This window comes from Acomys russatus, chromosome 29 (assembly GCF_903995435.1).
Source record: "Acomys russatus chromosome 29, mAcoRus1.1, whole genome shotgun sequence".
Classification (NCBI taxonomy): domain Eukaryota; kingdom Metazoa; phylum Chordata; class Mammalia; order Rodentia; family Muridae; genus Acomys; species Acomys russatus.
The window spans coordinates 16,384,846-16,445,793 of record NC_067165.1 but is presented as its reverse complement, the minus strand read 5'-3'; the positions used below and the strand labels follow the sequence as shown (position 1 = coordinate 16,445,793).

The following is a 60,948-nucleotide window of genomic DNA, read 5'->3' as shown; positions in this document are numbered from 1 at the left end:
AGAGTTGGAGTCGGAAAGAGCCGCCCCAGTCGCCGGGGAAGCGGGCGGTCAGTACGGGCTCCCGCGGCCCCAAGGCTCCGAACGACCGCCCCCGGACCCCGCACGGCCCCGGCCTGACCCCTAGCCCCCGCCGCCTGCGTGCGCGCCCAGGGTCGCCTTGCCGGCCCGGGGTTCGAGCCATGCGCCTCTGAGCGGCCCGAGCGCGCCCCCGCCCCGCACTGCCCCGGCCCCCCGCCCGGCGCCGCCCATGGCCGAGGCCCCCCCGCGCCGCCTCGGCCTGGGCCCCCCGCCCGGGGACGCCCCCCGCGCCGAGCTAGTGGCGCTCACGGCCGTGCAGAGCGAACAGGGTGAGGCGGGCGGGGGCGGCTCTCCGCGTCGTCTCGGCCTTCTGGGCAGCCCCCTGCCGCCGGGCGCGCCCCTCCCTGGGCCGGGCTCCGGCTCGGGCTCCGCCTGCGGCCAGCGCTCCTCCGCCGCGCACAAGCGCTACCGCCGCCTGCAGAACTGGGTCTACAACGTGCTGGAGCGGCCCCGCGGGTGGGCCTTCGTCTACCACGTCTTCATGTGAGTTGGGGACCCCGCACCCCTTCGCATGCCCCGGCGCTGACCCCGCGTGAGCCAGGCTTTGGGGGACAGCCACCCCGCGCTGGCTCCACCTCCTGCCCCTCCTGCCGCGCGGCAGACCCTCAGCTCTCCCTCTCCGACCTGAGGCCACTTTTCTGCTTCCCAGCCTGACCTAACCCCTGATCTCCCAGACTTGACCCCTGTTGCCCTCCTATCTGACCTCTTCTGCTGCTCTCCTTACTTTGAACCTGACCACAGAACCCTGCCGCTCTGTCCCAACATCCAGCCTCCTGCACTCCTCTGTTCTACCAAGTCCCGAGCCACCAAAGGGGGCTCTCTTTTCTTTTGTTCATCTCTCCCTGTCTTGTCCCAGGCACAGATGACCCTGGCCCCCACGTTTGTTTGTTTGTTTTTCCCTTCTCTCAGGCTCTGTAGCTATGCTGTGCTCCCACCTGGTCCCCTTGGTGATTTCTCTCTTCAGAAACAGGCTGTCTCCAGCTCAGGGCTAACCTCTGATTGTCTAGGTGTCTAGGGTCCCCACGGCCCTGACAGGCCTGCATGCTGTTTCCAACTTTATCCCTGTCTTTATTAGCCTTGCCCTACACCCTCAGCTTCGAAGCAGGGGAGGCAGCAGGCTGCCCTGCCTGCCCTGCCTGCCCTGCCCTGTCTTGTCCTGCCTTGCCCTGCAGGCTGGGCCCAGCTCTCCTGCCTTGCTGGCCAGCTGTACGAGGCCTGGCTCTAGGCATGGGGAAAAAGAAAGAAGAGAGGGTATGTTTGGAAACAATGCCGCTGTGGGGCCCCTCCTCCCTTCAGCGGGCTCCTACAACTTTCAAAACACTGACCCCCTCTTGGATGTAGAGAGTGAATTTTGGCAGCTCAGAAGGCAGTCTTGGGGGAAGGCCTGGCCCAGCCAGGAACATGAGAGGCCCAGGCCATATCGGTTAATGAGCTGGGCCTGGTTCTGAGAGGCTAGATGTATCCAGGAGAGACGGGGCATGCTGCTCTTGTGCCCTCTTAACTGCTGCCAGTCTTGGCAATCTGTTTGTCCGTCTGTCTGCTAGACTTGAGTTTCTCCTTGTGAGCTAACTTGTCTGGTCATCTCTCTACTTGACTGCCCCACAGCCTTTCTGTTGGTCAGTTTCCATGCTTTGTAGGCCTATCCAGGTATTTACTTGGGTGCCTGTGTGTCCATCTGCCTATCTACTGGCCACCTGCCTGGCCTGGCCACCCTTCTATCTGGTTTTTCTCACCTTTGTTCTAGCCAGTCTCTCTGCTTGTCCCATGTGCGTATGTATGCTTGCCTGCCTCTGCCCTGTGGAAATGGGGGGCCACAGAATCTCAGGGGGAGGGGAAACAGAGGAAGAGAACTCTCTCTTGGCTATTAAGTATCTAGAGGTGGCAGCTGTGCTTTTGTGCAGAGCCCCCTCAGGTTATGGCTCTGCAGGACATGAGGTCAGGCTTTGGGTCTAGGTGAATGACAAGGAGCAGCCCGCATCTCAGTGCACCCCAAAAGACCTGGATGACCGTCTGTCAGATATAGCTGTACAGTTCAGTGCTGGTGGGCTTGGGGTTCTGATGTGTATACACACACACACACACACACACACACACACACACACACACACACACACACGAGTTGCATGGCAGGCCTGTCATGTGCCCAGCAAGGCTATGACACAGGGCACAGCTGTGCTTTCCACAGGCTCCTCCCTGCAGGTGACTCTCCCAAGGCATAGCTGGGCCTGGAGAAGTCAGCTGGCACCAAGCTGGGCTCCTCAGCCAGCAGGAGCTGGCCTCTTGGCCCCTAGGACAGTCACTGGAGATGAAAGCAGCCTAACTGTAGCTCCTTTGGCAGGGCCTCTCCTTCCTCCCAGGAGCTAAATCGGACAACACCTTTGCCCCACATCTGGCCCTTTCCGGATACTGGGAATGCCCTGGCTAGGGTCACCCATGTCCTGAACACTTGTCTCCAGGAGCTCAGGGTGGTGGCGTCTCTTGGAGCTTTAGGGGAAGAAACAGTGTGACATGTCTGGATGTTTAGAGATGGTGGGGAACTGGTCATGGATCTTGGAGGTCAAGGAGACTGAGAGTCCGGGAGTCCCTTCCTATTGAGTGCTGTGTGACATTGTGTTAGCTGCCAAGTCTCTCTGAACTTTAGATCTGTAGGTCATCAGAGTGGGCAGAAATCCCACATTTTGGGCCATTTTCATGGCTGGCCAAGGACTGAATGAGAGGGGAAAAACGGGGAATGGGCGTTGGTTAGCATTGGGTGTAGGGAGGGAACCTACATAGAAGTGCCTCCTGTTCCCTCTGAGTTCCAGATGTGGGGTTTCCCAGCCTCTCACAGGAGGGTCCTACACGCTCTTGCCAAGAAGTGCTTGTAGCCTAACCCCTCACTCTTCAAGCCTGGGGGGAGCAGGGGGTGTGTGGCAGGCAGGGTTTAGGGTGGGGGAGGGGCGGGCACGCTATCCTCAATTAGGACCTGTTTTAAGAGACCCAGGCCAGCATGGGTGGGGTCCCCACAGAAAAGCCTAGGAGAGAGGACTTGGGAAGGAGAGGGCTGAGACACCTTCCTCACACCAGCTAACTGGACCCAGGGCCTGGACTTTCCCTGACACCTGGGGGTGGAGAAGTGAGCGAGCCTCTCTTGCTGTTCTCACCTGGGCTTCTCGGAAATGAGTGCTGCCTGTCCTGTCTTCTCCTTGTAAAGACCAGAGTGGAGGGTCCCTGGACCCTTCTGTCTCTAGGCCCTTAGTCACTTTGCCCCTTACACCCCAGTGCCCTGGCCACCGGTATGTGTCTCCCACCCTCCCCAGGACCCCGTTCTCAGCACTTTAGGAAGCAACAGAGCCTGCTGCCTCCCCTATGCCTACTATCCTGGCCACTCTTAGGAACTCACCACTCAATCCTTGCTCCCAGCCCCCTAGCAAAAACCTCTCTAAGTGAAGGTTTAAGGCTCTGTAAACATCCTCCCTCAGCCTTGTCCCTGGGGTCAGAAACTGTGGGAATGCGGAGAGGAGGAGGTGGCCATAGCTCCCAGGGCCTGTATGCTCCTAACCTTGGAGTTTCCCCCGACACCCCTCACCCCTGACCTCCTACCCCAAGCTTGTGAGACAGATCATAACCTGGGCTGGAAGTAATCCCAGCGCAGGACACCCAGACCAGGTCAGTTCTCACATTCTGACTGCCCCACTCCGCCTCTGAGAAAACTAAGGCTCTCGAGAGCAAAATCATGTGACAAATTGGTAGCGGATGCAGAGGGCCAGACTTTGAGCCCAGACTCCCTGTCCAGGACCATTCCCTCTGCTCTCTGCAGCCACCTGGTGTGGCCCTTGGAGTCCAAACTGAGATTTCTGACTTTGGGCAGGCACACCCCCTTCCCAGCCTGGTGAGGCTGGCTGGGTTATTTCTCCACCCCACCCCACCCCCACACACCCTCCCCAATTGACAGACGAGGAAAGTGAAACCCAGGAAAGGCCTTGCAGTTCACGAGGAAGAGACTCAACCCAGCGCTGTCATCTGCTGACCTGGGTCATCCGCTGGGTCAGGCCCCATGCCCTCCGGAGCAGCGGGCAGCACGCTTGTTCCATCTGTGTCCCTAGAAGCCAGCACACCTGCAGCCAGGGGCCAGTGATAAGATTTTACAGAATTAAGTGGCAACTGCTCTGCTGCTTCTGGGCAACTTAATCTTTGGTTGTGGGTAACAGGCCTGCTGTGTGCTGTACTCACCTCAGCCCTGACACACAAGTCACACACATACACACACACAAACACACACACACACACACACACACACACACACACACACACACACACACACACACACACAGCACTATCCAGGACATCATAATCTGATGCCCCACCTTCTCGCTGGCCATGTCAGATCTGACATGGCGAAGGGACTCCTTTCATGCGGCCTTTGCCTTTCCTTTCCCAGGGCCCACTGAGCCCCTTTGCCCAGCCCTGCTGTGTGTAGCTGGGTTTATCCAGGCATAGAACAGGACACATTCCCCTCCAAGGTGACACTTAGCTTCCCAGACAGCAGTGCAGAAACCTGATGCTCTAACACCTTCACTACGTGACTGGGAAGGACTCGGAGTGTGTGACCCGTGTGGCACTTTTGTGCCTCTGGTGGCACTTTTGTGCCTCTGTTTTTCCTTTGTAAAGGAACGAGAGAGTGAAGGCCAGCTAGTCTTCACTGGCTTCTTCTACCTTTCGCTCCCCCCCTCCCCCGCCCCCCGCACTTGCTGCTGTTCCTTCAGGGATTCTCCCTCTGAGTCAGGTCTGTCTGTCCCACTCCAGCTTGTAGCAGCACATTTCTCTTTCCCATTGAGGAAGTTCTGCTTGATGTCTGACTGTGAGCCCTGCTGCTGAAGAAGCCCATAACCACACAGTGTTGGAGTCCGGCAGCTTTAAGGAGGCAATTAGTCTTAGACTGGTGGCAGCACTTTGAATGGGTGATTAATTTAAAATTCCCGGAGCCATCAGAGTCACTGAAGTGGCCCGAGAGCTGGGGGGAGGAGGCTCTGGGGCCTGCCCCAAAGGAACCCCGTGGGAAACTTTTGCCACTCCAGTTTTCCCCAGCACTAGAACCGGACAGCGCTGGTGCGGAGGTTGAGGGGTTCGAGGGAGATGGAGTGGCAGGGGGTGGGGGTGGGGGCTCATTCCATTTCCCCAGAGCTAGTTCCACAGGGACCTAAGAGTGTGGACTCAGGCTCACAGATGGGGTTTGTCTCTGCAGCCACCCTTAGCTTGGTTGCTTGGTGTCTCTGAGCTCCGGCTGTCTAGCCTGAACAGTGGGAATCACAGTGGCCTCCTGGGTGGTCAGGGCCGAGGAGGGAGAGCAGGCAGGGCTGCACCAGGCAGGAGCCACTCTCCTTATGCATATGATGTTCTTACTGTCATCATTCTGCACCTCTGGTGGGAGGTCTGACGGGGGTCCTGGGGTCAGCAGGGGAGTGTGTGTACTGAGCAGACGTAGGGGCAGTATTGCCTTTGTCGCTGGTGTGTCTGCCAGGCGCCGGAGACTGTCTTTGTGGGCTTCTGTAGGGCATCATCTCTTTTAAGATGAACTTTCCTATGTAGCCCAGGCTAGCCTCAAACTCCTAAGCTCATGTTCTCCTGCCTCAGGTGGAGTCAGTGCCTCCCTCCAAGCTTCTTCCCTGTGTCCTCTCAGTTAGGCCTCACAGCTACTGTGTCTCGGGGACAGTCATCTTCACACTGGGTGGGGAACGTCACACAGCTAGTGACAGGAGTCACTAACCTGAGTCTCTGGGCCGCTTATGGATTTGTTTCTTCCTTTGTGTCACAATGACATCAGCAACACAGTGCTTTGCCAGGCTTGGGGAACCAGAGCCTTGCCTGCAAGGAACAGATGCGGGGGGTTGGGGTCAGCTGTGGGGAGGCTGATACCTGACACCCTTGGGACTCTGGGCCTGTCTGTCTGTCTGTCTGTCTGCATCAGAGTGCCATTGTGGAGTTGAGGTTTGGCCTTCATAGTTCATCCCCCCACCCCACTGGCCCACCCCTTACCTCAGCTAACTGACACAGAGAGGTAACCCAGTACCAGTGGTCTCTGGAACAAAACCAGGGACCCATCATGGGAAAATGCCCATCCCCATCCCACCTTAGTCCTCAGCTTCGGTGCCCTCTTCTGCCAGATGGGCCCAGCAGGAAAGAAAATCCACCTACTGGCATTGCAAACACAGAGCTGTGTTTTATAGTGAGAGGTGCTGCAGACTCAAGAGTCCGGATAGGAGAGGGGGCGTCTTGTAGTGCCTTCAATGGGGCCCCTCAGAAGACAGGGGAACATTTACAGGAGTACCCAGGAGGCACCAGTTCCCAGGGAGGTTCCCCAGGGCAGGGGAGAAGGTATGATCTGCCCTTTGTGGCCCCCAGGATTCCAAGCAGACTGGGCAACTCTGTCCCGAAGGCAGGATCTGGGTGCCCTGGAGCTTGGTACTGGGGGTGAAGAGCGGGGAGGGGGGGCAGCCCCAGGCAGCAGACTAATTGGGCTAAGAATCCGTGGGCAGCGCCTGAGGGAGGCAGGCAAAGAGAGCAGAAAGCACCGTCATTCTTATCTCCTCCACAGAGAATTGGGATTGGTGGGTGGGGTGGGGGGGTCTCTCTGGGCTACGGGCTGAAGGGAAATCACCTGACTCCTTAAGACCCGTGGACCAGGCTGGTATGGGAGCAAGCTTGCTGGAGACGATAAAGCTTGGTTCTCACAGAAACCAAAGGGATGGAGGTCAGAGAGCAAGTGGGGCTGTCAAATAACCAAGAGGTGGGGAGGGGTTCTGTGGGGGGAACTTTCCAAAATGTGGGAACCCGTGTCTGGCAGAGCTGAATATGATTTACTCCAATCATACTCATCAGGCAAAGGATGCACCCCTCCACAGCGGGGGGGACAGAGGATAGACACCTACTTCCTGTGAACTTAACACTGGAAAGGAAATAAGACCAGGCCCTGCTAGCTCTGGAGTAAGGAAAGGGGTCTCTCCTGCATCTTCCTCCCCTTCCTTCCTTGCGGCCCCTCCCTGGAGTGTCCATGTCTCTGCCTTTGGGTTTATTTTTTGCTGGGGCTTGGCTGTCTCTAGGGGTTGGAGGGGGGGTGGTAGGGAGAGAAGGAGGGCAAGAAAGAGTGGCTTTGTCAGCACAATCCAGATGCTTCTTCTGCTCTGGCCCATCTGGGCCTGACTGCCACCCTCTGCGGGAGGGATAGCCCCCGCCCAGGTGCAGCCGGGATCTGGAACCCCAGGGAGAGTCCTCCTTCAGAGTGGGGTGGGGCATACCTGCAGAGCTTTTCTGTCTAGTCTATCCGTGCTGCAGAACACCAGAGTAGAGACCGCAGAGCTCCAGAGGACTCGAAGCTTGGACAGGCATATAGCTTTATTTCACAGATGAGGAAACTGAGTCAAAAGATAGGATCTGATGGCCCAGGACACAGCCCAACAGATAAGAGTTGTTGTGATGTGTGCTATATATCCCCAGGGAAGGGGGCAGCCCCTGAGCAGAGTCACTCATTTCTCCTGCTAGCCTCCGCTTGACGTATTGGGACAAGTGAGATGGGAAGAAAAAGGGATCCTTGGTCCAGCAGAAGTGGGTGGGAGAGCACACAACCTGGGAATGGAAGAAGGCTGAGTGAGAATGTCAGTAACTCCTTTAGGCTCTTTTTTATTTTGGGGGGGGGGGAGAGAGAGAGATGCATAAATGACAGGTGGGCAGCATCTTTGATCCCAGCACCCAGGATGCAAAAGCAGGCCAATCTTTTTGAGTTCAAGGCCAGCCTGGTCTACATAGTGAGTTCTAGGACAGCCAGAGCTACATAGTGAGGTCCTGTCTAAAAACAAATAAATAAACCCACAAACCCACAGAAAGAAATTAAGTGACTTGTTCAACACCAACATGGCTGACAAGTGGTAGAAGCAGCATTTGAACCCAGAACAAGAGTCTTGGAACCTCCGGGCGGTGGTGGCGCGCGCCTTTAATCCCAGCACTTGGGAGACAGAGGCAGGAGGATCGCTGTGAGTTCGAGGCCAGCCTGGTCTACAAAGTGAGGCCAGGACAGCCAAGGCTACACAGAGAAACCCAGTCTTGAAAAACAAGGCAAAAACAAACCAAAACAACAACAAAAGTCTTGGAACCACGTGTGTAGCGGTCTGCTGTTCTGCCTTAGCAAAGATCTGAGTTTAAAGACCCCCCCCCCTTATGTACTTCCTATCCCCCCAGGATGCAAGAGATTGAACTCAGGACCTTGTGCTGCTGTGTAAGCACTCTGCCACTAGCCTCCCTTCCCTGTGGAGGAGGGTGGCCCCTGCCTCCTGCCTTTTCTCTTCCTGTCTTCGAATTCTGGCCTTTGTCTTGGGTCCTTTCCTCACAGTTCAATGACGGGCTCACAGTCCTGTGACATCATGTTACCTTTTTGAGGATAGTTTCCCCTTCAAGGTTTTTCTCCCTGAAGTTCCAGATAGTATCCAGAGACTGAACACCCCAGCCTGTCCCCCCCAAACCAGTCTTCCATCCCGGGTCCAGCAGCTTCCGCACCTCCAAACCCCAAACGGGAACAGCTAGGGTAAAGGTTTTGAGGCACACTTTTAGGGTCCCTTTGCCACAGGCACTACAGGGTCCTTAGTCACTGAGCTATGCAAGGGGCCCCTATTCTTTGGCCCAGGGGAACTGTAGGCATAGCAGATGAGGAAAGGAACGCGCCATGCTTCCTGGGCGACTGCTCTGTAGACACAGGCTGCCCACATCTTCCAGTGGCCGGCACTGCTCTTGTTCCTTTTCTGCTGACAGGACATGGAGACACACCAAGTCTCGCAGCCTGTCTGTGGCAAGGGATTTGACTCATCTATATGAGACCCTTAAGCTCCAAGCAGTTCTCAGATGCATAAGCAGAGCCTGGGTGGTTTTCAGCGGCCAAGGGAAAATCTGAGGAAAATAAGGACATTGTGGTGGCTTTTTTCATTAGGCTAAATGCAGTCCGTTTCAACAACTGTCATAAAGTCTGAGATTATGCCTTCTTTTACAAAGCAATGAGGTGGGTTTTATTTTTAATTAATGCCCTTACTTGGCAAAATAAGAAGTTGATAACCTTATGTAGTCCCTAAAGTGTTTTTGGAGATTTGACTAAAACATGAAATCCCGAAGAGTTGAGGCCCTTTCTTGGCTTCTGAGCAACAGGGCCAGAGGAGTTAGAAGAAACCAGGCAGCTGGAAAGATTAGGGTCAGAGTAGCCACAGGTCCTGTCCCCCCATCTCTCAACCCCCCACCCCACACACACACCAGAGGGGTCAGGGGAACTGTTTCCCGAGACTGACCTGAGGGATTGGGCCAGCCCAAATCAGGAACACTGGACCAGGAATTTCCAGACTGGGATTAGCTCCCGTCTCTGCTTCTTGTGTAACACCAGGCAGGCCCAATGTCACCGAGGTACCGGTGTCTTTCCACCTCAGAACTACCATTTCATCCTGCCTACCTCTCCTGTTCTCTGCTGATTGACGTTTTGGTGAACTGTGAAGTGTTTTGAAGAACAGGGCAGTGTGCTAGTTTTCTTTCTTTCTTTCTTGGTTTTTCAAGATAGGATTTCTCTGTGTAACCTTGGCTGTCCTGGACTCACTTTGTAGACCAGGCTGGCCTCGAACTCACAGCGATCCACCTGCCTCTCTCTTTCCCCGAGTACTGGGATCACAGGCTTGCACCACTGCACATGTCTTGGTTTTCTCATTTTTATCTTCCCATCACAGGTTCCCGCTTCCCGGAGGTCTTGGCCCCCTCATCTCTCTCTCTCATGCTGACTCTAGTGCGAGCCCTGAGATACAGCCATGGAAGAGCAGATTGGCCCTGTAAGGACAGGTTAAGCCAGGGTAGCAATTCCTTTCTTGGGGAGCCCTGGACCACAGCTCAGAGGCACACCAGGCTGAGGTCTTGGGAACACTCAGAGCCCGTATTTAGTAACAAGATCTTCGCCTGATCTGTAACAGGAATTGTGCTAACTGGATTCCACATGAGTCCCTAGCGAGATCCTTCATGAGTCCCTAGCGAGATCCTTGTAAGGTAGATCTGTCAACATGCCCATTGTTTAGAAAGGGAAGCTGCAGCTTGCAGGTTAAACATGAGGCCCTGTCATTGACAAGAGGAAATGGCAGGAAGGGGTGAGTGTTGGGAGGATGAGGACTTTCTAGGTTCAGTAGAGACAGGGAGTGTCTAGAGAGTCCGAGTGTGCAGGGGCCCTGCGCTGTGTCTGGATATGAGCCTTGTGCATGGCTGCTGCAGGTCAGGCTTGCAGTGGGAAGGCGAGAGATGCATGCCTGCTGGGTGACACCCAGCCGCACCTCCCTTCCTGACGCTCCTCCCCCTATTCCAGCTCACAGTAACAGTAAAGATAATAATAGCGAGTGTTTATTGAGTGCTCACCAAAGGCCAGACAGACACTGCTCTGGAAACTTGCCTCTCTCCGGCTCTAGGAAGTGATTCCTGCTAGTGGGCCCATGTTTCCGATGAGGTTGAGGCCCAAAGACGTTAGTTAAGTCGCCTGCCTGGACGCTAGTAGCTGGGCCAGGACCCAAACCTGAAGTCCAGCTTTGGAAGCTGTGGCCTCATGGACCTTCCTCATCCTCACCCATTGCTCAGGGTGACCGTCCTAAATAGCACTTTAACCATCAAGTTCAAGACACTGGGACTCGACTCATTTCTTCCCCTTTGTTCATCTGCTTTCATTCAGGAAGTTTCACTGGCAGGTGCCCCCCTCCCCCGGCCTTGGGAAGGGGGATCCCAAAGCCAGAAGCTGAGGGCAGAACAGTGAATCAAGACCGCCACCCTGTCCCCTGGGGGACATGGATGGCTTTAACACTGGGTGATAAGTGCCACTATCCCTAGGTACTGCAGATCCTGTGGGATCCCAGTATAGCATGGTCAAGTGTAGTCCCAAGCCAAGCTAGCTGGGCAGCAGTGGCTTCCTGGAGAAGATGATGGAAGGGTCTGAATGTGACAGGCAGATTTCTGTTAGAAATGCCTTTGTGGGACTCACCAAGACCTTGGTGGAGGAACAACTCGGAAAGGGACCCCCCCAGATGCCATCCCAATGGGTCTGGTCTTCCTCTGTTCACCCCAAGACCCATATATCCCAGAGCACCTGTCCACAGTTGCCTACTAACTCTGCCCTGGGCCTGGCTGTCCCAACCTGGCCTGCAGCCCTGGGAACTTTGCCTGTAGGGAAAGCTCCAGGCATGTATGCAAACTCTGCCTTGGGAGAGGCAGCAAAGCTGGGGTGTGCTTGGAAGCAAGGAAAGTGAGAGCAGGTCCAAAGACACGGCTTGGAAAGGGCCAGTTGGTTTGGGACCGGGCTCTGTGGGTGTCCCCAGAGCAGCATTGTGAGAATGTGCATGCAAGGACAAGGATGACAGTCCAGAGAAAGAGCCAGGGCCTAGCTCCTCTTTTCCTTCCTGCCTTACACTTCAATGCGATGTAGAGATCACCAGTCTCCTAAGTCTGTACTGCACCACCCCCCCGTAATGCCCTTCCGTAATACCGCACCCTGCCCTTCTACTAATGAAGAAACCAAGGTTCTAAACTGTTCTGGCAGAGACTGAGCTTATATCAGCAGTAGAGCTCAGAGCAGACCTTGGCCTTAAGTAGCTGTCCCACGCTGCTCTGAGCCGTAGTGTTCAGCTAATCTCCCTGAGTCCTTACGACAGAAGTTTCTCATGGTAGTGCCTCCTGGAGGAAACGTTACTGCGCCAGCTCATACTGAGGCTGGGAGAAGGAGGATGGGGATGTAGCTCAGTGGTAGAACATTTGCCTAGCACAACAGATGACAGGGTCCTGTGCTTGATTCCCAGCACTGAAAAAAAAAATTGTGTGTGTGTGTGTGTGTGTGTGTGTGTGTGTGTGTGTGTGTTCTGTGTCTGTCTGTCTGCCTGCCTGCCTGCCTGCCTGTCTGTCTGTGGTACTGCCTAGTCAGTAAAGTGAGTAGCACCCAAGCATGAAGACTCAAGTTTGGTACCCAGCACATGTGTAAGAAGGCAGCATGTGTAAGAAGTACAGTTTCGTAGCCTCCGTGTTGGAGAGGCAGAACGCCGAGGCGGCCGAGGCTGGCCTGTAGCTTTGTCTAGTTAGCGGGCCCTAGATCCCAGTGAGAGAGACCTTATATAAAAAAATAAATAAATAAATAAGGGGGATGGCTCTGGAGGCTCCAGCTCCTCTAGACCTCCCCTCCCCTCCCCCCACATGCTGCTGAGTGCACCCCTACCCATCCCAAGTGCTCCAGCATTTCCCCACCTCCTTCAGTTCAAAGACTGGCAGGGTGGCAGGGAGGTCCCCCAGAGGAGAGCTCTGTGTGACTCCGAGGTTGACCTCCATATGTAAACGCATACATGTGCTGATGCATACATGTACACACAGACAGTAAGCATATCTGCTCACACAGGCACACATTTTTTTTTTTTTTTTGATAGAGTGACTTATACAAAGTGGCTCAGCTAAGACTTAGCCCCGGTGTCTAGCTGTGATGGACACACTGCGTCACTTTTGAGTCCAAATTAGCTGTTGTCTCAAGCAAGACTCATCAGATAGCTGAGCAGAGCTCTGTGTGTGTGTGAGTATGTATGTGTGTGTGTGTGTGTGTGTTTGAGTGTGTGTGTCTGCGCGTGTGTGTCGATGACTGTGTGTGTGTCTGTGTTTGAGTGTGTGTCGGTGTGTATCTGTGTTTGAGTGTGTGTGTGAGTGAGTGTATGTGTGTGTGAGTGTGTGTCTGTGTGTTTGAGTGTGCATGTGCATGTGTGTGTGTGCGTATGTATGTATGTTTGTGTTTGAGTGTGTGTGTCTGTGTCTGAGTGTGTATGTGTGTGTACCTGCATGTGTGTGAGTAAGTATGTGTGTGTGTGTGTGTGTGTGTGTGTGTGTGTGTGTGTTAAGCCAGCCTGACCTGCTGGCTGGAACTCGGCTCATCAACCCCATGCCCCGCCCAGGCCTGATGCAGCTGCTGCCCCATGGGGACAGGCCTTCCCACTTGCCCTCCCGCATTCGTGGTCTTTCCCTTGGTCCGTGTGGCTGCCAGTGCATGATCAAGAGGGCACCTGCCAGCCCTTCCCAAGATGGCTTTGGCCTTCTAATGCTCTCACATGACAGGCATGAGATGAACTGTGGGCTGGGGGGAAGGGATTTGCACTCTCCTAATCTGGGGGCTGCAACCTTGCCCCTGTCTTGGCCAGGGCCGTGGGAGAGGTTTGTCGCTGCCCTATGCCCAGTGGCCCTAGCTAGATGCTGGCACATACCCAGCTCTCTGCTCAAGGCCTTCCCTGCCCTTCTCATACTCCCCACCCTGCCAGTCTTTGAGCAGAAGTAGGTCTTGGGGGGTGGGGAATGCTGCAGCACTCAGGGCTAGAGGAGGCCAGCCATGGCAGAGAGGTTTATCACCTATGTCAAGCAGATGATCCGTTGGTTGGGGTGTAAAGTTGGAGTGTTTGGGCCAAATCCTGGGCCACCCCTTCCTGGAGAAATTTGGCTACAAGTCAGGGAGGCAAATGTGTGGGTTGCCCCCCCCTCCGGGCAATAAACACAGCCGTTGTTGCCTGGGAGATGGGCTCAAACATCCCGGCCCCCCACTGTTATTTATGCCAGGGCTCCCTTCCTTCTCAGAGCCTGGTCTGCCTCTTCAACCTATCCCTGAGCTTGAAGTCCTTGTCAAGGTCCCAGGTGCAAGCTCACTCTTGCCCCACAAGAGTGGTGGTTTCTTGTTTGGGCAGCCCTGGGTCTTATCAGTCAGGAAAGGGTGCCCAGGGCTAGCTGGGAGGCAGGAGCTCTGGGATGTGCCCTGGGTTTGTGTTAGCCTGCCCCAGTAGACCTGATTCTCTAATAGGACCCTGACTCAGAAGCACAATGCATGGATATATATCAGATCAAAGTTCTTCTTCCAGGTCATCCAGGGTGGGAGACCAAGGTCTGTTAATTTATAGCGAGCACAGGCAGAGCCTGGTGAGATATGCCCAGTGGGGGGAAGAGAACTCGACTACACCATGGGCTAAGGATCACAAGGTAACAGGTCTGGCTGTCCCACCCTGCCATATTCCAGCACAGGACTCAAAAGAGTCCCAGAATTAAAATGCAAACTTGGTCACCCAGATCATTATGAAGGCAAACGTTCTGGGAAGAGCAGAACGCACTTTATTCCACGGCTTGTCAACTTGAGTTAAGCTTTTAAGTGTTTAGACTTCCCGTGTGCGGGTCTCCGTTTGAACTCTTTCCACACCCTGCCAGTGTCGTCAGAGGTGTTCGGCCCTGGCCCTCCCTCTGCCCGTTTCTCTCCTGCAGCAACCCCAAGACAACTTTCCCCAGAATCCTCTGGCTTCATAAGGCTGGCAAGGCCCCAAGTCCACCAGGGATCAAGCCCTTGGCATCCACTTGGACCAGCCTTGTGGATGTGAGGACCGTGCTGCCTTCGAAAATGAATGTCGGTGGGGTGGGACAGCGGGAGGAACAGCTGGACGTGGCCGACACAGGACAGAGAAGACAGTGACAAGGGTGGGTTCCCAGGGGGACCAGCTGGGGCTTGAAGTCCTAAGGGGTTGGAGGAGTACTTCTTCCCAAAGCTGAGCAGGGATGCTTGGGGGTGGAGAGGGGTTCCTGGGATGGGAGAGGACGTAGAAGCCACCCAGGTGGAAATGTGGGGAGGCTGTGGGACTGTCGTAGGACAGGGCACTCAGGGTTAGGTTCCAAATAGACTGGGTGTGGGGCCGGGCCTGACTCCACAAAGAGGTTGTGAAGAACCAGCTAGAGAGACCAGGCTGAGTCCTAGGCTGGCCAGGAGTGGGTAGTGGGGGCCCAGGAGATAGACAGTCTTTTTTTTTTTTTTAATTTTTAAAATTTATTATTTATACAGTATTCTGCCTCCATGTGTGCCTGCATGCCAGTAGAAGGGACCAGATCTCATTATAGGTGGTTGTGAGCCACCAAGTGGTTGGTGGGAATTGAACTCAGGACCTTTGGAAGAACAGACAGAGTTCTTAAGCTCTGAGCCATCTCTACACACACACACACACACACACACACACACACACACACACACCAAGATAGACAGTCTTAAATATGCCTCCTAAAAATGCCATCTCACTTCTCTGTCTCCCCTCTCCTGTCTTGCGACTTGCCCTGGGTTTCTGGGTGGGAGGGAACTCATTCTAACTCCCTGCTCCCTTTACACAGGGGCCACAATTGTACAAGACGTGTTCCCAGGCTGACTGGCCTGCTCATTCATCCATTCACTCAATAATTATTCATTGGGAACATACATTGCACCAAGCTTGTTCTAGGTCTTCGAGACAGTGAAAAGGATGAAGTTTCCGTGTTCACAGAGTGTGCACTACACAGGCAGGAGGGCTAAAACCTGTCTCTGGTGTTCCTCCCCTGTGCCTAGGTGCCAGGGAACTGGGAGTCTATCTATCACCACTTATACACTGGGCAACAAGGAGAGGCCTAATATTCATGATGCTGCAGGCCCAGCACCACCCCTCTCTGTAGGAGAAGCCAGTCTTTGAGCAGGACCTTCCTGGCCTGGGGTCTCCAAGGAGTCCCTGGGTGGTCAGCACCTCTGGCTACGTGGGAGGAGCCAGAGGAGGGGGACATAGGACTCAGTACTACCACATCATTGTCAACACAGATAATAGCTGACGCGGGAAGGTTTCTGTGTGAGTCAGCCTCCTTTATCTGTTTCGAAGGTGCTTGTTTTCTCTCCATTTTCCAGATGAGGAAACCGAGTCTTGGTAAGGTGAAATGACTTGCTTGAGGTCACACGTGAAACTCTCTGACACTAGGAGCTTTTAAGGTGCTATGAGGTGCTGCCTGGCACCTGCTGCCCTGGCTGGGCACTCAGCCTGTGAGTGGAAACCTAGCCCTAGCGCTCTCCTCTTGCCCCGCTTCGTCCTCACAGGGGCTGGCATTGTCCCGAGCCTGAGCACTGTGTCCTGCGACCCTAGCCAGAGCAGCACCCGAGTAGGCTGCATCAGGCCAAGACTCCGAAGTCGCCGCCCCCCACCTCCTCAGCCTTCATGGGTGGGCGATCGGTGGGCTGGCGGGTCGGGGTGTCGAATGCTCTCTCTCCGCCCCCGGCCTCGGTGACGCGGCAGCACCTTCACACTTTCCGCTTGGCCCGCTGCTCGCCTTTCAGGCCGCCGCGTTTTCAATTGTTAATTTGGAAACGGAAAATAAGCCGGCCAGGGCGGAGAGGCTTGGGGAGGTAACCGGAGCCGCAGCGCGCTTGGAGCTTGCAGTGGCAAAGCCCCGCCCCTACACAGCCCCACCCACCCACAGCCCCACCTACCAAGGACCCCGCCCCTTCCACTGGGGTCTGGTGGCTCGAGCCCTAGAACGGGTGGAATTCCCTGTGGTAGAAAACCGCCCTGGGCCGAAGGCTGCACGGAGGAGGGGTCCAGAGGAGCTATCATCAAGGGCATCTTCCTCTTCTGAGGAGCCCTACCTGGTGTCAGCCTCGTGTGTCCCCTGGTGAACCAAGCCTTGCTCAGGCTAGACCCCTACCTCTAGGCGGAAGCATCTGGGATCATTGGTCCCGTTAGAAAGAGGGAGAAACTGAGTCCTAGAGAGGGACAGATCACATGCTTTAGGCCCACCAGTCAGTGCACAGCTGAATGCAAGCTTGTTCTGGCCAAGATAAAGCCGGGTCTCTCAGCAGAGGATAGGGCGTCAGAACCAGACATACACTTGTCCCCTTCTTCTCTGGTCAGCACAGCCCTGCGGCGAATGAAATTCGGGTCTGGTCTACCCAGTCTCCTCCTTGATGCCATTATTCAGCAATGGGAGAGTTCTAGAGGCCGAAGGCTCTGCAGGCAAATAAAATGTAAAAGATTTCTTCTGGGTGACCCAAGGGCACTCACTGGCTTCCTAGAGCATAAGGACTTAGCAGCTTCAGAAGCTAACCAGAGCCTGACTTCCTGTCCCGGAAGCCAAAGTAGCCAGCTGGACCGGCCAAAAATAAGGCTCTTGGTCCTTGCCTCTTGCAGAGGAGTACAGTGACACTGTGCCGGTTGGTTAGCCAAGTAGGGATAGTAGGGAACCTGCCCATCTCGGTTCTCAGCGCTATGGCCTCTGGTGCCACCAACCCTGACACTTCTCAGAGCCACCAATATGGATATTGCCTTTTAGAGGACTATAGTCTGCTAGAATTGTAGGCTGGGCAGCCCTCCCTCAACAAGAGGCTGAAGAAACTGAAAACTTCAGATGATATCCTCCTAGCTCCCACCTTAAGGCTCTCCCAACCCTCCTCCCACCTGAGCTATGCAACAGCCCCAGCTCCCAGCCCGAGCTCACCCTGCAAGTCTCGTCCAGCTTGCAGGGTTCATTAACTTCCGTCAGGCTGGTTCTGGGTTTGGGGTTCCTAGGGGGGGCACTCAGCTGCCCCAGGTGTGCCCCGTGAGTTTGCATGCTGCTTTGCTTACTCATACCCACAAACCTAGGCCTGGGTGGGGTCCTCAGTGGCTGAGTCTGCAGAACTCCCAGGCTGGGGATCAGTGTTGGCACCTGAGCTCCCCAGGGGGCCCTGCCCTCCCCCAAAGCTCCTGTTCCACCCTGTCAGCTCTTGCCAGCACGCTCTCAGCTCTGGGAGTGCTGAGAACCAAGTGGCTGGGACTAAGATTCCCCCCTCCCCCTGTCAGCACCAGCCTGCTGACTCAGAGAACAGAGGGCTCCTTAGAGGTGACCCTGACCCCTGTCAGGCTCAAGTGGCTGGAGAACTTGGAAATCCTCGAACACAGTGCTAACCTGGGTCACATGCAGGAAGGGCCAAGGCAGGCTCGCTCTTGGCCCCCTTGGCCTTTCGAAGGAGGAGGGGCAGGAGTCTAGTCTTAACCTCTGCAGGAAAACAAAGTCCGAGAAATCCAGGGCCAGGCCCAGTACTGTGTCTGATCTACTGTATGGGCACAGGTAGGCAGGCCTTCTTCTAGAACTCAGTTTTCCCATCTAGAAATGAGAGGATTGGTAGATTTTTTAAAGGGGATCTTTAGTACCCCAAATTAGCCCAGATCTAATCTCATCTCTCCATCTCTACTTCTTGAGCAAATCAACAGAGTCCTCTGCTGGGATTGTACCATTAGCCTCTCAGCTCAAAGTAGGGTTAGTGGTTCTTTTTGTTGTTGCTGTTGTTCCCAGTGTGTCCCCACTTCCCTGGTCCATGCTGCTCCTGTTTAAGTTCCTGTGTCTCTCCTGGGAGTGAAAGACCACATTCTCAGCAACCTAGAGAGCCCCTTCGCCCCTCCTTTGCTTATCCCACTCCTTCCCTGATGGCCTGGAACATGTCAGGCATCCTCTGGCTCAGGCCTTTTGCCTGAGGAGAGGCGTTCCCCTCTCCTCAGATATCTGCATGGTCTCTTCTTCCTCCAATGTACTCAAAGGACACCTTCCAAGGGTGCTTTCGCTGACCGCTGACCGCTCTCGGTACAGTAGCCTCCCCACTCCCGCACTGGGGCTCTATGTCCTGTTTGCCCCTTACTTTTTCTCCATCGTCATCTGATGACTTATTGTCTCCTTCCACAAAGAATGTAAGCTTGCTGAAGACAGGGCCTTGGGTGACTTAGTGCCTAGCTCATGAAGAGTCTTAATAGTAAATGGTTAATGGATGGATGGATGAGAGAGTGAGTGAGTAAGTACCTTGTGGCGCTGGGCTGAGTCATTTCCCCACAATCCCTCCTGCTTAGGAGAGTGTTGAGGGGCAGAGTCAGGAGGGACTAACATGCTGGGAATGAGGGGTACTCAGGAAACTTATCCAGTCTCTGTTTGAGGGGCTGTGGTGGCAGCTATTTCCATAGAACTTTTACTCCACCATGGAAGTTAGCAAAGAGATGGGGTGGAGGGTCAAGGGAGCAGGAGATGCCTCCCACCTAACGGGCCAGATTAGGGGTACACACACATCCAAAGATGAGAAGACAACAAAAACGGTGAGGAGGGCAAACCAAAGCCCTGTGCTGCTGTGGTGGTGGAACAGAGACCGCTAACAGCGCCTTCCTTGCCACCACACTTGAACCTGAGTCACAAGTCAGTGGATTTCGCATTGAAAACAAAAACAAAAACAAACCAAAACAAAAAGCTGTGTGGTAGCGGTGCATACCTTTAGTCCCAGCACCCCGGAGGCAGAGGCAGATGGACCTCTGTGAGTTCCAGGCCAGCCTGGGTCTACGGAGTGAGTTCAAGGACAGCCAGAGCTACACAAAGAAACCCTGTCTCAAGAGCCAAACGATAACAAAAGTGAAACAGTAGAGATCTTTGTGCAAGTAAAATCTTGTAAACTGAGCCACTAAATACACATGGAAGCATTTATTGGCGCCAAGAGAGAGTTTCTACTGGCCACCGCGCATGTTTCTCAAACTTGGGCGGCTTCTGTTTCAGCCCTTAGATCCCTTCACTTAAAAGGCCTTAGCAGCTAGCTATTCGAGAAGTCGGTGCTGCCTTGCCAGCCCCTCGGGTAGACCACCCCCGTTTCCTCCCTGTTCCATCATTGGCTTGTGTTGACATATTTTACCTGCTGCTGAAGGTAGTCTGGCTGATAGAAGCAGGGAGAACAAATGGAGGCTTGGGGGCTGGTCCAGCTGGGAAAAGATGGGGCCATTCACTTAATTTATTAGGCTGCTTTCTGTTACTATAGCAATGTACTCAAGGCTAGGTGCTTCATTTAAAAAAAAAAATAAATAAATAAAGAGCTGTATTTTGCTCCTAATTCTGGAAGTTCAAGGGAGTATCAACAGCATTGGTTCAAGTCTATTGAAGGCCTCATGGATGGTAATATCACAATCTTGGGAGTGAGTGTGAGATTGAGTGATCACGGGGTAGGATGGGAAGCCAAAGACTGGGGTTCAAGGAGAGCTGTGCTGGTGCCTCTGAGGTCCCATCTAACACCTCCCAACAGGCCACACTAGGGACCAACCTACAGACCATATTCAAACCACGGCACTCAAGTGCCTTGGCCAGGAGATGCCATTGCCTATGTGTGTGCCCCAAAGGGACTGGCTCAAGAAAGACAGGCATAGGAGATGGAGGACAGTAAGACGGGGGTGGGGGGGCGGTGGGAGGGTGTTACAGAGTCCTTAGAGCCAGAAGTACATCTGGGACTCATGGATTAGAGAAAGCGGGGTGAGCTTTAGGGTTGTCATCACTGCTCTCTGTACCTCTGTCTCTTGCCTCCACGGTCCATGGTTCCCTGCGGAGAGAAAAGAGGAGGCTGACGAGATGGCTCAGTGAATAGGTGGGCTTGCTGCACAAACCTGGGCTTAGATCTCCAGCACTCACGTAAAAAACTGCGCAAGGCCACATGCGCTTGTGACCCCAGCCCAGCCTCTGTTGTAAGTACATACACACATACACAGAGAGACACACAGACACACAGAGAGAGTTTGGTTTTGGAGACAAGAGTCTCATGTGTTTCAGATTAGCTTTGAACTGACACTAGCCTTGAGTTACAGATCCTCCTGCCTCACCCTCCTAAGTCCTGGCCTACACGCCCAGGTGGTGGACTCCAGTGGCTCAGGGGTGCGCCAGCTCACAGCAAGCAGTTCCAGTTTCTAATGGAGCCAGCTCAAAGGGTCAAGTTTTTGCAACTTGTCCAGCTAAAGGGAATGCATTTTCTAATTGGTCCTCCAACAGGAGGCTTTTTTTTTTTTTCATAGTTTGCACTATGTGCTGGCAGCTGCTGTCCCTCCAGGGACACCCTTGGAGAAAGTAAAACTGAGCTGAGGACTAAGTCTCTCCCTCCCACTGCCCTGATGGACAGTCGTAAAGCTACAGGAACTTAGCCATTATTGGATTGTCTCTCTCCTTCATGTTTCAGACAGGGAAACCAAGGCCCCTTTAAGACCTCATCCCATCCCTGAGCCCCATTATGGACCTCGGGCCCAGAGATGCAGCCTTGCCAACAGCAGCCTTGTGTGGGGCCCTGGGTCACGTGTTCTTACTCCCTCTGCCATATTTAGAATCGCTGGATCAGGGGAAACTCTCCTCCCAGCCCTGGAGGATTCTTGGAAAGAGCCTCGGTCTGAGCTGCTTAATCCTCCCCCCCCCCCATCAACACCCCAACTCACAAGAAAAAGTAAGTGTCCTCCTTCCTTAGAGGACTGTGGGACCCTCTAGGCTTTTCCACACCATCCCTGCTTGTCAGGATATGCCTGTTAAGTCTAATTGAAGTCTCTTGCTCAGCATCAGCTCCAGTTTGGGGCTCAAGGAATACCTTTCTGTGGGCAGGTGTGATGGGAGTCATGACCTCTGCCCTTCAGAATCTTGGCTGAGTCCCGACAGACTGGCACCATGGTCTCCCAGCTGAGGGAAACAGAGCAGTGCTGCTCCTGGGGGTCCTAGTCTGGAAGGCAAAGGAGGCATACTTCCCAAGTCAGAGGCAAATATCAGAGCCAGCTGGCTAGTAGGCAGGCCCTGGGCACTGACTGGCAAGGCTCAGGCTTGGGGCGGGACTTTGGAGGAAGGGAAGGATGGAAGGAGGTCCTGGAGGAAAGACGGCCAAGGGTCTGGGTCTGACTTGGTGAGGGGATCATCTCCTCATTTCACCCACATAGTCTGCTTCCTCACTGGATAGTCGAACCTGAGAAAACAGAAGAACCAAACTGCCTCTTCAGCTCTGACAAGATCCCACCTCCTCTCTGAGTTCCTGGGTGCCCGCTCTGTCTCTGCTCCTGACCCAGCCTAGTCTCCCACTAAACTGTCTCCTCCTGTTCCCTTTCTCCCTCATCCTGTCAGCCTGGGAATCCACCCCTTTGCTTACTGTCCCAGTCTTCAGCTGCCACTCCGTTGTCTTATCTGAGAGAGATTCCTGTGGCCACCTTTCTCCAACCCCCTTGGCCTTTGCAGTCCTGCCTCATTGAGTCCACCCCCACCCTACGTGCTCTCACTCCATCCGAGCCTGCTCAGGTCCTTCTCTGAGCCTTCTCAGACCAAGGGACCCAGTGATGAGCATGTCGTCAAAGCTGTCCCCTCCTTCCCTCTTGCTGTCATCCATACTTAACTTCTTTTGACTTCTGTGCGCCTCTTTTGGTTCCCTTCCCATCTCTCTGGATGAACTCTTTTGGTCTGGACAGAGGACTTCTTTCTTCCCCTCACACTGCTAGGGTGACACTGGGTGGTCCTCTAAGTTCGCTGCATGCCCACTGGATTGTCCCATGTCAACCCTAGTGTCTTCACATCTGTTCTTCTACCGGGTCTGTCCAGTTTCTTCCTACCCAACATGCATTGTCCCCAGTTACCTGCGCCTCCTCTGGGGTCTCCCGGTCCCCACGAGCCACTCAGTACTTTCACCGGCCCAGTGCCCTTGCCCCAAACAGAGGAGCCATTCTTCCTCATTGTCCCCGAGTGCCTCTTTCTACAGTGCCACCAGTCCGTCCACTTCTCTCTATTCTTTGTCACCACTCTCCTGCTGCTCCAGACAGGCCTCCATCGTTTCCCAGATGAATTAGTGTCTGGCCTGCATGGCAGCCCTACCCCATGTCTGTACTGGCCAGGTGGTGGTCCTGAAACACAAGTGGTATGTTGCTGTTTCCCCTTCTCCGAGCTCCCAGTGCACCCCCCAGCCCTCCACCCCTCATTGCCCTTCCGATCTGATCTCATGCGTCTGACCCTCTCTATGCTCCCCACTGGATTAGGACCTGCTTGCCTCCTGGCCTGGCTTCCACAGACACCCACATCTTAGCTGTTGGCATGCCCTGCTTCCTCTGCCTGGGTGACCCCTGTCCCTGCCTGGTTACTTCTCCATTTCGGCTGACGTTTTGGGGCAGCCTCAGCCTCCTTAGGACAGTCACCAGCTCTCCCAGTGTGTTCCCACTCACTTGCCAGTGTCTTGGGATCTGGATCATTTATTAAACCCAGCTCAGTGTAGATGAGATTGCTGTTTCTGAAGTGCCTGCGGCTCAGAGAAGTCAGGGGCAACCTCTTTCCTTCCTGCTGAGGGACCCTCTGCTACCCCTAGCTGCACCCACCGTTTGTCCCTCTGAACTCTGAACACAGGGAACCCAGAGCTGAGCTGCTCTTCTCCCTCCCCACCCCACGACTGAGGAGTCACCAGGCTGATGAGAACTTATTTGTCATTCAGTGTCCCCTGCAGGGAACTCAAAGCCAGAGAAACAGTTTGACCTTGTGGCCCAGGTGGTCTTGGGCTCAGGTCTTGCATTATGACTTTGGGGAAGTTAACATTCTCCCCTCCCCCTCCTTTTTTATTTTTTAATTTTTTTTACTTAAGAGCTTTGTTGAGAAGTAAGTCCGATTCCTGTTTAGCTCCCGTTAAAGTGTATACTTCAGGACTCTGTGTACACGCACAGACTGGCATAGCCATTACTGCATACCTTATAGCCGCTGTTACCGCACTCGTGTGCCTGGGGGATCATGGTAGGGATTGGGGGTGTGTTTTATGGATAATACGCGTTTGGGGGGTATCGGTATTGTGCTGGGTTGATGGGAAGCCCTGGAGGCTCCTGGGCCACCAGGAGCCGTTATGGTTGTAATTTGGGACTGTGCATCAAACCAGTGGTAAATCTCATGTTGGCCCAACACCTGCCTCCCAGACAGCCCCTAGTCCTAGCCATTTCTGGTAGTGATTTGAGGAGGTGTGGATGAGGAGACAGTAAGAATTATCTTTGTTTTAAAAGTGCTGATCCCAAGCCTTTAATCCCAGCACTTGGGAGGCAGATCAATGCGAGTTTGAGGTCAGTCTGGTTTATAAAGTGAGTCCAGGACAGCCAAGGCTACACAGAGAAACCCTGTCTTGAAAAACCAAAAAGAAGCCGGAGGAGGTGGTGGTGGTAGTGGCGGCGGTGGTGGTGCACACCTTTAATCCCAGCACTCAGGAGGCAGGGGCAGATGAATCCCTGTGAGTTCGAGGCCAGCCTGGTCTACAAAGCAAGTCCAGGACAGCCAAGGCTACACAGAGAAACCCTGTCTCGAAAAAACCAAAAGGAAAAAGAAAAAAATAAAAATAAAAATAAAGGTGCTGCTTTGATGTCAAATGTAGAAGCTCTTGCCTGTAATCCCAGCATTTAGGAGGCAGAGGGAGAAGGTTTGCCTGGATACACAGTGAGACCCTGTCAAAAGTAAAACAAACAAAACCCTGAGTTGCTTGGTAATTGAGCACCATTTTCACCTTGAACTTACTGATTCAGACGTTGTCAAGGAAGTACCCAGAAATCAGCATTTTTAAAAAAAGACAAGGCCTCCGTGTAATCAAGGATGACTTTGAGTGTCTGACCCTCTTGCTTTCACCGTGTGAGTGAGTGCTGGGGTTACAGGAATGTGCCACCGCTGACAAGCCTTCGGGGAGTTCCCTGTAGGCTGATAACCATGGAGCTAAGCAAATCTCTCCCTGTCCCTCCCTAATTGTCCTGAGTAGTTGCAGAATGGGGGTAGGTGGGTATGGGGGGACAGGAAGTCTGTAATAGACCTCCTGACAAGCCTACAGGCTACCCCCATCTGCCACACTCCTAACTCCTGGGTGTGTACATGGGTCCACTTGCCCAAGATGGGATGCAGAAAAAGGTAGGAGAAGGAGCCTCCAGTCTGGTACTCTGATAGGGAGATGGCAGAAGGCCCGGGCCAGCCAGGACCTTTGTACCACCTACACTCTTGTAGCTGGAGAAACTGAGGCCCCAGAGGGCCAGAGAGAATCCTCGAGCAATCCTATTTGTTGTATGACGAAGTCATGTACGGATGTATACCAGCGCAGCAGACATGCCCTGTCTCCCTCCATCTCCTGGGCTCCAGACATCTGGGCTTGTGATTTCCCGAGGGCATCTGGCATCTATGTGTGATGACCGAGGCCAAGGCAGCGTCGAGGCCACAGGCTGTAGCGGTTCCAGCTCCAGCTCTGCCACCGAGTCCCTGGGGGATCGTAAACGAATCTGCCAGTCCCCGGGTCTCGTGTCTTCATCTCGAAGACAGGAATAATTAAGGTGCCAGGAACAGGACGTTGTTGGTCACCAGATCTAGCACATCCTTTCAAATGAACTGGGGGCCTAGGGTAAGCAAAGTCCCTTCCCTGCCTGTGATTAAGTGAAGGGAAGGTGAAATTTAGGGGTTTGTTGTTGCTTTAGACAGAGCCTTGTGGTGTAGCCCAGGCTAGCATGGAACTTACTATGTAGATCAGGCTGGCCTCTAATTGTGGTGATCCTTCTCCCTTCAAGAGTGCTAGGACTATAAATGTACACTGCCACTCCTGGCCTGCTCAGGGGACTTGTAATCGGTCTTGACCCAGTGGTTAAGATTAGGGACAACTTGAGATGCTGGGGAGTCTGTTCACTCAGGGTGGATGGTCCGAGTCTTAGAAGATTCCTCCGTTGGTTCAAAATGAGCACTTGGGTTCAGTGACAGGGTGTTTTGATGTTGGCTCAGTGTCAATTCCTGCTGTTTGCTTTCTCGGAGCTATGAAATCAGTCATCCAGGGAAAGGGAAGAGGGATGGCCTCTGAGGTCTCTGTGTTAGAGAGGAGGCCTGGGGAGGCCTCATCAAGGAAGGAGACTGTGAGCAGGCACCTGGGTGAGTAAGGGAGCAACCCACAGAGCAAACCAGCAGAGCCTGGAGCACGAGCTACTGGCAGGCCCAGGGATGGTGGAAGTGCAGTGAGTGAGTGAGGGAACAGAGAAGGTTAGGTGAGGAGGTGGGTAGGCTAGGTCGGGGTGGCTGAGGCCTCCAAGGGCCTTGCTGGCAGAGCAGAGGAGTTTGACCTTCGCTCTCCAAGTGTGACCAGAGACTTCTCAGCCGTGATGGCTTCCAGCGTTGAATTGTGCCGTGAAGAGGTGGTTGACCTGTGAAGATGAGAGTGGAGGCTGGGAGCTCTGTGTGGGCTGGAGGGCAGTGGCTCGGTCAGGCTGAGGGAGCTGGTCTGATAAAAGCTGAAGGTGGAGCCAGGCAAACTTGCTACAGAGCAGGAAGTGGGAAGTGCAAAGCTCTGATAGTTGGCCTTAGTACCCAGGTACCATCCCTGAGTTACTAGGCTGGAGGAAAAGGAGACATTACGGCACGTTGAGATTCTAGTTTAGGGCATGTTTGGTTCCAGGAGCCACTGGATATCTAAGAAGAAACTTTGGATTGGTAGGTGGACATATGAGCTGGGCTCGCAGGAAAGCCTGCCACGGACTCACACCTGCTAGGTACAGAGGTGAATATAGTAAGGGCCGGGGGCAGGACTGAAAGGGATATATGTTTTTCTTGATTGTAGTTTTTTAAAAAAACGCATTTAGAAAGATGTTAGTGGTGCTGGGCGCAGTAGCTCACACCTGCTAGCCCAAAGTCAGAAGGCTCACAGGGTTGAGCCCAAGCAATGTAAGAAAACTCTGTTAAACAAACAAACAAACAAACAAGTACACAGATACATAAATAACTATGGATAACTGGTGACACTGGGAGCCCGTGGGATGGCTCTCTGGGTAAGGGTACTTGCTGCCAAGCCTGACAAACTGAGTTTGGCCCCCAGGACCCAAAGAGTGAAAGGAGTAGAAAAAACTCAAATTATCCTCTGACCAAATACCTGCTGTGGTACACACACACACACACACACACACACACACACACACACACACACACATACACACACACACATACACACACACACATACACAAAATAAACAAGCTGGGCACAGTGTTGCATGCCTGTAGTCCCATCCACTGGAGAGGTGAGATGGAAGGATCTCTTTAGCTTAGTAATTTGACACTTGGCCTGTTAACATAGTCAAGACCCACATCTCAAAAATGAGATGGGCGGGGAGGAGGGGCTGGAGAGACGGCTCAGTGGTGAAGAGCTCTGCTCTTTGAGAGGACCACATCCCATTCCAACATGACTAATGACTGCAACTTCAGCTCTGGAGGATCCAACATCCTCTTCCGTTCTTCTCGGCTACTGCATGCACATGGTGCACACACACACATGCAGGCAAGGCACTTATACACATGCTACTGTAGAAGAGAACCCAAATTCAACTTCCATCACCCACATCAGGCAACTCACAACTACCTATAAGTCATGCTTGAGGGACCTAGCACCCTCTTCTGGCTTCCTTGGGCATCTGCACTCATGTGCCCATATGCCCTCACCCTGCACACATATGATTACAAATAAAATAAATCTTTAAAGGTGTTAGAGACTTAAGCCGGGTGTGTGGCACACGCCTTTAATCCCAGCACTGGGGAGGCAGAGGCAGGAAGATTGCTGTGAGTTCGAGGCCAGCCTGATCTACAAAGCGAGTCTAGGACAGCCAAGGCTATACGGAGAAACCCTGTCTCAGGGGGAAATAGTTAGAGACTTGTTTTAGCCACTGTTCTACAGCTGTGAAGAGGCACCATGATCAAGGCAACTGTGATAAAAAGAAAGCGTGTAACTGGGGTCTTGCTTACGTTTCAAAGGTTAGTCCATTTTCATTGTGGAGAAGGGCATGGTGGCACATGGGCAGGTAGGCAGGCATGGTGCTGGAGAACTGACCGAGCACTAAACCCTGGTCCACAGGCAGTAGGCAGAGAAACAGACAGACAGACAGACACAGAGAGAGAATGAGAGAGAGAGAGAGAGAGAGAGAGAGAGAGAGAGAGAGAGAGAGAGAAGAGAAGAAGAAGAGAGAAGAAGAGAAGAGAAGAGAGAGAGAGAAGAAGAAGAAGAAGAAGAAGAAGAAGAAGAAGAAGAAGAAGAAGAAGAAGAAGAAGAAAGGAGAGGAGAGGAGAGAGAGACAGAGAGAAACCAAGAGAGGCTGAGAGACTGGGAGTGTCCTGGGCTTTTGGAAGTCAAAGGCAACCTCCTGAGACACGCTTTCTCCAGCAGGGTCACACTTCCTCATCCTTCCCAACAGTCCACCAACGGGGAAGCAAGCCTTCAAATATGTGGTGTTCTCATCAAACACCACAAGACATAGGGTCTGAGAATGGAGCTGAGTAACTGAGCCCTTGCCTAGAAAACCCTGAGTTTGATCTCCAGCACTAAAAAATGAACAAATGAAGGTACATTAGTTTGTTATTATCTAAGCAGTTCATTATAGTATATATGTGTATGAGTGTGTGTGTATATATGTATAAAAAAATCTTAAGCACAGATAATCAAAAAAAGCAAAGGCCAAATCACTTCATTTTTACCTGACTAGAGATAAGCCTGGCTGGCATGTGTAAAAAGCATCTCTTCTTAACCATCAGGATCACATGACCTCTTGGGTTTTTGTAAACAGCTTTTTTTTTCCCCACTTAACTCTATTGTGGATAGTTGATACCTGTGTGACTATTCAAGTGGCAAGAAAAAAAAAAAAAAAAAAAAAAATAGGGGAAAGAATTCTGAAAGTGCTCATCAGAGAGCTATGTCTACCCGCGGCTATGTGAGGAGGTCTTGGGCAGCTGAGAAAGGCCATGGAGGACTCAGGTAGAGCAAAGGCCAGTGATACTCCCACCGCAGCCCTGCCATACCAACCCTGTGTGGACTGCAGCTCCCACTCCCGGTAGCCTGGCTGCTGCTGGTCCTGGGGAGGACTGGGGGATATGATTCCCTCTCTGCCTGCCTTTTGTCTCTGCTGACTCAGCTCTGGCCTGGAACTGGCCGCAGAGGCCTCCACTTCACTCATTCATCTGAAGTCTTTTACAGACAGCTGTTTTTACCTCCTTGATCCAGAGGCATTTCCTGCCACGCAGCCTCAGAGCCTGACCTCCAAGGAGATGTAAATGGGCCAGGGCACAGCCAACCCCCACTCTCAGCTGTCCTTCAGCCCATATTTTGGAGAAGGAGGCTGGCTAGGAGAGGTCAGTGATTTTCCTAGGTGTACACACACACACACACACACACACACACACACACACACACACGCAGTGTGCATGCATGCTTGAACAGAAAGAAAGATTAAGTAGAAAGAGACTTGGGCTGGGCATGTGTTGCATACTTGTAATCCTAGAATTCAGGAGGCAGAGACCAGAGGGTAGAGTTCAAAGCCAGCCTGGGCTACATAGCAAGACCTTGCCTCAAAAAATAACAAAAGAAAGAGCAACCCCTGGGGCACATAGAGTAAAGGCAGCTTGAAGAGAGAGCCATGAGTAGGACTCAGAGGTTCCAGAGAACAGGTAGAGTCCACACATGACGGATAGGGCCTCAGATGCCACCGAGGCAGCAATAAGGAGCCCAAGAACACATGGGGGAGGCTGGCGGGTCAGTTCGCAGCGATAGATACACTTCCAGGGAAGAACCTCAGTCCTTCTGGCATTTTCTAGGGCAGGTTAACACACCTTGTTTCAAAAGAGCTCCACACTCCCCCTCGCTATACCTGCAGCCCTTCTATGTGTGTACACCACTCAGTGCATTTGTTTATGGCCTCTCCCCACCTCCCCTCTCCTAGGGATCTGGGACTCCTGGCTCCAATCTCAGGTTGGCCCTGGAAATACTCAGTAACCTTGGGGGGGGGGCCCCTTTCCTCCTGTGGGTCATTGCCGACCAGGGACGTGTTGGATAACTTAGGTTCTGGAGTTGATTTCTAAAAGGACTGCTTGGTAACTTCCCACTGCCCACAGGGTAGTCCCAGGCCTTAGCCTCCAGCTCTGCGCTGCCTGATTTCCCTTTTCTTCTCCCCACCCCACACTGCTGCTTCCCTATGTACCCTGCCCCTTTCCTTTTTCTTTATGGTGGTGGTGGTGGTGGTGGGGGTGTATGGTCGAAGGTGAGAGTACCTGTCCTCCTTGAGGCCAGAAAAGGGCAGTGTGTACTCTGTGACATTACTCTCTGTCTTACTGCCTTGAGATGGGGTCCTTTCATGATCCCGGAGCCCACTGCTACAACTCAACGGATTGACCCGCGAGTTTCTGCCCTCTGCCTGTGTCTGATCCCAACACTAGGGTTACAGACACATATGGCCGGTCCCAGGCTTTTTACATGGGTATTTGGGATTCAGACATGGGGCCTTAAGCTTGCACAGTATGCACTCTCATAGCCAAGCGTTCTCCCCGGCCCCTTTCTTCCATAGCTGACTCACTACGAACCCCATAAAAACACAGAGGCAGAGCAGCTGTCCCTGCTCTTCAGCTGAGGCCACGGCTTCTGAGCCCCACTGACCTCTGGAACCTTAAAAAATGGAGCCCTGGGCCAAGGCTAGTAGTGGGTGGCTGAGCCTGGGGGAACACTGAGGCGCTGTGTTCTCTTGCCAGCCCACACAAACTGGGAGGCCTCTTCCCTGAGCCTCAGCCACACCAAAGTCCTCTGGAGAGGGCTTCAGAGGGGTCAGCTTGGCAGCCCGCAGCTTGCCCATCCAGGACTCTAGGGAACGCTCTTTTGGTTTCTGTTTTCCAAAGACTCCTACCCAAGCAGCGTTGTCCGTCTCTCCTGAATCTGCAGCCCGTGCCAGGGGACCCTCAGCCATGCTGCTCCCCCAGCCGGCTAACCCTTCCCTGTCAATGCTCCAATTGCAGATTTTTGCTAGTCTTCAGCTGCCTGGTGCTGTCCGTGCTGTCCACTATCCAGGAGCACCAGGAACTTGCCAACGAGTGTCTCCTCATCTTGGTGAGTCTCCCCATGTCCCTTTAGATTGCCCTCCAAGGGAGAGCAGCACATGAGTAGGCTCCGGTCTGTGCTAAAACAGAAACAAACCTCACCCCGAGCCACTTGATGTCCCTCAACCAGGCCTAAGAGTGGCAGGAAGGCTGGGGGCAGGGAGAAGAAAAAACAAAACAACAGCAACAAAAAATCCAGGCATCTTATGGAGCTAGACACTCATGTTTGGGCGCAAACGTGGGCTTCTGTTCTCTCCGGAGGACGAAAAGAGGGTCACCTCCCTTCTGGGATCCTCTCAAATCTCAGGAATAAGAGGGACCTAACCAGGTACTAGTGTTCCTAACCCAGGCCTGGGCTCTGATTTGGGTCCTGGTCCCTCACAGGAATTCGTGATGATCGTGGTTTTTGGCTTAGAGTACATAATCCGCGTCTGGTCGGCGGGCTGCTGTTGCCGCTACAGAGGATGGCAGGGCCGCTTCCGCTTCGCCAGGAAACCCTTCTGTGTCATCGGTATAAGTTTTCCCTACTCTACCCGACCCCAAGCCTCATTTTAATCCCATTTGATCCCATCCTTGACTCCGACCCTGGCCTCTTATGAATTTAGTGGCCCCTCCAATATGTATCCTCCCTCCGGCCCCATTACGGTCCCAGGAGTCCCAGACCGCAGGTCTTGATATGGGGTGGGCTGGTGACTTCGACATCTCTGCCCTGCAGACTTCATCGTGTTTGTGGCCTCGGTGGCGGTGATCGCCGCGGGCACACAGGGCAACATCTTTGCTACGTCCGCGTTGCGCAGTATGCGCTTCCTGCAGATCCTGCGTATGGTGCGTATGGACCGCCGCGGCGGCACCTGGAAGCTGCTGGGCTCGGTGGTCTACGCACACAGTAAGGTGAGGCTGGAGAAAGGTGGACTCCAAGCTTCTAGAGACAACCCTAGGTGCTAGCAAGAGGCGGGGCTGGGGCGGGACCTACCCTGGGGAAAGTACAATTGGGACGTGGTAGGGGCGTGGCTTGTTTGAGGAACAGAGCTGGAGCCCAGCAAGGTGAGACCTAATAGCGAGGGACAGGAGGAGGGGCTTACGGCAGGGGTCGAAGTTGCTGGAGCCGGAAGGGGCAGGGCTCAGGCAGGACCTGAGAGGCGGGACTTAAAGGTCACATTGGAAACCCCTATAGGTTTGGCGAGGACAGCTCCCAAAAGTAGACAGGGCCTGCCTTTTTTTTTTTTTTTTAAGATCTATTTATTTATTATGTACACAGCGCTCTGCCTGCATGTACACATGCAGGCCAGAAGAGGGCATCAGATCACATCATAGATGGTTGTGAGCCACCATGTGGTTGCTGGGAGTTGAATTCAGGACCTCGGGAAAAGCAGACAGTGTTCTTAACCTCTAAGCCATCTCTCCAGCCCCAGGGGCTGCTTCTTTGAAGAAGGAGCCGACTGGAGGAGTGTCTGTAGCCTTAACCCTGACAGGTAGGCGGCCCCTCCTCCTTCCCTCAGGAGCTGATCACTGCCTGGTACATCGGGTTCCTCGTGCTCATCTTCGCCTCTTTCCTCGTCTACCTGGCTGAGAAGGATGCCAACTCCGACTTCTCCTCCTACGCCGACTCGCTCTGGTGGGGGACGGTGCGTGAGGGTCTGTGCAGGGCTGCCCTTTCCTTTGGGAGCCTCCCGGGTTCTGTCCCCTATGGCGCCCCACTCAGGGTTGGCTCATCTTGGTCTCTTCACACTAAGGTTGGGGCTCCTGTGAGCAGAACCCCTGCTAACCCCTACCTACTTGGTTGGACCTGCCTGTGCCCCCCATATCCAGCCCTTTGCTCAGCCCTTGTGACCTGTGCTGCTTGTCCTTGACTAGCATGAGAACAGGACCCATCTGCACCCCTCCACACTCTCTCTCTCTCTCTCTCTCTCTCTCTCTCTCTCTCTCTCTCTCTCTCTCTGAGAAGCCTTGGAAATCAATCCCTAAGGGCCGCTGTAGGAGTCTGTGGGGGAAAGCCTCCCATTTGCACTTGCTGCGCCTCCCGAGTCCTTGTGGCAGGCCCCTTAAGCCCAGTCCTATGGGGGAACCTGTTTGTATCTCCAGATTACACTGACGACCATTGGCTATGGTGACAAGACGCCACATACATGGCTGGGCAGGGTTCTGGCTGCCGGCTTCGCCTTACTGGGCATCTCCTTCTTTGCCCTGCCTGCTGTGAGTTCAATGCTGGTTGGTGAGGGAGGCTGGGGACCAAGACCTGACCAGCCTAGGCCTAAATTTACCTTGGGCAGCCTGGGATGCCCCAGATGGCAGGTTATGGGAACATCCTAGTTGCTTCCTCTTGTCCTCTGTCCCATACCACCGGCATCCCACACTGCCTGCATCCCCATAGGGCATTCTGGGCTCCGGCTTTGCCCTGAAGGTTCAGGAGCAGCACAGGCAGAAGCACTTTGAGAAGCGGAGGATGCCAGCAGCCAACCTCATCCAGGTACATGATGCTGGGGGGATGTGAAGGAATGGGGGTGGGGAGGGAGCGAGCGGCGGGGGTGGGTGGGGGGAGGCCCTGTGCTATGTCAGCCCTGTGTGCTGACCTATGTATGGGTCCCAACTTCAAAACTACAATTCTACTTCAAAGCCCAGAGATGGATGTGACTTTTTGGGGGGGGGCACATGCCACATTACAGACAGAGCTGGGATGTTGACTGCAATATCAGTAATACTCTCCCCCACTCCCACCCGCGGAAGCAGATACCTGGTTTCGAACTACCTAGAGCCACCCTGTTGCCAACTCTGGCTATACTGTGGGGTGGGGAGAGCCTGGAGAGGAGACCTCCATCTCCTGGTGGAGGCTTAACTCTGCCATCCAGAAACTGGGTAGCTGTCTGTCAGCTGCTCTACTCCCAGCACCTTGCGACATTCACTGTGTCCTCAGGAAGTCATACAAGAAGACGGTCCAGAGATGGACTTTTAGAATCGCCAGCATTTAACGGGGCAGGTGGTGAGAAGGAAGCCAACCAAGGAAATAGAGGGGGTGTGGCCAGAGATGGCAGCAGGTGTAGGAAGCCACATGATCTCAGTTTCGGCCACTGTGGTGGATGATCTAAGTGGGTTCTGATCTGCGAGCCTGTCACCATGGCCATTCAAGAGAACTCCCTGCAGGAAATAGTTGAGGAACCCTGACACAGCACACCTCTGACGGCTCCCCAGCACACCACTGTGTCTGACCCCCAAACCCAAGCCTGACTCAGCCCCTTCCTTATCTCTCCTTCCCAGGGAAGAATCCCTTCTCCTTCCCTGCTATCTCCAACCACCACTCCAGCCTTTTCTTCTTAGCATCCCTTGGGGTACAATGGCCACTGTCCTCTGGGAGCTGGCTTCCCAAGGGGTATTATAGGGGCAGGTAGCTGGCACTGTCCATGCAGAGAGACAGCTGGTATTGTGGTACCCGTAATTAATGAGAGCTCTGGCAGCTGCTCCCCAGCCCATGCCAGGGACCCAGGCAAGCAGGAAGTAAAAATATTTCTGTCTTAGGAAGGCGCCAGGCTGGTGAGGTCACTCATGGCAACCCCTTAAGGACAAGAGCCACTCAAAGGAGGGGGACATCCAAGGCTGGCCCAGTTCTGCTTTGTCCTAATGGTTCTCATATCTCCCGGCACCCCCCTCCACCCCCCCACCCCCGTTTATAAGTTACAGTCCTCAGACTCTTTACCTGGGGGGAGAGGGACAGTAGTTGCTTCTGCTGCAGCGCCCATGGCTGCCGAAGAGTTGGTGGCCAATAATCTTTCCCGCTTTCCCTCAGGCCCTACTTAGTCCCAGGGTAGCAGTAGGCAGCCGATGAAAATACAGCGGAGTTGCTGTTTGTAAAGCCATCTGCGCAGCCAGCATTCCCTCCCTGCACGCTTGCAGAACCAGCTGCATGTGCCAGATACTGTACTTGGCACCGAGGATGCAGTGGTGCCCAGGATGCAGCTTATGAGGACAGACACTAACCAGACACTGTGAATGTGTGCTAAGCTAAGGGAACTAGCAGGAGGACTTAAAGGAACCTGGCCCCTAAGTGTGCCAGGCACTGAGCTTGGCTTTGGACAGACATCTGTCCAATTCACCCTCGCAACAGTCTGTTAGACCAACAGCGTTAGAGCGGTCTGCTCTGCGTGGGGGGGTGGCGGGGTGGATCAGAAGCCCGTGCCTACCTGTCCACAGACACCAGCTCTTACCCAGAGCTCTACCCTGCCTCTGGTGCCGACTCACTGGGTCACCTTGAGGAAGTCATTTCTCTCTAGGTCTTGGTTTCTTGCCTGGCCCGGCTGCTGGCTGTGGAATTAGACTTGGCCTCTGGTCCTGGCATCACTCTCAGCTGGCCTGGGGATTGGGTTCCCTCAGGGGCAGAGGGCTGGTGGGTGGCTGAGGACTTCCATGACACCCCATTCTCCCCGTGCCTCCAGGCTGCATGGCGCCTGTACTCGACTGACACAAGCCGGGCCTACTTGACAGCCACTTGGTACTACTATGACAGTGTTCTCCCATCTTTCAGGTAGGCGCTGCTGGGGTGGGAGTGGGGCTGGCACTAATGACCCTGGAGAAAGATGCCTTTGGCTTGAGGGAAGAGATAGCTCCCAGCGGAGCATTTGAGGCCGGGTCTTCAGGTCCTGCATAACTTGGGGCCTGCCTGGTCTTTTTCCCAATACATCCCAGGGTATTGGGTAAGCTTTACCCCTAAAGCTGAGCCCCACTCATGGAGTGTGGGCGGTCTACATGTTCACCGAGAGGTGATGTCGCCCAGGGAAGCGACAGCCAGCTTATCTCCCCTCAGTCCAGAGTCGGGGGCACATTAGCTTGTACCACCCAATGTATTGCAGCTGGTTAGAGAGGGTGCTATGGCAGACACATGTGTGCCCCTGTGTGTGAGTGTGTGACCCCTGTTACTCTCGTGGGCAGCAACCTCTGTGGTCTGTGCCACTGGCCCAGCCTGGGCTGAGGCTGAATGGGGGCGGCTCCGAGCTGGAGGTTATTAATAGCATCTCCAAGGTGCGTGGAGCCAGGTGCCAGGCCAGGCCCTGGGGCAGGAATGAAGACTGCAGAGCCGGCTCCGTTGGCTCAGTCCCACGGGCAGGATGGCATGGAGTGCGTGCTAGTCCGGGCTGCTGTGCTCAGCGCTTCTCTCCACCGACTTTGCCTCATTAGTTATCACCGGGCAGCTGTTGCGTGATCTCACTTGCCCACACCCGCACCTGGCCCCCTCTTGCTCCCTCCCTGTCCTACAGACCTCCCACGGGAGGAGCAGGAGGTAGGGGCTGGAGAGGGGGCTCCCCACATCACTCCTCCCTCTCTCCATCTCCACACCTGGCAGAGGCAAGCTCTTACCTCACAGGCAGGGCTGGAGGCTGGATTTGAAGTAGCCCCTTTTTGGAGGAGGGCAGTTCTAAGGGATTAAGGCCAGGCAAGAGAGGGAGCAGGGACTGGATGCTTAGAAATTGGCATGGGCTGCGTGTGGTGGCGCACGCCTTTAATCCCAGCACTCTGGAGGCAGAGGCAGGTGGATCTCTGTGAGTTCGAGGCCAGCCTGCCTGGTCTACAAAAAGAGTTCCAGGACAGCCAGGGCTGTTATACAGAGAAACTTGGTTTCAAAAACCAACCAAACAAAAAAGAAAGAAAGAAAAAAAGAAAGAGGTGGCATGGAAGTGGGGAACCCTGGATGGTGGCCTGGGTTTCCTGGTAAGAGGAATGGACCCTGGTCTGGAGATTTGGGCTCCATTGGAAAGGCAGGTGAGGGGTGAGGGCTGGGTACTTCCTGGTATGGTGTAGGAAATGGCCTGCAGGGTAAGTGGACAGCCAGCCTGACCCATCTCCAGGGACCCCATGGTCAGAGGAACTCCACAGAGCAGGGAAAGCTGGGCTGGCCACCCTATCAAATCTCAGTCTTCAGCTCCAGTGTCCTCTGAAAAGCCAAGTCAGATTGGGAGACAAAGGACCTCAGGGCTGCTGATGGCCGCTTGGGAGGCACAGCTCCGTGATGAGGAGCAGAGTTGGCCAGAATCGAGCTCCTTGTTTATGTGGGTGCTCTGGAGTTATGCCCAACCTGCATAACCATACCCAAAGTCTTTCCGGCTTCCCAGAAACTTCTGCAGAGGGGGACCAAGCTAGCCTCTGCACCCTGCCTGTTCTGGCCTGAGGTACTTGTGAGCACCCACCCCCCACCCCCCCCCCCCCCCCCGCCCCTAGGAGGATAGCTCAAGACTTGGCAGGATCTCAGTTCCGCGGCTCTGGGCCCACTGGGTGAGGTGGGTGGTATGGCCAAAGCCCTGCCTGGAGCTGATGGCGCCCTCTCCTGCAGAGAGCTGGCCCTCTTGTTTGAGCACGTACAACGGGCCCGCAATGGGGGCCTACGGCCCCTGGAGGTGAGGCGGGCGCCAGTACCTGATGGAGCGCCCTCTCGCTACCCGCCCGTTGCCACCTGCCACCGGCCGGGCAGCGCCTCCTTCTGCCCTGGGGAAAGGTAGGGGCCCCGTGTGGCCACCACCTCCTCTTGCTCCTCCTCTTCCTTTTCCATTTTTCTGTCTCACCCTCTCTCAGACCTCCTCCAGCCACCACAGGGGTGTATGGACCTGTTTGGGAGATTCTCTGGCATTGTTGTGAGGCCTAATAGTTGTCGTCAGATGGCCAGACAGGTACAGACTGAGGGCCCTCTCTAGAGAGGCCACACTGGACTTATTTTTCTGTTCTCTGGGTCTCCCAGGGTGTGAGAGGAAGAGCTGTCCACACCATTCTTTCCTGTCACCTCCACCGTTCATACCATTGTCCTCTTTCTTTCTCTGTTTCCACGTCCCTGCTCCCCCACCCCCACTCTTCCATCCCTGCACCCCCATCCCTCCTGGGAAGCTGGAGAGAGGAGGAGGCCGCTGGCCCCAGGTGCTTACGGCTCAGGTAATCAATCGAGGGCACCTTTCCGTTCTGGGGTGTGAGGGCAGGGGTCCCCTCCCCCCCCAGCATGCTGCCGATAGGAGGCTGACACAGAGCTCACCTCCGGGGCAGCAGGTGCCTGCTGCAAAGAGGATTCTGACTAAGAGAGCTGCAGGACCTGCGGCAACCCCACCAGTGACTAACACGCTCATCTCTGCAGCTCTTGTCTGCGGCTTTGCCGGGTGGCGGGGGGCGGGGGGTGTCCTCCTTGGACTCTCTCCTTCTATACTGAGCTACTCTTTGCCGTTCCACAACCCTCTCTTCCAATTTGACCTGGAGCTTTTGTCTGTTGAAGAAAGAATCAAGGCAGAACAACACTTGCTTCATCTACACATTCCTAACTGGAGGAACCCCAGGCACACTAGGATAAGGGAAGCCCCTCCTCAGGTCTTAGGAGAAAGTGGTCGCTTCTGTGAAGGTTTAGCTTTGAAGTCAAGGGTCAGTTCAGTCCCTTCCTGCTGTCCCCCGCTTTGCCCATCATTTCCTTTTTATGTCATCACACACATCATCCTTGCACTCGTCAGGTGGAGATCTGTCCATTGAGTCTGGGGTATCATTAGGCCCAGCATTAGCAGCCAGGGAAGAGGCAGGTCCCTCCACACTCAGAGAAGCTCACCTCTGCTGTATGTCCTAGAGAGGGGCATCAGGCACTCTGCTCCTAGCAAAGCATTGACAGTGTCTAGGCTGGTTAGGCAGGGCCCTGGGTTCTGGGTCTCCGGGCTGAAGAGGCTTGGGGACTGGATTGATGAGGATCACTGGGAGCCAGGGTCTTTTCCTTGCTCTCAGGGAGGCCTCTGACTAACCAAGGGATGTCAGAGAGAGAGAGAAAGAGAAAGAGAGAGAGAGAGAGAGAGAGGGAAGATTGGCCAGGCGAGACTGGGAGCTCCCTTGAAGAGTAGCCTATGGTGTAACCTGACTTGGCTTCTCCATCACCACCTGCAAGCAGTATGCCTGCCAAACCACAACGGATAGCCATAAATTCACAAGGTTTGGCATTCTGGCAACCTTGGGTGGGGCCACGTATGGGCTCTGAGCTTCTAGTTCACTCTTGTCTCCCTTCACCTGAACCAGGAGATGCTCGGGATGGAGGGGAGCTTGGAGCCTCTGCCCCTTAATGATTCTGAGTCCCTGAGTCCTCAGAGGCCTTGGAACAGACGAAGGCTGGAAGCCGGCTGTTATTAACACCGTTGCCTGTCTGCTCTGAAGTGTCTGTCTGTGTCTGTGTCTGTGTGTCTGACAGTGGAATGACTCAAAAACCTGGTGTTGGGGCAGGTCAGGTCAGGTGGGTGTTGAGCTGTGACTTTTGGGTCTGTCACCAGGCTCAAGCCAAGTGGCCATGTCCTTGATCTTGGCTGTCTTGACCCTAGGAAATGGGGTGTAACTCCTCCTAGGATACCCCCAACACGTGTGTACATACACATGTGTACACATACACACATGTGTACACACCTGTGCCCCACACCCCACCCTTGTTTGGCCACACGGAGCTCTGGAGATGGCCCACACTGAGCATGTTTTCAGGAATTGGGCTCTAAGGATCAGGACTTCCCGGGAATGGCATTCCCAGGGTTGGTGCCTTCCCTTTGAGGATTATGGGCTGAATCTCTAAAAGCTTGGTCCCCCTGACTGCCTGTATCTGCATCCCATGGAGCATGCATTCAAAATGCATAAGACCGGACTCCTCCATCCTTCAGACTCAGTCTCTGGACAAGAGGCCCTGAGGTCTGCAGGCTCGCCATACACCCAAGGGATCGTATGCAGAGCCGGAGCACCTCTGCACCCTGGGGTTGGGACTGGAGGGTGACTTGAGTGGGAATGCTTCTCTCCCGCCAGCCACAGGAGGCCAGTCCCATCTTGGCAGCACTCCACACTCTGTCCACCTGTCTCTTTGTTACTAACTTCTGTTTGTGTCTTGTTCTCAACTTTCCAGCCAGATGTTTAGTAATAAGCGGAGTTTCTTTCGGATCCACGCCAGCTGGAGACCGAGGTACCCCTCATGGGCTCCTCCTGTCCCCTCTCCCCCTTTCTCCTCTCACTTTAGGAGCTGGAGAGGGGACAGGACGGGCCAAGGATAAGGTGCATGTGCCTGCCGCATGCGATCTGCCTTGGGGCCCTAATGAGCCCCCTTGCCTTCCTGGGGATGCCAGCTTTAGGGCCTGGGCCCATCGTGTCAGAAGGGACACTCTCAGGAGCTTCGAGGGCGTGTCAGCTGTGCTGCTGACCCCTCTGTGATCTTGGCCAAATTACTTCCCTTCTTTTGGACCTTTTCCCTTCTGTGAAGTGGGCAGGAAAAACTGGAGGCTCTCTGAGGGTCCTTCCCACTCTGACCCGTGCCAACTTTGGGACTAGTTTCCTGGCTCTCCACCATCCACCTGGGAAGCCCATAGGTGCCTGAAGGGGCTGTGCCCAGCACCTCCGTCACCAATTTCGGAGCAGCTCTTTCAGCTGCATCACAACTACATTTGTGGTACCTTCCTCGTGCCAGATCCTGCTCTGTGCACTGGCGGGGGGGTGGGGGGGGAAGGGCGGGAATTGGTGATGAATAAAACATAGTCCCCAGAGAGTTGCAAAGAGTAATTGTGGTTCAACACATTGAGTACAACACAAGAAGAAGGAAGCGAGGGGCTGTGGCGCTGAGGTCAGGCATTTAGCCCAGAAGCATCCCTGAAAGAGGTGGCTCTAGGGGAGGGGACTCAGGCCAGAGAACTGTAGAGATAGAGCTTGGAGGTAAAAGAGAAAGCAGAGCTGTAAGAGATGAGCCTACAGCCAAGTATGGCCTGATCTGAGAGTGGCACACTGGAGCCAAGGCTGGGCAGGACCGTGTCATAAAGAACCCAAGCCTAGCCTGAGCCTGTCTCTTGGCATTTAGGTGACATTTAGATGAGGAGCCCCTGGTTCCCCAAGGTGCCTGTGGAGCCTTGTGGTTGGAGATGAGGGCCTGGGCCTCCCACTTGCGTATTCGCTTCTGTTGAGAGGCCACCGCCTAGCTCCAGTTTGCCACTTACGTGTCCCTGTGCACGACACTTAGCTTCCTATGCCTCAGTTTCCTTCCATGTAAAATACAGGTGCAAATGGGATTTGCTTCTGCTGAGACTGACTGGCTCCTGTAAATGTTGACTTCGTTCAATTTAGTATGTCAGTTAAGACGGCCTTTGGATGTGGCTCAGTTGGTAGAGTGCTTGCCTAGTCTGCATGAGTTTGCTTCCTGGTGCTGCATGCCTATAGTCACAGCACACGGGAGGCAGAGGCAGGAGGAGCAGAAGTTCAAGGTTATCCATGGTTACATATCAAGTTTCAGGCCAGCCTGGGCTAATGAGGCCCCAACTCCTAAATAAATAAATAAATAAATAAATAAATAAATAAATAAATAAACAAAATTAAAACCCATACTTTTGTAAAGTAGTTTGAAAGCTGAGGAGGATATGGCTTTATGGTAGGCCTCTCGAGTTCTATCCCCAATCCTGGAAAGAATAAAATAAAAGCTTGAGAATATGTCTATAGAAAATAAGGGCTCCCTGAGGGCAGCTCTGAGGAGACTGGGTTAGACCTGCCCCTGTGCAAGTGTAGGTTGGAGGCCAGAGGTAAGTCTCTTTCCTTGTAGACCCTGAAGAGAGGCAGTGTAGGGTGGTACAGGGGTGAGTATCTGCCTTTCTCAGCCCAGGCTGTGGTGGGCAGAGTTCCTGTGGCTGTGAGTACAAGGGCTGCCTGGGTTTCCAGGGCAGTTAGAGAGCAGCCAGTGCAGGGTTTACCCTTTCCTTTCCCTTCTCCCACATCTTTCCACCCCCAGGCACCAGTGCAGCCACCCCCAGCCTTCCAGACACCAGCAGCCCCTTTTCTCCACCTCGACACAGTTGACATTTGAATCTGACGATACTATTGCTGGGGCCTGCTGCATGCATCTTGGGCTGCTGGGCAGAATTCCTGGCTTCTACCCAGGATGGACCAGGAGAGCATCTTTACAGAATGGTAGCCTCCCCCCCGCCAAATGTCTCCATTGTCAGCTGCCCTCTGGTGGGCAAGATGGTCCTCAGCTGAGGACCGTTGCCATAGACTTCACACTAAGCCCTTGTCCAGGAAAAAGCCACAGCCTCTTACGTCAGAGAAAATGAACCCCGACCTTGTTCTGATTTTAAGCAAATCATTTCTCTTGTTCTGCATCTGTAAAACAGGGATGGCGAGTTCAGGGACTCTACAAGAGGAGGCTTGGAGGCCTAAAAGCACCAAGGCCTTCAGACAGGCCCTGTGTGCCCTAAGGAGCCTAGGAAGAAAGGAGCCGTTCGGTGCCTACCGTGTGCCAGGTTTCTTTCCATTTTCTTTGAGCTTTCAGGCTCCAGAGAGGCTGACGTGAGCCTTTTTCTGGTCCCTGCCCAAGGAGTTGGAATCCAGGGCTGCTCCGAGGGAAAGCAGTGTCTTCTTGCATTCAAGAGGAAGCAGAGCCTGTGCCTGGCTGGAAAGTTACAGAATCCTTAAATCAGGCCAGAAGCTCCCTCTGCCATCACAGAATCAGAGCCGGAAAGGGACTTTTTAAAAGCCTCTAGTGCAAGCCTGAGCCCCCCCACCCCCACCCTGGTCCCCTGAGAGTCCTGCTGGGTACTAGTGTAGCCTTGGCGCACACTTCATTGACAAGGGGTTGGGGGGCACACTTCCCCAGAACACCACACCAATGAGCAATCTGGAGCTCCAGTCCTTGAACCAAAGTGCAATGGTTTTTCTAGTCTCCTCTACTTCTCTCCCCATCAGAGCAGCAGGGGACTGGGTGGCCTTGCGTGGCCAGGGGTGGGGGCATGGGGGTGCGGGTGCTTGCCAGCATGACGAAAGCCCACAAGAATGAGGCCACAGAGGCAAGCTTGGGAAGGCCATGCTCAGACTTCACTTGGAAGATTTGGAGGTGTGTCAAAGAGATCCCAAGCCAGTGAAGAACAGGATGGATTTCTTTCTGACAGCCCCAGGCTCCCAACCTGTCCCCCTGGGGCAGGGACCCACCCCTCAGGATGGCCCTATATCTGGGCCTCCTTTCTAAAGGTGCTCCTGGTTTTATGATGTCCCCCACCTCACCATCCTGGCTCTGCTCTCTCTCTCTCTCTCTCTCTCTCTCTCTCTCTCTCTCTCTCTCTCTCTCTCTCTCTCCTCCTGGATTTTGGGCAGCCCTGGATTTTGGGGGTGGGTGTGGAGCTGCCTCCCACCTGATACCGGAACCAGATTCTGTTCTCTGCTCAGGCTTTGAGGGTGCTATGGTCCCTTCCTTCACTTCAAGCCTTGTCTGTGCCGAGGCTCTAGACACAATGGAGTGGGTGCCTCAGCAGGGGAGATGGTGGTAATATTGTAGAGTGTGGGGCTGAGGATGTCTTAGGAACAGCATAGCTTGGTTCTTGAACCTCTTGGACACAGAGTTACACTACCAGGTACTGCTGGTCAACTGGGGCCTCTCTGAGGGAAATGGAGGCCTCCCCCCTCTGCTCATCCTCCTCCAAGGTTTGGGGATGTGATGGGGAATTGGGTGCAGGAAGGGAAGTAAGCAAAAATCCTTACATACAGCCAGGAGCTGAGGAAAAGGCCTGTAACCCCAGCATTCAGAGAGGCAGAGACAGGCAAATCTGTATGAGTTCGAGGCCAATCTGGTCTACAAAGCAAATCTAGGACAGGCAAGGCGACACAGAGAAACCCTGTCTCAAAAAGCACAAACATAAACAAACAAACAGCACCCTTATACACATGTGTGCTCACAAGCACACAGGTGAGTAGCCCTTCCTGGTGCTCCAAGACCATGTGGGTGGGACATCAGTCTTGGAGAGCAGAACCCAGACACCAGAAACGGCAGGAGGACAGGTTGCTCCACATAGATCCTCACTGAGGGGGCCGGCACCTCATTTGTGTCTTGGCCAATCAGACCCTCAGCAGGCCGTCATATCACATAGCCTCATGGGCCAATACGTGGAGAGTTGTGTGATAGAGACCTTGGTTCTATTTATACAGCTGCGCCAAGTCCTAAAGCCATGACCTGGCCAGAGTGGCACAAGATAGTTCCAGCAGTCGGGGGAGGGGAGGGAAGTGTGAGTTCACAACATGTATACACACTGTGTAGACACATGGGTGCCTATGTACCCAGTTACACCAGTACACACACTCTCTCACTTCCACAAAGCCAACCCCTGTGTACGGTGAGACCCAGAGACCCCTCGCTGTGTGCCTGGCCAGGTGAGCACCTCTTTCTATAGTGTGTCTGTGTCCAGAGGGGTCACTACCTCAACCCTCCACCCACCAGCTGGTCCTGGATCCTCTGTCCTCCTGTCTCTGACTTCCCACCGGGATTCTCTCACTGCTTTCACTCTGACATCTGTCTCCTGTGTACCCCTTATCTGTCTGGGGCTGGGAAGGAGTAGGGAGGTGGGGCTGGGGGAGAGGATATGTCCTCATTGACCTATCTAGCTTTCTGTAGGCATTAGGGCCCCCATGCCACGCCTGGGGAAATAACTGGTGGGAAATCAAGACCCCCATAGCAAATACCCTAGATGAGCTAGGTCAGCTTTATTCTCACCTGCCTGCTTCAGGCCAGCTAACTTGACTCTGCTCTGCCCTGCCCTGCCCTGCCCTGCCCTGCCAGCAGCCGGATGGGCATCAAAGACCGCATCCGTATGAGCAGCTCCCAGAAGCGGACAGGTCCCTCCAAGCAGCACCTGGCACCCCCACCAATACCCACCTCGCCAAGCAGCGAGCAGGTGGGCGAGGCGTCCAGCCCCAGCAAGGTGCAGAAGAGCTGGAGCTTCAATGACCGCACCCGCTTCCGGGCCTCTCTAAGACTCAAGCCCCGATGCTCTGCAGAGGGTAAGCCTCAGAGGTCAAGGGCTGCACATCTGCTGGATGCGGCAGGGATGGGGACTGGTTCAGGTCATCTGCTCTGGCAAACGGGCACCGTGATTTCCTCTTTGCTATAACCCAGTCTCCAGACTGTTAGATAATCAAATGAGAATCTAGAGGGAGCATTTGGCAGTGGTAAGAGCACCGGAGTTGGAACCAGGCTTGCAAGATTTGAATTCTGATATTTTTATATATATATTTTTTTAATTATATTTCACATATTTGTTGTGTGTATGTGTCCATGTCTGTGCCAGTGGCAGTCAGAGGGATCTGTGGGAGTTGGCTCCCTCCCCACTACTACATGGGTCCTGGGGATCAACCTTTAGGGCAAGCACTCTTATCCACTGAGCTGTCTCAAGGGCCCTCTGTCACTTAGCGACCACATCTCTCTGGGTCCCGGTTTCCCTGTCTGTTAAAATGGAGGCATTAATAGCATCTGTTTCAGAGAAAGGTTCTGAGAAATAAGTGAGATGATCCTTGGAAGTCGAACAGATGATTGGAGTTCATAGCAAGTGCTCAGCTGAGGGCCCTTTGGAAGGAAGGGGTCCCAGCCCAGTGTGCAGCTGCCCCCCGACCCCCAACAGTCTCTGTTGCTTCACCTAGCTACCCATTTTGCCTCCATATTGTAGATGTGGAATTTGAGACCCTCAGCGTGTCAGTTGGAGCAAGGCTGGCCAGCTCCTAAGCTGATGTTCCGGGCTGTCACCCAAGCGCAGCACTGTTGGAAGGAGGTGGTCCCTTTGGATCCCAGTCCTTCACTAGGACTTGAACGAGAGGCTGCCCTGTTCCGTTTCCCTTTTGGAAAATGGGAAGGCTGTATGGGGTCTCCTGACAGAACCCCCTTGTCTCTGCTGCCTGTGCTGCAGGTTCTTGGTAGAGAAAGAAAGGGTAAATAGATCCAATGGAGGATGAGGGCAGGATGCTCCTTTTATTGTTGGAGGGAGAGGCTAGCCCAAAGCGGCTGCCTGCACTGTGCCAAGATGCTGAGGACTGAGGGCTTGGCCTCTTCCTGGAAAGTTACTGAACACCACAAACCAGTGGTTCTTGGGAAGGCCCTGGCTCATGGAAGCCTAGGCATGGAGGTGCCTGGGATCTCCTTCCGTCCGGGATGAGGAAAGCATCACCCTCTTGAAGCACAAGGTACCAACCAGCCCCAGAGAAGCTGTTTTCCCATCCTTGCTTTAAGGGCCTTCCTTGTAGAGATTTCACTCTAGCTGGAGATCCCTCCCTCCCAACCCCTCTTGCTTCCAACTGGAAGAAAAGACCACGAAAGACTCCATAAAGAACATCAATTAAGGCCGGGGGTGGTGGCGCACGCCTTTAACCCCAGCACTCTGGGAGGCAGAGGTAGGCAGATCGCTGTGAGTTCGAGCGAGGCAGCCTGGTCTATAAAGTGAGTCCAGGACAGCCAAGGCTACACAGAGAAACCCTGTCTCGAAAACCAAAAAACAAACAAACAAAACCCCAAAACATCAAATAAACGTCTTTTCCCTGGGGCTTCCTGCCCTGTAAGGGGTAACACATGGTATGTGTTAAAAGTGTGCAGTGGAGGTTAGAGGTGAAAGGCAGAGCTGTACAGAGGGATGGAATCACAACATAACAGATCCATTTAAGAGGTTTAATAAGGGGGTATAGAAACTGTCTCCGGAGACATGGGGAGAGAGAGAGAGAGAGACAGAGAGAGAGAGAGAGAGAGAGAGAGACAGAGAGAGAGAGAGAGAAAGAGAGAGAGAGAGAGAGAGAGAAAGAGAGGTAGAGAAGTAGAAAGGGGGTAGAGGTAGAAGAGTAGAGAGAGCCATGTGGAGGGTGTCTTTTATATGGCCCAGGGCAGGGCCACGCCCCCATGGCAGGTAAGCAGTGACATCACAGGTAGGCAGACTGAAGCAGAATCCTATGTGAATGGAGGTAGGGGCTGGAGTGTTTTCTTCTACCACCCTTGGCCCTCATGTGCCACCCCTGTCTTTCCAGAGGGCCCCTCAGAGGAAGTAGCTGAGGAAAAGAGCTACCAGTGTGAGCTCACGGTGGATGATGTCATGCCTGCTGTGAAGACGGTCATCCGTTCTGTCAGGTGAGGCTGAGGCCCAAGGTGAGCAGCCCTCCCACCTGCCACCCGTCACTGCTCCCCATCTGGGCTTGTCCTCATGGCCAGCCCTGGCGCAGCTCCCGGGTGCCAGCTGTTACCTGCCTGGGGTGCAGGAGGTTTGGGCAGGAGCATATGGCTTCCAGCACCATTTGCTCCTACACACGCACGCATCATGTCCAGAGGGCCTGGCCCTGGTGGCCAGTGGCACAGCTGCCCCTCAGAGTCTCTCCAGTGTGCTGCTTCTCTTCCCTTTCTCCTCCTCCCACTTGTGGCGGCCTCTTTCCGTTTTCTCTCCCTAGCTACACCAGCGGCACCTGATAGCCTCTGCTGTGGTCCCTGCCTGCTCTACAGAAGTGTTTTTCTTCTGTACCCGTGTCTCAGTCCCCAAGCTCCTTTTGTTTCTGCATCACAAACTCTTTCTTCCTGGGTGTCTTGGTGTCTCTCTCTCTCTCTCTCTCTCTCTCTCTCTCTCTCTCTCTCTCTCTCTCTCTCTCTCTAGGACATCCTCAAGGGCAGTACTCTTCAAATTACAGACTGAGAACTCAATGAAACTAAGTCAGTGTGTTGTCATGGTCAACATTTAAAAAAAAAAAAGTGAAGTTGGACATAGCGGCACAGTTCTGTGACCCTAACACTTGAGAGGTAGAAGCAGGAGGATTGGGAATTCAAGGTCAACCTTGGCTACATAGACAATTTGAGACTAGCCTGGGGTAACTTGAGGTCTTGCTTAGAGAGACAGAGAGAGAGAGAGAGAGAGAGAGAGAGAGAGAGAGAGAGAGAGAGAGAGAGAGAGAGAAAGAGAGAGAGAAAGAGAAGAGACTGAATTCTTACACTAATAATGAAATTTGTATTTCAATCTATGTGTGCATGAGTACTGTTTGCATGATAAGATGTATTTCTTTTTTCCTTCTTTCTTTCTTTTTTTTTGTTTTTTGTTTTTTGAGACAGGGTTTCTCTGTGTAGCCTTGGCTGTCCTGGACTCACTTTGTAAACCAGGCTCCCTCGAACTCACAGCAATCCGCCTGCCGCCCCAGTGCTGGAAGATGTATTTCTTATGTAGGTCTTGGTCAAATAGTTTGAAAGTCATGATACATTGATTGGCTTCTGTGATAAGTATGCACTGGTCTCCTATACCCTGCAGCCATGCCCAGTGTGGATCTGGCCCCAGCTTCCTGGTGAGGAGTCCTGGCTGGGTCTCCATTTCCAGCCTGCAGCTGGGCTCCTAACACCACTGAAGCTCAGCTCCCTTGACTCCGCTCCCCTGGCTCATGCACCTGCCCACAGGCTCTTTCCTGGCTTCCCCCAAGTCTGGCCTCTAGGCCTCTCCTCACTTCTTTCCATATGTCCCCGTCTCTCCCTTTCTGTGCCCGCCATCTTGGACACAGTATCTGAGCTGTGAGGGCCAGGATAGCTCTCCTTGGCACCCTCACAGCCCCCTCTCACTCAGAATGCTGCCAAATGGCTCCTCTGCTCAAATCTCCAAGTCAGGCCACTGCCTACTGTGTCTCCAGCCAAATCAGTCAACCTGCATTTGGACTCAGAGGTCTCTAGTCCTACCTCTGAGTTGCTTGAGTCTGTCTCCTACCTCCACTCCACTGTCCCCTCCTAGCTCAGGCCCATCCTGAGAACTGCTCTTCATGCCTATAGCATGGAGCACCCCCACACATTCTTTCCAGAAGTTGGCAAAGCAAGCATATTGAAGCACAGTGGTAATGGCTCTCCCCACAACCCCGATCTCAGTGCCTTCTCTGCATAGCCCTAACCCCAGCCCTTCCTCATGGCTAGTCCTGTCTCCTCACACTGCCCTGCCTGTCTCTGGGAAGCTCCTTTCTTCAGAGCAAGAGAAGCTGTCTTGCTTCTGGCTGGAAAACATCATCCAAGGCTCTACCTGCTGTAGCTCCCAGCTCTCCTTTTCTATTTGAACGTGGTTCTTGTCACCCCAGAATTGCTTGTGTCCTTCCACCACCGCCTACCGCCCCCGCTGACCGTAGATCTGGCCTCCCTGTAGCCAGGAGTTGGATCTAACTCTCTTTGGATGTCCAATTGCCAAGCATGTGTAGAGTGAAGGAGGCGTTTCTTCCACTGAGCCAGCAGCAGCAGTTGGTGTTCTAGAAGCTCCATGTCCCAGTGAGCTAAGAGACAACAGGTCCACCTCCTGCCTCCTAGGTTAATGTGGTTGTAGAGGCAGGTGTATGAGAAGACACCAAGCCAGCTTGTGGGTGTGCAGGGCAGAAAGGAGCCTGGTGGTTGGGTAAGAAGGCCAGGGGACCCAGCAGAGGTTGTTGGAGTGGTCCAAACAGATGACCTGGAGTGCACAGGAAGAGTCCCCACCAGGATCAGGAGCAACTGTCAGAGATTCGCTTCCCCTAACAGGATTCTGAAGTTCCTGGTAGCCAAAAGGAAATTCAAGGAGACACTGCGGCCATACGACGTGAAGGACGTCATCGAGCAGTACTCAGCGGGGCACCTGGACATGCTGGGGCGAATCAAGAGCCTGCAAGCTCGGTGGGTGTGCAGGCTTGGAGGATGGAGGGGTAGGGAGCTGAAGGTCCTTGGCCCAAGTGAGAGGGCTCAGGACCATATCAAGCCATCTGTGCTCTGTAAGGGTCCTTCCCAGGTGGTACACCTGTAAGGGTCCTGCCCAGGTGGTACACCTGTAATCTCAGCACTGGGGAGCCAGAGGAGGAAAGACCACGAGTTCTAAGCTAGCCTGAGCTATGAGACTCGGCTTCAAAAGAACAAAAGAAATCAGAACTCAAACCCAAACCAGAAGATCCTCGGCTTGCAGTGCACAGGCTGCTTGGAAGCTGAAAGCCAAAACGACAACCTCAGTGATAGTCCTCCGGGTACGTCCAGTCCACGCTCGTGCCTTGAGGGCTTTCCTTAGAAACCAGTCTCCAAGTACTGGAGTAACTGGCCTATAGTAACCACTTCCTGTCTTCCCAGGTAGCAGTGTGAAACAAATTACCTTTCGCTTCCTGCCTCTAGAATCCTGCATGTCCCCTAGGTCCAGGACTAAGGCAGAACCTTTATATCAAACCCCAAATTGCCTAGAGCTTTTCCTTCTCTTGTGTCCTATTTTCTCATGGGATGTTCATTCATTAAGTTAAAAAATACCAGTTGAGGCTGAGTATGGTGGTGCAGGCCTTTAATCCCAGCACTTGGGAGGCAGAGGCAGGCGGATTGCTGTGAGTTCGAGGCCAACCTGGTCTACAAAGTGAGTCTAGGACAGCCCAGGGTACACAGAGAAACCCTGTCTCGAAAAACAAACAAACAATACAGACTGAAGTGGGGCATGGTTGGTGCACACCCTTAATCCCAGCCCTGGAGAGGCAGAAGCAGGTGGATCTCTGTGAGTTTGAGGCCAGCCTGGTCAACATAAGAGAGTTCCAAGTCAGCAGGGCGACCTAGGGAGGCCGGATCTCAGTAACAACCACAGTAACGGGGGCTGGGGTGAGAGGTGAAAGGATCACTAGTTCAACCTATGTAAAGAGGTCAAGGCCAGCCTGGGTTACAAGAGACCGTGTGTAGAAGGGGGTAAAACGAACAGTGTTGCGGGGAGGAGTAATACAGTGCTACTTCTGCTGCTGCTGCTGGGGACCGAGTTGATCACTGGATTTAGTAACGTGGAGTTCCGTTAGGGGAGGGGAAGTCAGACTAGAGTGGCTTTAGAGGGAAAGGAGGCAGGGCTGCAGGCAGAGGGGTGAAGGTGACGTTTGCAAAGGCTCTGCCCACCTTCTAATGTCCCCTTTCCCAGCCTGTCATATCCCACCTCGAAGGCTCTGCTTATTATTTGGAGAACTCTCAAAGCTGGTGTCTTCTAGGCTCAAGCCTCCCTTGGGCAGGGAAGTGGCCTCTTCCATCAGAGTGGTCTGTCTTCCGGGTTAGCCGACAACTTAGAGTTCTTGTGGAAGGGAGGCGCAGTATGACTCAATCTCTTTGATGCTTTCTTTCCCCGACAGGGTGGACCAAATTGTGGGTCGAGGGCCCGGGGACCGCAAAACTAGGGAGAAGGGCGATAAAGGGCCTTCGGACACGGAGGCAGTGGATGAAATCAGCATGATGGGGCGCGTAGTCAAGGTGGAAAAGCAGGTGAGTGTAGGGAGGCCTTATACCCAGTGGCCGAAATAGCTGTCAAGGGTACAGCATTAGTTTAGCGCAGAGGCTTGGCCCCTGGAGGCCCTAGTAGAACCCGCGTGCCGAGTTCTGCTCGGCCAAGCTCCACCCTACAAACAAGCGGGGCTCTAAGAAAGCCCACTAACTTTCATTCTTGAAGGATTTTACCGGTAAGCTCGTCCTAACCACGCCTCCTACCTGGCAGCCCTATCATTTCCAAGCCCCGCCCCGTCCAAGCTAGCCCCCTTCCCCAGCGGCGCCCTGCCCTCGGGTCCAACACCGCCTTCCAGCCCCGCCCCGTCCCGCCCCGCCCACCAGGTGCAGTCCATCGAGCATAAGCTGGATCTGCTACTGGGCTTCTACTCGCGCTGCCTACGCTCTGGCACCTCGGCCAGCCTGGGCACCGTACAAGTGCCGCTCTTCGACCCTGACATCACCTCGGACTACCACAGCCCTGTAGACCACGAAGACATCTCCGTCTCGGCACAGACGCTCAGCATCTCTCGCTCAGTTAGCACCAACATGGACTGAAGGGCTTCTCAGGGGCGGGGCAGCCTTTGGTCTGCCCCTCGGACTCACCCCGAGGCCTCTGGACTCCTCTCTTACTTGAACTCGCTCCCTGGCAGGGAGAGAGGCCATACGCAGTATTGAAGCTGTCTGGGTGGGCGAGACACCGATGCCAGGTAGCAGCGCCCCGGGAGCACGAAATGCCAGGCCACGTGGTGGGGCGCAGCAGTTGCTGACCGGAGGCCTCTGGCCGCTCCAGGACCCTGCCAGCTCCATCAAGGCCCAATGTAGCCCGCCTGGCAAGGGCTCTGCCCCGTGAATGGGAGCAGAACTCTGGGGCCCTGGTCCCTGACCCAGCTTCTAGCTATGCAAGGTGTGGTCTCCAGGCCCGCCCTTCCAGGCAGAGCAGGGAAACCCTCCTGCCAAGCCCCGCCCCGCTAGGGGCTGGGCCCAAGGTGCCCCCACAGGTGCCTACAAAGCACAGGACTCTACCATAAGGTAGATGGGCATCATATATGCAAACTATGTTAAATATGCAACTTTGGGGACCCCCATGGGGTTCCTCTGCCCCTCCCTCACTGGGAGATGGGCCCCAGCAGTAGCTGGTCTCAGGCTGCTTGGCCATACTCCACCTCCGTTCTTTGGCTTATCATCCATCCCCGCCCAGCATGGGGCCTAAACCTCTCTGTCTTCTCCCAAGGGGGCAGTAACTGGGCCTTTCTACCCCTTCGCAGGTGTCACCTCAGGGGCTTCCTCTTGCTGCTTGGATGCCCACTCCTATTGGCCCTCCAAACAGTTTTGACAGTCAGCATAATTTCCTGTCATTTTCCCCAATCCTACCAGACAGTGGCCCACCACCAGGGACCACAAGCACGGCCCTATTATTTCTCCAGCAGGATGCCTCATGCACTGATGCACACAACCACACACACTTGGAGGCATGAGCACAAAGCCACTTGGTCTTTCTTGGGCAGGAGAAGAAGGTTTGGGGTACCCACGGCTCTTCCCAGGCCCTGCCTCAGAGTTGTGCTTGTTCCCCTCCTTAAGGTCCAGGAGTCCTCCGGTTGCCCCGAGGACTACCTCAGGCCTAGTCCTCTGGACCTTGCACGCCACTGGAGAGAACCCAGGCACATCCTCTTCCTAGGCCCAGAAAGGACACTTGCATCCAGTGCTAGAGCAACTGCACCTGGCTCGCACCTGCACTGTCCTCTGCCCCACTTTCTCACTTTGATTGGCAGCACTGCATATTGGCACAAATCCCCAAACACTGCGGGGTCCCAGCACCAGTTTTAGATCCCTACCCCTTTGTGTTCCTCTTCTGCAAAGCACAGTGCAGGTGGCAAGAGGGTGAGGGGCGGTGGACCAATGATGACACCCTGGGGGTTGCTTGGGAACAAGGGGCTGAGGCTGAACCGTCTGCATCTCATACTGGGACCTGCATGTACCAGTGCCAGGGCTTGGGTTGAATCTTGCTCAGCCCTATGGTGCCCAATCTTTGCCCTACCATTTGCATGTACCATCACGCCCTGGATGGAACCCATCCTGGCTCGCCTCTCTTGCATTGCACTGTCCCCAGAGAGCCACTCCACCCCCACCCCCCACCCCCCTCAGAGATGGAGCTGCAGAGAGGCTCTGGAGAATAAGATTACCCCGTGACCAAAGGAGACATGGGAAGAAGCCCTCTCTCCTTCCAGGATTGACGTCCCCTCACCAACCCGGTTCTCAGATATGCAAGTACCTCACTTTGTTAACTTATTAACTTATTGGTTTCATTAAAGTTTTCAGTAGGAACTGACTGGTCTCACTTGTGCTCCGTGGCTGAGGGCTGAGGCGCCTGGTGAGACAGTGGAAATGAGAGTTTGGAACTATTGTAAACCATACAAGCCCAACTCCATATGGCTCAAAGGAAAAAGACAAGACACGTCATCCCAGATAGCTAAGTCATCTAGATTTGACCTCACACACAGCTAAACCTACATGCTCACACACAGGCTAATCCCTTCTTCTGCTTGACTCTCCTCACAGGCACGCTGCTCTCGTGTGAGGACCAGTGAAAAGTGGATACCACTTTTCTGGTGGTTTGTCCTATGAGGAAACTAGAAAAAATGGCAGGGAACTTTATGTTTGGTGTGTGTGTGTGTGTGTGTGTGTGTGTGTGTGTGTGTGCGCGCGAGCTGTTTGCTTTTTGTTTGTTTTGAGGCGACCTCCATACCTAGCCTGTGGCTGGCCTTGAGCCTGAAAAGATTGTACTCTCAGCCTTATGCTGACGGTAGGTTTCTGTCTTTGATTTCCAACAGTTTGCATAATTCATTTTGTTCATTACACACATAAACACTGGTAATGAGAAAAAGAAAGAAAAAGGAAAAAAAAAAAAAGGATATGACTACACATTTAGCACCATGACAAAGCCAGTGCACCCAATCTTTGATTTATTTTTAGACGGGGTATTGCTGCATGTCCCAGGCTGTCCTCAAACATGCAATGATCCTGAGTGTGCGCACTACCACTTCCAGCACACACAGCCCTTCATTTATTGGTTCTGTGAGCAGAGAGGAGCCAATTACTAGGAGGCTTTTCACTTCTAGCCTCACTGAACTCCTTGGGGATACTGGGCCGGACATTTAGGGCTCCTTAGCCATGTGAGTCTCCTGGGGACAGGGACAGGACAAGAATGTAACATTTTAGATCATTGTCACCATTTCACAGTGATTCTCCAAAAAGGCTATGTGGTAGGAAGGTCACATGGCCTTCGCTTTCTTCATATAAACAAAGGCCTTATTTAAACTCGAGCCACCTGGGACGTGCCACCCTGACATTTATGGATCCTGCCAAATGATACTTAACCACCCAGGGCGCTTCCTCCAGTCTGAGAGAGAGAGATGGCAGGGAGAAAGAGCAAGTTTGTGGAGCTTGGAACTATGTAAAGGCAGTGTTCTGCTGGGGACACAGCGAGGCCTGCCTAGGCATGCACGCTTATACGCTTGCACGCTGACTGGCCACACAGCCTTTCTGATCCAGATGGAAAGAAAATACCAAGATCTCCACACTGAGTCTGATCCTTCCTTAGTATTCCTTTTTGGTAAAGTCGTAGTATCCCAGAAGTGCTTAGATTCTAATGCTGACCACAGACCCTCTGAACAGTCAATAGCCACATACCAACCCACACATACTGGACATCCGTCTAATGACAGTGTCTCCCACCAAGTAAGACAGAATTATGCTTCATACAAACAAAATCCTAGCTCTCTCCCTGCAAAAGGGGGAAACACAAAGTCCCACAGCCTTTAAACATATTTTATTTGAAGCCGGACAGTGGTGGCACTTGAGAGGCAGAGGCAGGAGGGTCTTTGTGAGTTCGAGGCCAGCCTGGTCTACAGAGAGAGTTCCAGGACAGCTAGAGTTGTTACACAGAGAAACCCTGTTTCAAAAAACCAAAAGATAAAAATAAAAAATTATTTGTATCATTTTTAAATTATGTGTTTGCATGTGTCTCTGTGTATGTATGTATGTATGTGCATATGAAAGCCCCTCATGGGGTAGAGACTGCAGATCTCCACCTGGAGCTGGGGCTACAGGTAGTTGTGAGCCATCAGACATGGGTGTTAGGAACACCAGGTCCTTTGGAAGAGAGCAGTGCACACTTAGTGACTGAGGCATCTCTCTGGCTCCCAGGTCTCAGCCCAACAAAAGAATCTGTATCCAGGAATTAGCCAGCCAGCCCTTACTGGGATGTCTTAGTTAATTTATGACTCAGTGGCAATGCTACCTGCAACCAAACACTAACCTCACACTACCGTCTTCTAGGAGACCGGCTGCCAAAGGACCACTCTTGCTCCAAAGGAGAAAAGGATTTATTCTGAGCCAGCTATGAGTGACCATGGCTCAGGGATATGAATTCAGGCTGCCCTGAATGACATCTTTATTGTGGGAGAAGTAACATGAGCTTTTATAGTCATAGACCAGAAGACAGTCATAAATCAGCGCATTTACCAAGTCCATTGCTAGGGACGTCAGGTGGACGGGATACAGCAAACCGGGGACATCTTGGCACAGGTTTCAGATTTGATCTGACCTGATGGATTCCTGACTTCTAAGCTGGGGGAACCTAGGTCTTAGAGGTAACAGTTCCCAAAAAATTTTACCAAATACAACTTTTTTTTATTTCTCCTTCTTTCTCTCTCAATCTCTCTCCCTCCCCTCCCTCCCTCCCTCCCTCCCTCTCTCTCTCTCTCCTCTTTTTCCTCTCCTCTCCCCTCTCCCCTTCTTTCTTCCTTGCCCCCTCCCCTGCCCACTTCTGTTCCCAGTGTTTTATGTATCCCAGGCTGGTCTCAAACTCATAGCTAAGAAGAGTGGTTCACAGCTTTTCCTAACACTGCAACCCTTTAATACAGTCCCTTGTGTTGTGGTCACCCCCAGTCATAATATTATTTCATTGCTACACTTCATAACTGTAATTCTCCTACTGCTATGAATTGTAATGTAAGTATCTGATACACAGGATATCTGATGGATGGCCCCTGAAGGGATGACCACCCACAGGTTGAGAACCAACAGCTAATAATGACCTTGACCTTTCTGATCCTCTTACCTCCACCTCCAAGGGCGCACCATGGCACTCAGTTGATAAGGTACTAGTGACCAAACTAGTGTCGCTGTGTGCTTGATAAGTGTTCTACCAATGGAATCACATCCCCAGCCCAGAGGGCAGTAACTGATGGAATAACTTAAAAGAGGAAGGGCTTATCTTGGCTTCTGGTTTCCACACAGTAGTCTGTCCTGGTGGGGAAGGCTTGGCAGAGTCCATGGATTCAGGAGCGCGGGCCTTCTTTCTTTCCTCTTCTTTGTTTTTGTTTTGTTTGTTTATTTTTGTTTCTCAACATAGGGTTTCTCTGTGTAGCCCTGGATGTCCTGAAACTCACTCTGTAGATCAGGCTGGCCTCGAACTCACAGAGCTCTGCCTCTTTTTTTTTTTTTTTTAAGGTTTATTCATTTATCTTATTTGTGTGAGTGTGTAAGTGTGTGTGTGTGTGTGTGTGTGTGTGTGTGTGTGTTGTGGTGTGTTGGTGTCAGCAGGGTCCAGAAGAAGGCAATGGATCCCCTGAGGTTGAAGTTTGTGAGCTGCTTGACATGGCTGCTGAAATTTGCACTTATGTCCTCTGAAAGAGCAACAAAGACTCTTAACCTTTGAGCCAAATCTCCAGCCCCACATGGGTTATTGTATCTTGTCAGAGCAGCAGCCAAAGACCTCAGGCTGAGGGAGGTCTTACAACTTTTAACTCGCAAGCTTCTGTGGCCATGTGCCACATGTGCCAGCGAGGCTGCAAGTCCAAAAGGTTTCACAACCTCCCGAAACAGCGCTACTCTCTGGACCAAGTGTGCAAACATACAAGCCTGTGCCAGGCATTTACATTCAAAGCATAACAGTAATAGACGGCGATTAAGGAGACTAAAGATAGCCCGGGATAATTGTGGCTCTGGATCTGCAGAGTTCTAGTCAATCACTCTGCAGACTCCTCAACTCAGATGGGGCTTTTAGAGGGAACTTTAATTTATAAAATGGGAGGGGAGGGCAGGAAAAAAAAATTAATGCTGCTGAAAAACCAAAATAATAATAATGTCACAACATCCCAAGTAAAGAAGAAGACTTTGCTTCTTTAGAATCTTTGTGTGTGTATGTGTGTGTGTGTGTGTGTTAACTAGCCTTTCATACAGACATATTTCTTTATGCAAAATATGCCATAGCAGGTGTATAACATTTCTCCTTACCCAACTCCCATTAAAAAAAAAAAAAACTTTTTATTGGTTCTTTGTGAATTTCACATCATGCACCCCAGTCCCACCCATCTCCCTCTCTCCTTGTACCCACTCTCCACCCTTGCAACCTCCCCCAACAGAAAAAAAAAAAAACTCATTGTGGAAGCTGTAGTGTGTCACAGTATACCCTTTTGCACACAAATCTTGTCTTGCAAACGTTCACTGCAATGACTCTTTGGTCTAGTGCAAGGCCTCTGGCTTCTGCTACTTTGTCAATACTGGAGCCTCACTGGCCCTCCTCTCAGCTGGCCTGTCCTTGTCTGTGTCATGGAAGGCCTGTAGTTCTGGATCTGTAGCACTGGCCCCTTCATAGACTTCAACAGTTCATCAATGGGATGGATGTTGGGGTGGCCTAAAGCCCTGGATCTGGGCCTGACAAGTATCTGAGCTTGTCAGCCCACAGGCCTTCCAGCTCTCCTCACCTGCAGCCCTTGCAACCAGGGCCAGCTCTACCCTGCTGCCCAGGCAAGGTGCAAGGCCAGCTCTCCTGCAGTGGTGCAGCTGGTGGGTCACGTGGCCAGTTCGTACCCATCCTCATGACCCCAGGGCCAGCTCTCCCACCTCCCACTCGCCCTTCAACCCCCCCTTTATTTCCCCTTGTCCTCTGCCAGTCCCTCAGTTGGTTAAGCTTTGATGGGTTTTACTTGTTTTTTGTTTTTAAGATTTATTTTTATTTCCTGTGTATGGTTGTTTTGCCTCTAAGGTGCATGCCTGGGACCCACAGAGGCCAGAAGAGGGCGTTGGATTCTCTGGAACTGGAGTTACAGGTGGTTGTGAGCTGCCATGTGGGTGCTGGGAGCCAGGTCCTCTGCAAGAGCAGTCGGTATTCTTTTTTTTTTTTTTAAATTTATTTATTTATTTATTTATTTATTTTGCAGTCTGTATTCTTAACCACTGAGCCATCCTCTCCAGCCTCTGGTTAGGGTCCTCTACATGGTGGACCTCTGCCTAAACTGTCCCTGAAGGCTCTGAAGGCTTTCATTCCTGCGTCGCTTGGGGTGTCATAGTTCTTCATTAACTTTTACTGTTGTCCATGGAAGTAAAGTAGCCATGGAGGGTGGCTGCAGGATCCACTAGAGAGACTAAAACTGTGGACACTCAGTTTTCTTTATAGCGTGACTGATGCAGTCCTCCTGCATGCTTTAAGGCACTTTTACCTTATAGTCCCCAAATACAGTACGGACACTATATGAAATAGTTGTTATACCGTATTGCTTATGGAATAATAATGAGAGAAGAGCCTGTACCTGATCAGTAGAAAAGCAATATCAAAAAAAAAAAAAAAAAAAGAAAAAAGAAAAAGAAAGAAAGATCTAATCTATTTATCTATCCATCTATGTCTGATATCTGTCTAGCCTATATATTTATAGTCTACCATCTATATACCTATTATCTGTTTATTGACCAGTCATCTATCATCCATTCGTCCATCTATCTATTTACCTACCTGCCATCTGTCTCCACAGTTGGTTGGAACTATGGACACAGAACCCACACATATAGAGGACAGAGGCTGACTGTTCAGAGGGGCCTTAGAGCATCCCCTGGAGTCCACCCTGCCCTGACGTGTAGCACTCAGCTCCCCCCTTGGTAATAGGGAGCTGTCCCTGCAGCCAGGACACTAACTCTTCCTTTGATTGCTGGTTATGTGGCATGAGGAGGTAAAATGATTTGAAAGCCCGTTTCTTCCCTTGAAGATGAAGACTTCCAACTTAGCGGGGGCCAATGTTACAGGAGCCAAATGCAAAACTTTGGTAAGTGGGTATAGCAGGTTGAATTTGTAATCTCTATTAACTGTCACCTCATATGGGAAAGGGTGGGAGGGCATATTAAATTAGTGTTTTGTTTGCTTATTTTTTCCCCTGTAGCCCACTCTATAGCCCAGTGTGGCCTCAGAGCTCCTTAAGACTCTTTAAAAATAAAACACCTGTTTATTGATGTGCGTGAGCACAAATGCAAACATCCCATCCACCGCGTGCATGTAAAAGTCAGGGAACAAATGACAATAGTCAGCTTTCCCTTCCCACCATGTGGGGGTCTGGGGACTGAGCTCAGGTCATCAGGCTTGGTAGCTAGTGCCTTTACCCACTGAGCCATCTCTCTGACCCAAGGCCTCAAACTTACCTTGTGTCGGCCTCCCTAGTGCCTGCAATTAGGGATCCGGACCTGAGAAAATGATCCTCTGTTAGAAAGAGGCCTTGAATGCATTCATAAATTCGTTGTTTGTTTGTTTTGATGAAGTGGTGGTACTGCCGAGGATCGAAACCAGTGCTTCTCACGTGCCAGGCAAGCATCCAGCCACTAAGTCAGCCCCCAGGCAAGCATTCAGCCACTAAGTCAGCCCCCCTGGTCCCCTGAGTGTCTTTAAGAGAAAGGAAGAGGGAGATTATAAACACAGAAGAGCAGGTGCTTTGAAGGCAGATATGGAGGCAGGACTATGCTGCCACAGCAGAGAAATGCAGGCAGCCACCAGCTGGAAGTCAGTTCCCTGCAGGGAGTACCCACACCTCAGCTTAGACCCAGTGAAGCTGACCTTCTGCCCTGCAGAATCGTGACTCTGTTGTGTGGTCTCAAGCCATCAAGTTTAAGGGGACTCATCGCAGTAGACACAGGGTGATTTGAATCAGTTCTGGTGACAGGGCCACTCTCACTGCCTCCTGGCCTTCCTGGGACCTTACATTCTGTGCTTGTCCCTCATGCTGGGACGTGTCCAGTGGAACCCACCTGACACCAGGTGGCTCAGGGCCCATCATGGAGGGGTGACATGTTAGGTCTTTAATGTTTGTCTCTGCTGGTAGCAGGCGACATGTGTTGGCACAGGCCACAGCAGTCTTGGTGATGTAAGTCCATGTGTTGGGTCCACAGCCTGTGCTCTGGCCTCCGTGTCTGAATTGCCCATGAGAACGCTGAGACGATACAGGGAGGGCCTGGAGAAAGTTGGCCTATTATCTACCAAATATGCCATCTTGTCTGTCTCTCTCCTCTGCCACGAATCCTTTTTATTGAGAGTTTTAAAAAATATTTTATTTATTTCTATTTTATGTTTTTTTTTTAAATGTTTGCCTGCATATGTGTCTGCTTCAGGGTGTCAGATCATAGAGTAACAGACAGTTGTGAGCTGCCATGTGCGTGCTGGGACTTGAACCCGGGCCCTCTGGAAGAGCAGTCAGAGCTTTTAACCGCCAAGCCATCTCTCTGGCCCTGAGATGTTTTTTGAAACACAAATATCTTTGAATTTTGTGCCACAACTGAAAGCCAATCTGAATACACCTTTCCATCTCCCTTATCACCAATGCTTTGCTTCTCAAATCCTGCACCATTCGGTCAAACCGGTACCCACTGCTCATAAGTCAGTGTCCATCCAGACTTTTGTCATCTCTCAACCCACACAAAAGGAACAAGCAAACACACACACACACACACACACACACACACACACACACACACACACACACAAAGGCAACCCAGGTGTGGTGGCACATACCTATAATACCAGCACTTGGGATGTGGAGGCAGGAGTGTGGGGAGTTCAAAGTTATCCTCAGCTATGGAGTGACTTCAAGGTCATTCTGGGATGTAGGGGATCCTGTCTCAAACAAACAAACAAACAAACAGAAAAGAAAAGAAAAAACAAAAGGACAGCAAGATGGCTCAGCAGGGCCAGATGTGGTGGCACCAATTGCTCAGGAGGCAAAGAACAGAAGATCTCTGTGAGTCTGAGGCCAGCCTGGTCTACAAAGTGAGCTCCAGTCCAGCCAGAGCTACATCTCAAAAAAAAAAAAAAAAAAAAAAAATGCTCAGCAGGTAAAGGCAGTTGCCACCAAGCCTGGTGACCTTAGTTCAATCCCAGAACTCACATGGTGGAGGGAGAAAGCTAACTCACTCACGGTGTCGTCAGATGTGCTCACCTGTGCCAAGGTTCACATGTACCCCTCCAAGTATAAAACAAACAAAAGCATCGCCAAGGAAAAGGCACCCTGAAGGGTAAGTGGGATCTAGCCAAGCAACGATGTTGGTAGCGCTGTTGGAGGCTTTCTAGCTAGTGGGCATAGCGTATGTAAAAGCCCAGAGGCACTATAAAGTGTGGCGAATGGATG

The 60,948-nt window shown here is 53.0% G+C and overlaps 1 protein-coding gene across 1 annotated transcript; it reads left to right on the top strand.

The window, feature by feature from the left end:
* The first annotated feature begins 247 nt into the window (after window positions 1-247).
* Kcnq4 (potassium voltage-gated channel subfamily Q member 4) lies at window positions 248-52,038 on the top strand. The gene is made up of 14 exons (XM_051171659.1): window positions 248-561; window positions 30,457-30,547; window positions 30,922-31,048; window positions 31,253-31,428; window positions 32,037-32,162; window positions 32,620-32,730; window positions 32,909-33,004; window positions 34,962-35,050; window positions 36,851-37,012; window positions 44,078-44,298; window positions 46,300-46,399; window positions 48,788-48,919; window positions 50,377-50,506; window positions 50,849-52,038. Exons 1-14 carry the CDS (start codon window positions 248-250, stop codon window positions 51,059-51,061), a joined length of 2,088 nt encoding a protein of 695 aa, XP_051027616.1. The 3' UTR covers window positions 51,062-52,038.
* The last annotated feature ends 8,910 nt before the right edge of the window (window positions 52,039-60,948 follow it).

Excerpts from the sequence above, each read along its gene's own strand:
- Kcnq4 (XM_051171659.1), top strand. The coding sequence starts at position 248 with ATGGCCGAGGCCCCCCCGCGCCGCCTCGGCCTGGGCCCCCCGCCCGGG. Across the intron at positions 37,013-44,077 it reads TCCTTCTGCCCTGGGGAAAG|CAGCCGGATGGGCATCAAAG; the intron begins GTAGGGGCCCCG and ends CTGCCCTGCCAG. Across the intron at positions 48,920-50,376 it reads ATCAAGAGCCTGCAAGCTCG|GGTGGACCAAATTGTGGGTC; the intron begins GTGGGTGTGCAG and ends TTTCCCCGACAG.